The 72,089-nt window shown below is 41.8% G+C and overlaps 1 protein-coding gene across 1 annotated transcript; it reads left to right on the forward strand.

Annotated features, from left to right (window-relative positions):
* The first annotated feature begins 4,866 nt into the window (after positions 1-4,866).
* On the forward strand, positions 4,867-39,061 carry kcnj3a (potassium inwardly rectifying channel subfamily J member 3a). Its single transcript, XM_079518262.1, has 3 exons — positions 4,867-5,894; positions 6,557-6,773; positions 38,223-39,061. Exons 1-3 carry the CDS (start codon positions 5,217-5,219, stop codon positions 38,822-38,824), a joined length of 1,497 nt encoding a protein of 498 aa, XP_079374388.1. The 5' UTR covers positions 4,867-5,216; the 3' UTR covers positions 38,825-39,061.
* Positions 39,062-72,089: the final 33,028 nt, after the last annotated feature.

The raw sequence follows: 72,089 nt of genomic DNA on the forward strand, positions 1-72,089 counted from the left end.
CAAGTGTCATGCTAGCCGATACAGAGTGCAGGATAAAGGCATCTCTTCTACACTGGTCCGATTAGATTAATAAATCAATCCCAACCCAATCCCGCCATCAGGTCTTGCCCGTGCTATTTTAAAAAATACAGGTTACACAAGAACATCAAATTGTTTCTCACCAGGGTATAATGGGAGTGTGTATATTGGCAGGAGCTGGTAGTGCCTGCTACATGCCCCTTCCTACCATTTTGTAATGATGTTAGACGAGGATGGCGTTACAGCAGAACAGAGCAATCAATCAAAATAAAATAAAAGCACAGTGTAATTTTCTAAACGCGGTATCTTAGTGTATCTTAGTGTGGCTCTCTAAAGGCCACACATCCTTGGAATGGCCTCAAGACAGAACTAATCTGCATATCCTATATTCAAATTGGCTTAAAACTGGCTGGCCGGCAGGCGGATAGGAGTGTTTTTGGAAAAATGTCAAGTGGCATTTCTTCCTCACCCTAGTGGGAATAAACGTGCACAGTTTCACCGCAATCGGACACTGTGTTAATGATTTGCGGCATTTGGTACAAAATGGGCCAGTCCTGAGATCAGGATGGAATATAAGAAATCAAACAGACTCGTCTTGATCACATGACTATAGAGATCATGTGTACCAATTTGCTTGAGATTTGGATAAGATCTGAAGGAGTAATATCAAAAAATGTGTTTTACATACGTCAGCCTCCTGGTGGCGCTATAAAGAGCAGATGTGAAAACTTTTCCTTGCGGGAGTGCGCAAACCTGCGCATACAAAGTTTTGCACAGATTGGTGCAGGTAAAAACACAAATGGGCCAGTTATAGCACCACCATGAGGCTCATGTGAAAAAAAAAACCTCCTGCTCGCTCAGATCAACCGACGCAGGAAGGCTGGAAGTACCATAGCTAAAAACGCTGTTACAATGCTCCACACGTCCCAAACTCTTCTACCTTCTGGCTCCAAAACTGTGAAATGCACTTCCCATAGCAATCAGAACTGCAGACTCACTCCCAATCTTCCGCCGTAGTCTGAAAACCCACCTCTTCAGACTCCATTTTAGCCCATAGCACTTCCCGTAGCACTTGCCCTAGCCTCGACGACCATACAGGCGTATGCAATGGCTCAACGTATGTAACTTAAATAGCATTTTATGTAGACATAGCACTCTATAGTGTATCCTACGCATTAAGCATAGTTTCATTATATAGATATTCCACTATTAGGTTCTTAGTTTATGTATGATTCATGATGACAATTTTGATGTACTTGATGTATTGCTATGATTTTTTTTCTGTCTGCTAAATGCCCAAATTGAAAATTGTAAAACATACTCTCCCCATGCCTTCAGCTGGTGGAGACAATAATACAACAAAACGTTTCCATGTCTCTGTTATCTTGCTGGGAGCGTGCCATAAATAGCACATTCCTCTTCAACATGTATAATTGTCTTCCTGTGACTGAGTTACCCTGTTGAGTTAATCCACGGTGAAGAGAGTCCATGAATTCTGAAATGTGTCAAAAAGGCACTGGAAAAATATTACATTGTGTGCATGCATTTTTTCATAAACCATGCTTCAAACTTGTGAGTTTCCAATTAACCATTTCTGTCGCTATTTGCCACAAATAGGGGTATCACCTAAAATGTCGTAAGACAGTAACAGTAACACACTGAAACAATAGAATATGCTACAGACAGACATTTTTTAAATGTATGTAATTACTTTTTTATATATACTGTGGGTACACCGACACACTGACAAGAGCAGGGGATTTGGCTTAAATGTATGTAGCAATTAAAAAATTCTAGCTGAAGGTACTGGCTGGGTGTTCAACAGCTCACACTAATAGCTGTTGCTCCACAAAGTAGTTCCTTCCTCCTAATGAGGGGCAGAGGAAGCACATAGTGGACCTGTGTCCCCCTGTCCTCATTATAAAAGTGTACAGTCCTGCAGCAGTGGCTGGTGTTTCCCTATGATGAAGACCTGGTGATTGATGGGCAAATCTTTTTCTGCCCTCCCCCCTTGAGGGGATTGAATTATAGAGCTTCACAGACAGCAATTGGAAGCACATTAAGAGTGCACTGACACAATCGCCAGCACAGACCTGCACTGTTATGCAACCATCCTGGAAACGGTTACAGGTTTTGCCAATGACTTCTGCTCTGTTTTTAGATTTGTACAGTAGGCGATGTCATATAACCGTGTCACGCACCAAAAATAGCCAATCTAGGAGCTCACTATGAGCTGGTAGATGTACTATTTTCGGTGCGCAACACCGTTATATGACAGAGCATAAATTAAGCATCAGATTGGCGGTGAAATGATCATGTCGAGGAGGACAGCTGAGTTGTAATGAGTCTGGTAGGCTCTGCCACAGACCAGACTGACTCTACCGCTTTATTGATCCCCGGTGGGAGCTCAGACAGGGAAACCAAAAAATTGTTAAATCGGTTGGAAAAAACACTGAGTGAGACATTTTACAGCAAAGCTCGGCATAAGAAAGTGGAGAACAGAGCATGCTTCCTGAAATGAGGGCGGAGGGTGAGAAAAGCAGTAGGTTTTCTTTTCGCACTCGCATGTCAGTTCAGTGATACATAATGTTACCTTGTGGGTGGCTGTCATGCTTGATTCAGAGGTGAGGCAGGGTTGATCACAGCGCTGCGCAGCACATGCAGCTCTGGGCAATTCACCACTGTGGGCTCACAATGGCTTTTCAACCTTTTTAATTTCAAGGATGCCGGTTTGATTAGTCCACATAGACCCCCAATCGATTTTCTTTTTATTGATATTTTATCTCTGGGATCCCAATCTACACTATAAGATCCTGGTATCTCTGAGACTGTACAAAGAGATGGACATGGACCCATAAGTCCATTTTGGTTCTGAGAAACCTACAAACCTGTAACTCTGGACCCCACATTGAGAACCACTTCTTTAAACCATGAAGGGAGGGGAGCTTCTTTGAAATTCAACAAAACGTTGAACCTAAAGTATATATACACCCAGGTTTAGTATAATATGGAAAACAAATGTTCCCAGTTCAGTTAAATAATATTACTGCTAAAGCTGACCATTTTAATTGACTGAAATGAAAGTGAATTGATCGCAGCAGCACTGGTTTCTTATTGATCTATCACCAGTTAATTCTGGTCTGAGGAATTTAGGAAGACAAAAGGACAATGCACTAATCCTCAATGACTGATATATTGATTAAGTGATGATAATGGCTTATTAGCGGGGATGGATAACATTGATTTGGGAGTGCTCAATACTTAGAAAGAGAGAGGGGAAAAGAGAGAGAGCTAAGGAGATGGGGGAGGGTGGTCATATTGCCTTCTACGGTATGTTTGAGACGTACAGTGTGAAAAAGCTAGGGTAACCAGGGTGTGGGTGTATATTCCTTGGTGGCAGTTGGCCTGGTAATATGATGAGTGAATCGTGCTTACTGCATCGCAGTTGCAGCACCACCAGAGTTCTCTGAGCCCCTTGAGATCTAAAACGGTTCATAGTTGAGTGTCAGCAGCTTTCCTGCACAACCTGTAACACTATTCAGAGCCTCCTCTGTTGTTTGGAGGGAAAAACATTCAGGGAATAAAGCAGGTGCGCTCATCCATGGGATTGGGGAACGAGGGGGGGACAGGCTGTTTGTCAGTGCCTGTTAGTAGGGGTGACCCAGAGGAATAGTGAGTAAAGTGGGTGTATCTATAACTGTCTACTAAAACATGGGAGGTATCTTCCTTGGACTGAGGCTGATGTTGCCTCGAATTGTGAACTACAGCCTATGAATTACAGTACAATAATGATGAATACTAATGAAACAGACCAGCTCTGTATAGTGCAGAGCTAATGAAGTGGATCGAGTAGGCTACTGTCACAATGATGTTCTGATTTCTTGGCATCTGCTATCTAGTCATAGAGATTTATGATCATAGAGAACAATGCTTTTCACAGAATATTTAGTCTACATATAGTACTCTACTCTACTGTATTTCTTTCCCAGACATCTCTTTTTCTCATTTTCTTTCATTCATATCTTTATAAAACTATAAATCTTAGATAATGTTCCAAATAAATGAAATAATAATAATAATAATAAAGGATACAATAATCAATCAATAATAGGCAACATTTTCTAATGGTGTTAGTTTCAGTTTTGTGGTGGCTATATAATTAGCCAACAGGCAGTCTACTCTTGATACAGATACACACTAGATATTGATTATTTCAGCAACATGTTCTGTTTCAATGGAAATCTGACAGTTGAACCACGCGCTGTAAAAATGGACTGGGTAGCAGATATCTTCCCTCCCCCTCTAATTCGGTCTGTGTAGGGCCACTAGGCAATAGTGAGTGCATCATTGCATACGAAACGTGGAAGTGCGCAGGAGCTGTGTGCATGCACTGTGCAGGGAAATCGAGGGAAAGAAAACTCGAGGAGCTGAAAAAACATCTACTGGATCTGTCTGTATTAGGTAATCACAGGAATGTCCTCGAAATGCCACGAGAAGACCGACAAAGAATAAAGAAAGAGTCTGGCGAGTAACAGAGACGCGCGCAGGCAAAATGACGACGGGGCAGTGATTTTCTTCCCAATCCACAATTATTTTGTACTATCATATGAGTGAAGACAAACCCAGCATATGTATACGGATCTTCAAGGAAGACTTGGGGACGGAATCCTGCCCAAGACGATCATATCGGTCGGAAGTGCGCACAGACCTGTTTCATCGAGGAAACCATTTTCCATTCATTACGCAGAGAAGTGCTGTGTGTAGGCTACTGAAAGGTTTGAAGTTTCAAACAAAGAAACGGGATGGTAGTTTTGGGCAAATGATAGATAGACTGCATAGAAATGACAAATTCACAACGCACCAAATCGTAAAACAAAACTGTTCAACCTGGACTGCGACTGGCGCGTTTGGATAGCTCATCCTGTGCGTCGCCCATTTCTCATGGCTCATCTCCCCTGGGTTTGTAAATTGCTGGTACATTATTGACATTTCATGGCTGTGGAGTGCAGCAGCAACAGTAGTGTGTGGAGAAAGAGGACGATGCGTGATTAGTTAGACGTTGCACTTTGCTCGCCTTATTTCCAATTGGGCGATAATTGCGCACGGACATATAGGGACAACCGCAGCAACCGCAGCCACGTCCTGCAAATACTTCTCTTTGAATCCTTTAATATTTCTTTCGCTGCTGTCATCGTAGTATGTCTGCACTCCGAAAGAAATTTGGGGACGATTATCAGGTAGTGACCACCTCATCCAGCGGGTCGGGATTTAGTCAACCTCCCCCGGAGAAAAAGAAGAAGAGGCAGCGCTTCGTGGACAAGAACGGGCGATGTAACGTCCAGCATGGAAACCTGAGCGGTGAAACCAGTAGATACCTCTCAGACTTGTTCACAACACTAGTAGACTTGAAATGGCGCTGGAATTTATTCATTTTCATCCTAACCTACACGGTTGCATGGCTTTTCATGGCGTTCATGTGGTGGATCATAGCATACATCAGAGGAGACCTTTACAGAGCCCACGATGACAAGTACACTCCATGTGTGGCCAACGTTTATAACTTTCCTTCGGCATTTTTGTTTTTTATAGAAACCGAGGCCACTATCGGATATGGTTACAGATATATCACAGACAAGTGTCCGGAGGGGATCATTCTATTTCTGTTCCAGTCGATCCTGGGATCGATCGTTGATGCCTTTTTGATCGGATGCATGTTCATCAAGATGTCTCAGCCCAAGAAACGGGCCGAGACTCTGATGTTCAGTGAACATGCAGTTATCTCTATGCGAGATGGAAAACTAACTCTTATGTTCAGGGTCGGCAACCTGCGTAATAGCCATATGGTCTCCGCACAGATCCGCTGCAAATTGCTGAAAGTAAGTGCCACTAACTTTGGTCCATGATGCTCCATATGTCCACAAATCATTTTCAGTTCAAACAAAACACACCCATTTCACGATCAAATACAAATGAACTTCCACGCCCACGCTTTAACATTTACTGAGTTAAACTGCACAAATGACAGGTTCTTATTTGTATTGATCCAGCTAGCATCATTACCATTTCGCTCACAGGCAGACCAATATTGTGATGAGATTTCTTAGATCCATTGGTTGAATTGAATGGCTATAGTATGGCCTAGAATTTCCCTTAATCCTTCAATAGGCTATTACCTTTTTCTCTGAGAAAGCAGATTAAGGCTATAGGAAGTGTGTTCAACATTTCCCATTGTGTACCACAACAATTACAGTAGGATTACAAAGTAATTGCATGCAGTGGGTCAGAGTAAATATGCTTGTGATTTAGGCTACTTTATTGGCCGTTTTCCTATGCTGTCTAAGTAAACTCCTCAGTGTTCATTTATCAATTTATAACTCAGATAAAAATGTAGGCTACCCTTTATACACATTTGTCACATTTGTACACTATTAAATCGTTGATCACTTTTGACTGTTCACTATAAATGTGAGGCTGTCAGAAAGGCTCACTGCATGGGGTCAGTGTAGTTTAACCTTTATCTTTCTGTATGCTTCCATAGTCTCGTCAGACGCCCGAGGGCGAATTCCTTCCACTGGATCAGCTGGAGTTGGACGTGGGTTTCAGTACCGGGGCAGACCAGCTCTTTCTTGTCTCACCGCTCACGATCTGCCATGTGATTGACACCAAAAGCCCATTCTACGAGCTCTCCCAGAGGTCCATGCAAACAGAGCAGTTTGAAATTGTGGTGATACTAGAAGGAATAGTAGAGACCACAGGTAAGTAGGCTATAGCTACTCACACACCTTGTTCACCGGTGAAACTGGGCCCCAACCTCGAAGAATAGCTATAAATCTGGCTATAGCCTACTTGTACTATTGACTTTTATCCAAATATTTTAATATAATTTGGACATGGCGAAATCAATGTAATCTATAATTGCCACAGGAATAATGAATAATGCAAAGCATCAACTGCACCGGTCTGTTGTAGTGGATTGTACAAGGGCCATATGGGCTCACATGGCTCACATGGCTCACATGGACATGATCATTTAGTTAGTTGATAGTTTATCCACTGACCTTTTGATGGCTCATTTGATTAGATTTTATTGTCCATAATTTCTGTAGCAATTGTGTACTTTATAATGTATAGTACTTAATTGGCACATTAATTGAGACAGCTTTTAATTCATTAATTCCCTTTCTGGCTTTAGGGAAGCTTACATTTTAGATATTGGTGAATTTTGAAATATGTTTAAAATACGGAAGCATGGACATACATACACAGCAAAATCTCATTTTTGATTTAACTGTGAGTGTAGAAATCAAACCAAACAGACATGTAACTCTGAGAGTGTGGCCACAAATTAAACCAAATGGTTCCATTTAAATTAACACTGACGATTTTACTTTATACTACACAGACATGCAGTACACTACACATGCATATCAGCGTAGGTCACTCACAGGTTAGATATTTGGCAAAAATAAACAAATTTGAGCTCTACAAGCTCACAGCACTTTGTGAGCTACATTGGCTATTTTCGGCATATAGATTGTAGAGGGAAAAAAGAGGGGACCAAGTATAGGGGCACCCCAGCCTCAAAGCAGTCTATATAGAGCGTCGCAGTCCCGCCCCCTTTCATGACGACGACCGGCTTTAAGACCTTTATATTAAGACCTTTAAAGCCGCGAACAAAGCCAACTCGAATCGTGACAAATCATGACAACAATCACAATATTTTGGGCCCAACAAATAATTACAAAGAAGAAAAACAACCAAAAAGTGTTGTACCCTGCCCTTTTTTTCTTCTTTGTAATTATTTGTTCGGCCCAAAATATTGTGTTTGTTGTCATGATTTGTCACGATCCGAGTTGGCTTTGTTCAAGGCTTACAGATCTTTAAATAAATACTTTTTGAAATGTCTATGGGGAAAATGCATGGGGAATTATTTCCTGGGCCAGTCGTCGTCATGAAAGGGGGCGGGACTGCGACGCTCTATTGGTAAGTGGTTAAATGTTCTTTGCATCTGCTAACCCCATGGCTACTATTCTTGGAGGGTATATTAATTTGCTTTCTACGATGCTCTTCGAAAGTGCAATAATTTCAATGAGTAATGCCACTGGCATCTACTGTAGCTGTGATCATTTACCACCTATATTTCCATATAGACCATTTCCAACCATTTAAAAAATACCGCAAGACTCAGTCACATACTCACTAACACACTCACTCATTATGGAATCAAGACTCAGTCACATACTCACTAACACACTCACTCATTATGGAATCAAGACTCAGTCACATACTCACTAACTCACTAACTCATTATGGAATCAAGACTCAGTCACATACTCACTAACACACTCACTCATTATGGAATCAAGACTCAGTCACATACTCACTAACACACTCACTCATTATGGAATCAAGACTCAGTCACATACTCACTAACACACTCACTCATTATGGAATCAAGACTCAGTCACATACTCACTAACACACTCACTCATTATGGAATCAAGACTCAGTCACATACTCACTAACACACTCACTCATTATGGAATCAAGACTCAGTCACATACTCACTAACACACTCACTCATTATGGAATCAAGACTCAGTCACATACTCACTAACACACTCACTCATTATGGAATCAAAAACTTGTGAAGCTGCAGGGTTACTGAAAACCAGGAGTAATATACAGTTGGGTGCCACCGATATTGTCCCTTATCATTTGACCCATTTAGGCCTGACCTCAAAATAAAAAAAAAATCCTTCTAAATCCTCCAGTTTTCTGAAATAAATATTTTCACGATTTTTCAAAAATAGCAGACATATGAGCTTGTAGATCTGCTATTTTCCAATAGCTAAATTATAACATAATGTTTAAAACACCAAAAGGGGTTCCCGCCCAAAATGGGTTAACTGTCCTTTTGCGCAGATCACGCAAACCTCAGCAAAAAGAAAAGGACAATATCGATGGCCTCCAACTGTATGTCTATGCGATATGCTACAAATAGAAAACACCATTACATTTGTGTTGAATATTTCCTGTTGACACTGTGTTATTAAGACCTAGGGGCTGGGCAATATATCGCTTTTATATTTCTATTGTGCTAGGAGACTAGATATTGTCTGGGATACTGGATATTGTAATAAAGTGATGATATGGCATAAGTGTTGTCTTTTCCTGGTTTAAACTGCTTAAGCCTTATTTTATACATTACATTACATTTTTTTACATCAAATAATTGTCAGAAATAGAGGAAAATAGCAGATCTACAAGCTCACAATGCATCACAATACCGATATGGAGGTATTTGGACAAAACATTGATTTAGTCAATATTGCCCAGCCCTGTCAAAATAATTGCAAAGTCATCTAACTGAGAATATGTCACCTGTTGGAAGGCGGCAGATTTTTATTTGAACGATATATCTATTGAATGATGATACCCTATTTTAATAGATGCACCCTAAGTGCACAAATAACACACTAGATAGATGCACCAAAACATACAGACTGATTTGCATTAATCATTTTTCTTTCACTCTCGTGCACTGAAATCAGGGTATTTGGGGATAGATATTTAGCATGATGCTACAATCATACTTAAGATTAAATCAAATAATAATTAATTTTAGATTCATATATTGGTAGTGAAATATTCAGAAATGTGCTCAGTCAGGTGGTTGTAAGCATTTTAAAATAACATTAATTTTAATTTGAAAATGGTGTTTTGGGGGAGTTTTGTGTATGCTTCCATTGGTCCATTGGTCATCAGTCAAGGAGCACACTGTTTATGTGAAGTTAGTGTTGGTGCGGATGAACATCCATGGTTAAAAATTGATGTACAGTGAAAGTCTAAATCCTCAGACGCTTTCATTTCTGGCCAATGTAACTCTGTTTCCATGGCAACCTTCTCCTTGAGCATTCCGGATTGCAGCACTGCACCTAAACTTAGATTTTTATTCCTATGGTATAGAAATCGTAATGCAATTCCAGTAATACACCAGTAAACATGGGCGGTAAACATTAATTTGAATAGAAATAGTATGAGCTCGTTACCGTACAAGCGTAAGTGTGCTGCTTGCCAGAGCAGGTGATACCACAGAGACCACGAATAAGATGAAATATTTATGAGTCTTGCTGTTTACTAGTGAAGAAACTGCCCAATTCTTCAAGTGCATGTTCAAAAACTCTGTGTCTGGAACACAGTATGAAACTCTTCACTTGGGGTAAAAAGTGCATGTTCATGGTTTCTGCAGTTCATCGTTGAGGAATGTGAGATATGCCATAGTACTACATTTGTCATGTAGTATCTAATCTTTAGTCATACTACAAGCATAGAGAATCAAAATATTTGTTTTTCAGGAACCTGTGACGTAACAACTGATTGTTTTAATTCAATGAGTTTTATGCAACCAAATCAACAACAGTAGTTAGTTACTGTATTCTCCTGTGGATTTGAGTCCAAGAGCCTTCGATCCCTAGCCTACCCCCCGGGGGGAGGGAATGGGGGGATGGGGGGGGGGGGGGACTACAGTACAGTATGTCTATGTACAGTATGTATCTGGCTGAAGTGGGATAATATGGAGGATACATAAATTGCTCGCCACATAAGTTGTATAGTATACTGTTAATGCAGTCTGATTAATTGCAGTGAAAAGATAGGGAAGTTTACTTTGTACATTCTTACAACTTCCATTAAAGCAGAGCACACGTTAATGGCCATAATAATAAACCATAACATAACCATAAAATGTACAGCAGCCTTAAAGATGGAATGCTGCGATTCCCCCTCCCAAAAGCATGATCATCAGTACTACTATACTAGGAGAAAGTGTTATTTCAAAAATAAGTGTACAGAAACTAGAAAGTGCTAAAATGAAGTTTTTATGTGGCCACACCCATAGATATATATAAGAAAGCTAGATGGCTCACCCGCGCTCTGGCCAATGGAGAGCGACATCTTACCTCAGGGCCACATAACATTGTGTCTATGGGGCATGTACTCTTAAATAACCACAACTTGCTCAATTTTCAACCGATTTCAAACGGTTTGGTTTGTTATAAACATCAGAGACGTCCGCATACTTATATGCTTTTATACAACGTTCATATAAAAAAACAAAATTAAGCAGATAAGCTTAATTTTATCATAGCCACGTTGACAACGTTTGTAATAAACCAACCCGTTTGTAAATCCGTCAAGATTTGAGCGAGTTATGACTGTTTTTGTTTGAGCTGCCATTGAACATACTGTACTGTAGCCCCGAAGTAAGATGGCCGCCGGGTGAACGACGTCAGAAACTCCGCCTTAAGCCATCTAGACTAGCCTGGTGGCCACAAGTGGTAAATAGCTTGCACGGGGCTACTCATGTACTTCCGTTTGGAGACTCGCAGACCTCCATTGTAAGAAAAGGCTAATGTTAGCATGAGCCAATGGCGAACGCTAGCTATCTTTCTCGAGAAACGTTTATATTTCAAGTGCGATGCGATGAAAAATCTGAAATCAGATCCAAACCTCGGATGTCTGATCAGCACAACGGACAGCGGTGTAGTTTTCGAGTTATGAGCTAGAGAAGATCCTACTTATAACAGGTAGTCTACGCATGCGTGAGCACGTTCCGTGCGTGCAAACCGGCTCAGGGCAAACGTTTTTAGCGGTGCTGTTTCAGATCTTCAGACTCCATCTTAGCCCGTACACTTGCCCTAGCCTCGACGACTTTACAGGCTCAACTTATGCAACTTAGATACCATTTTATGTAGACATAGCACTCTATAGTATATACGCATAGTTTAATTATATAGATATTCCACTGTTCGGTTCTTACGTATGATACATGAAAATGTTTATGTATATGATGTATTACCATGTTTTTGTTCTTGCTTACTGTAAATCGCTCTGGATTAAGACTCTGCTAAATGTCTAAATTGTAAATTGTAAATTGTCAATCGCAGACAACAGATGGCTATTAAATATGCCTGGTTTTCAGGCGGGTGGTGATCCACCTGAACTGAAGCCGCACCCACAGCTGTTGTTGTATGATAAAGGGGTAGGGGATGATATTGTGATGTCACTAACATGGTGTATTTTGATTGGGCCTTTTGACTCAAAGCCAGGCTTTCAGGGTTTGTTTATGGTTATGTCTGAGTCACTGTGATGGGCCCTATGGGGGTATCAGGTTTGTTTGTGACCATGGAAATGGTCACAGGTTTGGCCAGTAGCGACTTTGAGTGGCAATCAGGGCAAACTCTCGCCAGAACATTATTTACTATTCTGTCCATATCGGGTCGCAACTCGAACGGGGCTGATCGGCAAAGCGAACTTCGCAACGTTCATCATGGCATTGGTGGTGTCTCTCGTGGCTCAAGTTCGCTTGAGACAGTGCACCTCAGTCGCGGTCCCTACTACTAGGAGGCGGGACCATTTACTCAAATCCGTGACTATTTCCATGAAAGCGGTTTGCTTGTGGTTATGGCTGCGTCATAGTGACGACGAGCCTGCCCTATATTGTATATGGGCGTATCGGGTTTGTTTTTGATGATCTCTTTGTCATACTGACGTGGCGGTGGTCTGCCCGCCCGCTTTCCCTCCCATTAGCCATTCCTAATATAGGATTAGCTAGGAGACGTATTCAGCAAAAACGACCAGTCAAATTATTTATTTTCTACCTCCAAATACTACTACTTTTCCATCAATACAGCATTTCCATATCAGTTTGAGAAAGGGGAGTATTTTTTACAAGATTTAGAATGATAGCTTCAGTATTTCTAAATACCCAATTGATACTATCAAAACATAACAATGATCATATATATATTTAATGCAAGATGTTTAGCTATCCCTAAACACCACACTATCAACACGCATTCCAAATTAAATGATATAGCTATTTACAGATTCTTGAGAGGAAACATATTTTCTACATACTTGGAGACTGTATCCGTGGCATACAGAGATTTGCGCAGTTAGTATCCTATTAATAGTAAGGCAGGTTTATTCTCTCTGTACTGCTACTGGGACCTTGATGACCTGATGTTGAATCATCATCAGCTGACTGTAATCTGTAAATCGATACATATTTAGAGCAGTGATCCATTGTCAAATAAACCAAAAATGTAAATGACAAGGCACAACCTCTTTATTCATAAGCAGCTACAGAGAACAAGACAATAGGAACCTGTAAACAGCTGTTAAAACGCCTCCGGCTGCGAAACCAATCAGTGAACTACAATTGAATTCATTTTAAAATTTACACTGTTGAATTTGCACAGAATGCAATTACACCACAATGTCTGTCTGAATGGTGCACCAATTACATACTGTATATCTAACATGCAATCTTGCACTTGGAGACCATGTTTACCTAGTGTACCATTGAAATCAGAGGAAATAAATTGTGTTCAGTGGAAAGACAAACAAGCATGCATTTATAATTTCTGTTCAATATGACAGAGAAGGTTAAGAACTTTGTCAGCACAACAGAGTTTATCCAAGTGTAATGCTTAATTGGGTCGTCCACTCACAGTTAACAGCCTTTGTATTGAGTTTGTGCTTGAAATGTACTGTAATTCTGCAAACTGTTAATACATTTTTCAATCAATCAATCCTTGAAAAGTTGCATGGCACTGGAAGCCTATTGCAGATGCACAACGCAGTGGCAGGGCTGAAGAAAAAAAAATGCAAAGCATTTTCTTAGTTTAGTCACAGTGTCAGCTATGAAAAGCACCGATTCATCAGCAGACACTTGTGTCATCAGAATAATACCTTTCTGTCATCTGTGATGTGACTTTCATGCAGATGCTGTGATCAATGTGCTTTCGGGAGCATGCAGGGAAATTTACACGGTGTTGCAAAGCCATTTGCTGGCTCTGAATACCAAAAAAAAAGAAAAGAAATAGGTCATTAAATTTCTCACATATTATTGCTTATAGCAGCTTTAAACGAGGGATTTAATATCTTCACTCACTGCTTAAAACACAGTCATGAAATATATCTCACAAACACATTACTCTTACTTGAATACCAAGTTGTCTGTTGATTTGTATTGTTTTCACAGATTATCAGCTCCCACTTTCTACTGCCACAAGGCGTTCACTGCTATAGAGAAAAACATAGAATCTCTTTGTTATTGAGCTTCAGCTGCTCAGTTTAAAATGAGTGTGGGAGGCAGAAGACGCTTGTATAGGCCTGATTTAACGCTGATGTTTATTTATGTGTTTATGTGTGCAGAAACCAGCAGCTCTGAATAATGACACATCCCCACACATCTTTTCAGACTAACATGCATTCTTTGATTCTTTTTAATGCAAGGAATACAGAGACCATCTCTTAAAAAAAGAAAAAAGAAAAGAAATTTCAAATGTAACGTTCTATAAATGGTAAATGGTAAATGGTGCATTTATATAGCGCCTTTATCCAAGGCGCTTTACATAGATTGTGCATTACACCCATTCACACACACATTCATACACCGATGGCAGCGGAAACCATGCAAGGCACCAACCAGCACATCAGGAGCAATTACAGGTTCAGTGTCTTGCTCAAGGACACTTCGACACTAACTCTGGGGGAGCCCGGGTTTGAACTGGCAACCTTGCGGTTTCCATCCAGCCACTCTACCCCTGAGCCACCGCTGCCGCCCCTCTATGAATTCTGGATGACTGCCAAAGACAAGTAATACCCTCGGTATGCATTGTGCTCGTGCACAGAGGTAGAGACATAATAACATATAAATGCACAAAATTGCTACGTATCTTGAGAAACGTCCGACCGATCAACTTTAATCTCGCCATATAATACTTTAGTAGACAGCAATGTAAACGCGTATCTCCGAGGAGGGGGTGATGCGGCGAGTGGGAATTCGGTTGGGTCGGTGGTTGTCCAAAAAGCTCAATAATGGTATATAAGGGGGCCAGGAACACAGCAATAATTTCCTATAGAACCTTCTCGACAAGACTCAAGAGTGACAGGAAACCCAGAATTAATGTTTGTAACTCATTCTATGTCACTCGTTCTAACTGCCAGATGACACATACTGTCGCTTTCACGTCGCCTGAGCTGAGATCAAACCCTGATCTACAGGGTTGATCTGTACAGCGCGACAACCCACACTTGCAACCTTCTGCGCCAATAGAGCTGAGCTCAATAGACAGAGACGTTGCAGATGGTACAGTATTGTAGAGGCCCCACAAAAAGCCCTGACCCAACAAGGTATTATAAGGTATATATAACAGTATTGTACCTCCTGTGCCCTCCAAAACAGACACATAGTGCATCATACTTATTGAACCCAGACAACACATCTATGTACTTAGAGCTAGAACAAGATACATCAGACTGACACTAGGACAGATGCAGCAACCCTGGCTGGTTGGATCACATGGTAACCTCAGACGCATCAAAATTCCAATGCAAACAGTCCCTGGCAATGGCCAGTGCATGAAGAGCACCAGCACAGTAACAGATAGATAGAAAGGCAGTCCTACCAGACAGCCATCTACAGTAAGATCATACCAGGGCTCAACGTTGGGAAACAAAGGTTTCTAAAGTAGAGGTGTGGAAATGAATCTACTCTAATTTCTTTAAACCTGGATTTAGACAAAATGTTTAGGGGAAGGATTTATAACTGGAACTTATGTACAGTACACATTACAAGATAATTATTATCTTGTCCGGACGAGATAATAATTATCTTGTCCGGACGAGATAATATCTTGTACGGACGAGATAATATCTTGTCCGGACGAGATAATATCTTGTCCGGACGAGATAATATCTTGTCCGGACGAGATAATATCTTGTCTGGAAGAGATAATTAATATCTTGTACGGACGGGATAATATCTTGTCCGGACGAGATAATAATTATCTTGTCCGGACGAGATAATATCTTGTCCGGACGAGATAATATCTTGTACGGACGTGATAATATCTTGTCCGGACGAGATAATATCTTGTACGGACGTGATAATATCTTGTACGGACGTGATAATATCTTGTACGGACGAGATATTATCTTGTACGGACAAGATCAAATATATTTTGAATGCATGGCCATTCAGGGGCTCCGTAGAGTCTTTTATTTTATAAAACTTTTATTTTTATTACGGCTTTTATTAAGTTACAGTAATTAGTGTTAAAATGCACATAGTTAGTACATCAGTCTATACTGAGAATGTGAAATTGAGACAATAATTGGTTTGATGGCTCCTTCATCTAGTAGTAGTAATGCCAGCCAGCATTATGATTGGGAAACATCCATTGCCACACATTAGCAAAGCAGCCAATGGTGTAGCTTGGTCTGTGTGTTATCATTAGCAGCAGTAATTGAAATGGAGATGGAGCACTTTCTGTTGGGGTGGAGGTCTAATACTCTCAGGCATATGAGCAAAAGGCCATGGCATGGGAGGGCGAGGACTGCAAGGTCACATGAAGTCAGGAGCTGCAGAACTTAGGTAAACACTGGCACAAGTGAGCCTCACATTTGAGCCAACTGTGAGAATCGAGAGAGGTCCCTGGAGAAAGTGAACATAATTCATTCTGAATCATTACAGTAGAGCGTGTCCTCTCTTTGCTGTGCCATGCTCCCGGCTGCAGCTCTGCAGTTCATAGGGTTAATGTGGGTTAGATAGGGAAGTCAAGCTTCGGGAGCAGGTGAGAGCAGGAGTCTCCAATTAAATCTAATGTGCCCAGGGTTAGAGCATGGGGAAACAGTGGCCTTTCGTGTTGAAAGCAACCCATGTAGCCTAGATGTTCAGAGATGTTCAGAGATGTTTAATAGCCCATAGCTCTCTTGTGTGTTACAAGGTGTTTCATTCATTTGTTTAATTTGCTGTCATTAACATTACATTTTTCAACTAATTGCTTTTGTGTTGTGTTTTGTGTGTGTGCGTGTGTGCATGCGTGCGTGCGACCCGTGCGTGTCTATAATGGGGGGGAAAACATGCTGCATCACACATTGCAATCAGACAAACGTGTTTTACAGTATGTATGAAAGCGGTTATTGGATTGGGGGAAAAGAAAAGTTACTACGGTATATTATTATTTGATATTTTTTACTTATTTTATTATACTTTCACTATTGTGTGTTAGACTGCAGGATAAATTAAAAAAGAAAAAAAGGATTATTCACAGCTTGTTGCCGTTATTGCAGTGATTAAAACAAATCAGGCTTGCCTTGCTTTTCACATACACTTGACAAACAATACTGGATTTCATGTAATTCGCCATGATTATTTTTTCAGCTTTTGTCATTTTTGCATGCGTCACATCTCAACTACTGTATGATTATTATAACACATTGGAGTTGAACTGAATGGGCATTGCAATAAAGAGGCTTTGACATCGAGGATTCATTATCCCTTTAGATGAACTGCGCTTGGTCTCCCACAGGGAAACAAGGTAATTGTGTCTTTAGGGATTTGTCAAGTCTCTGTTGGATTGTAATAAATTATTGGTAGAGGTGGTGTGATGGTGGTGGTGGTAGAGATGGTAGACCTGGGATGAACCCATTTGGTGGCAAAAGCACCAGCAGCACCTAACGCCTGCCGAGAGGGCTGTCCTCATCTCGTCACGCTAGTGTAGAGCTGAAATTAATTGACTAGAAATAATTATCTTTGTCCTCGGGAGACTTGCATGTCATGGTGTGGTGAGAAGGACAGTACAGTGCCTTTTCTTTTGATAATAGCATGTGCAGGCTGCAGGCCTCAACATTAACCCCTGTCATTGTGTATGGGACATATAGTCATAATTGACACAGTATAGCGGCTCCACTTGTTTGACAGGTTATCCTTTTGAGGAACATTGCGCTGCACTCCTGATGCTTGGCTCACTGGCTGTATTGATTGGTAGTGCCTCGACTGTCCCTAAAGTGCAGGTGAATCGATCCGCCCACAGCCTAAACACAGCCACGTGAACATTTCGTTCTTAGGACTAGTCCTCTGGTAAGACCCTCCTCTGGGAAGTCTGCTTCCATTTCTGTCAGTCACACTGTACGCTTGAGCTCATATTGCACAACTTTGTTGTACAATGTAATATGCTCCTTGTTAATTTAACTCTCAGGGTCCTATCTTGCCCCCAGTGCGAATTGGTGCTAACGGGCAGCCCAATTGCCATTGCTATTTTTCCACTACAGTCGTCATTTTTTACACCTTGCGCCCCCATTGTCTAGATAAATTATCTTGTATGTCGGCCTACCTACAGTATTTAGTGCGGTGCCCATGGCCATATCCTCGTTCTCAGCCATACTCATCTGCGAATAGAAAAGCCTGGTCATTAGGCATGACCTAAGGCAGAGTTTGTCTAGCCAGAAGCGAGGCTTCCAGTATTTGAACTTCCCCTCGAAGTATTCATTATTACGCTTCCACCAAATTCCAGCACTTCTGACTTTAGACAATCAACAGCGTAGATCTTACCCAGCGTGCCATGGGCATGTTGGTCCATCGCGTTCTTATTTTGAACGAGAGGCAGATGAGAATTCAGAAATGAAGAGCTTAGTATATCCATCTGATCAAAACCACGGAGAGTGCCCTAGATTAGGAGATACGAGGCATTCTTTCTGCCGCGGTAAACAGGGAAGTGACCAGACCGCTCATGAACGAAGAGCGAAGTGTATGGTGGCCTTAGAGTCCAACTAAAAAAGAAATGAAAAAAATTCAGAATATTCTTCTCTCGTTTGATATCATTGAAGATGCGCTAGGACGTGTACACACGTCATTGCAACCCGTCGGTTGGTTTGCTTATGAGGTGTGGGCACGTCGGATGGACGGAACCTGTTAAAGGTTCTTTTCATTTCCTGCTTTTTTTCGTTTTAGGGATTTTAGCTGTTTTTGACAGGGGGCGGGGCCATTCAAGCATGGGGCTAAATGTGTATTTTTTTTTACAACATTTTACTTCTTTTTTTTATTATAGTCCTACCAGACCCCAAGAAATTACATCTGGCCACAAAAGATCACGAAGATCTACTGAATGTGTCAAACTTGACATATTGAGCCAATGACACAGTATGGCATCCCCCCAGTAGGCTACCTTCACATTCAGTAGATCCTGTGATCTTCTGTGGCCAGATGTACTGTAATTTCTTGGGGTCTAGTAGGACTATAGTAAATAATAAAAAAAGAAATCGCTATAAAATGTTGTAAAAAAAACATATTTAGCCCCTGTCAAAAACAGCTACAGTAAAATCCCTAAAACGAAAGAAAGCAGCAAATGAATTTTTTTTTAACACTCATCTTTTACTTTGTCAAATAACAACCTAAAACATGAATCTTGGTTGAAAAGTTCCTGTAAGAGTAAGTAAGAGTTCCTGATGCACGGAGCATGCAGCCATCCATCATGTTTTCATTTATTTTAAAGGGGAACTGTGTCACAGTCGGTAGCACTGTCGCCTCACAGCTAGAAGGTCCCGGGTTCGATTCCCGTCAGGGACGCTCTAGGTGCTGGGTGGCGTGTTCTCTCCTCCGCGTCATCAGTGCCCATACCCTAGGTGGGGTTGGTGAAAGGATCTGTGGAGTTTGCATGTTCTCCACGTGTCCCCTAGGGTAGGTACCCTCACTAAATACATGCAGTAATCCTGGTCTCTATACTGCCTCCCCCTGGTCAGCCGGGGCACCTGATGGAGGTTGTAATAACGTGTTCCTATCACATGCTATGTCCAACCCGGGGAAACTCCCTCCTGCCCTCCTAAGAAGCGGCCTGCTCACTCGTCATGCATTGAAGGAAGTTTGAGATCAGTTCTTAGCTCTCCCCAGGTTGGCAGAGGGAGAGTTGAGCCCAGGATTACAGCTCAGGCATTGGCACTGGGTGAAAACAGGGTTACAAAATCGTGGAACCTACAGTACTGTGTAAATCAAAAATATCTTTAAAATTAAAAAAGTTGATAAGGTAGCTTACCACAAAACCAGTAGTAGAAAAATAGAGAGAAAAAGAGATGCATTCATTTCCGTAAGTAGTTATCTACATTTTATTTATGTGTCGGTCATCCATAGCTTTCCTTATCTCTCTCCGAAGCTACAGTATGGCCATCATCAATATCCAACCGGGGCTCCGAGGGCACATATCCCTCTGTGTCTCATTTAATATGCAGTTTAAAAAATAGAATGGGCATGTGATTATTAAACTGATGTGTCAAGATATCACAGATGTCTCTTGGGCATGAGAAGACATTTGGTTACTGTGATAAAACAAGAATGACACGCATATCATTAACTGCCAGGTGAAACAAGTGCTCTCTGTTGTGCATCTTTTTTTCCCCTATTATTATTATTTTAACGTGTATGTTTCTGTCACAGCCTTGCGGTCGTTGTTTGCATTCGTTTCCGACGTGCTGTTGTTGGTTCAATCACAGTGTTTTGTAGTGGCTTTCCTGCTCTCCAGTAGCTTCGAGCTGCGGCGTTGCATGCAGTGTGGGTGCAGACTTCCGCAGTGCGGGGCAGGGCTTAGGAGGCAGCCAATCATGACTAGGTTGCTACTACGCGATTGGCTACACAAGTGGCGCAGACTCCCATTGGCTTAGGCGGCGTTTCAGAGTATGCCATTGGCTTAGGGTCAGCCAATCATGACTTGGTCGCCAAAGCCAACAGCAGAGGATTCACCTGGCAAAAATGGGGTAATGATGAGAACCAACACTCATTAATTAATGTAACGACCAAAACACATGCCTATCTAAATATACACCCCGTAGCGCCATGTTCCAACATTAACACTCAACACCCCAGATGCATTTTGCGCCATAGATAGTCTAAATTGGGCCCTCACTCAGAGTGTAAAAATGTACCCAAATGGACCTGTAAGGGTTACATAAATTCTCAAGAATTTGACTGTGTAGCAAAACTAAAATACTGAGCATATCAGCATAGCATAGAATGTTAACAGTTACTGTACGCACACCATCATAATAATGAGTTACACCTGCTGTTGTTCAATCAATTCCTCAATCAATTCCTCATAAGGTAAAAAATAAATATTTGTCTACATTTGTATTTCAAAACGTTATACTTAAGTTCAGTTTTACAAACACAGGATATGATGTTATTATCCAAAGTGCCTTGGACTCTGCATGGCAGGGGCGTCGTCCTCCCTGTGCCAAGCTTGCGCCTAACCGCATACCTGAATGGGACTAGGTGTATATATAATATAATACTATAGATATAAATCAATACAGGATTGTCCATGGTCAGTCTGTTTCTAGGAAAGAGCAGTTGTATTTGTACAGTGTAAGTGTATGAGAGATATTTGAGACTGAGATGTGAGATGGCTCTATTTTGGTAATACAGTTATTAATAATAACTGTATTACCAAAATAGAGCCATCTAACATCTAACATATCTAACATATTTGAGACTGTATTACCAAAATAGAGCCATCTAACATCTCAGTCTCAAATATTTCTCATGGCCATTAGTGGGTGTTTGGACTAAAGGCAAGCCATTGATTGTCATTGTTTCCTTTAAAGCAGCATTGGCTTCGTTTGGAAAAATGTGTGCGGCTATGCTCTCTCCTGGCAGCGTCAATGGCGCTGGGCCATGTGCTCCAGTGGCCAGTTTTTCCACCCCACTTTGCTTTAGAGAGGGTTTGGCAAACACTGCTTCTGCTCCCATCCCATCCTTCCGTCTCCATCTACCTCCACGCTCATACAATCGCCTCAGCATCCTGGCTCCCTGAGCACCCCTCCCCCATAGCTATACACATACTGCTCACACCGCCTGTGAATGGGAGGAACAAACTGGAACCATCCATTGCAGATTCTGGGAAATGTTAAAAACAGCACTCTACTGAGTATAGGTGTCCGAGGCAACAGTGTTTACTAGTAATATTAATTAAAAGAAATAGCCCCATATCTTTCTCTTCGGCTCATGTTTTAACCGTGATTTACACCCAGGGCATACAGTACGTCAAAATCACCACAATTTTCCGCATTTATCATTCCAACATGACTTTGGACTTTGACGTTCGCCACGCCAAAACTCACGTCTGGTTGGGAGCTGTCGTATGCTTTGTCTGCACCCGTTTTCTGTCATAGACAAGCGGAGCAGCATTGTCTGACCAGCTGACAGGCATCTAAACATATTTATTCACTCCAAAATGTATAGCTATAAAACTAATACATAATACATGTGAAAATATATATATTTTGTCTGTCATATGAAATTGGTAGGATATTTCCAAGTGTACACGCAATTAAAATCAATTCAAAACAATGTTACAAGATGCTTAACTTGCTTAATCCATTTAAACAGTGCTTTAAGTTTGCATGAGCGCATACATGCAATGATTTTGTGAGCGGGGCGCTGCCTGTGCTGGAATCTTTTCATGACACGGAGACACATTGGAGACTGCTGAAGGTGGAGAGTGAAGTCTCCCTTGGGTACTGTAACCTCCTCGTTTAAGGATAAACCCGACGCAACGCTCGAATGTCAACTGTGCTGATCCAGTGCAAGTACTGGGGACAACATCGGGAGAGGTAACCCATAACCAGCCCACCACACACCAGTTTACTCATATATAATAATAATCATCATCATCATCATCATTTTTCGACCGCGGTCGAGATCATGGATTTCACAATGCCACGCCAGACTTTCGGGTCCTTCATTGCCATCCCCAGTTCCTGCTTACTGATGCATGTGTCCCTAGCGATGACAGCAGGGAATGACAGTTTTCTACCTCTGGTATGCTTTGAGGCAGGATTCCAGAGAAGAAGGGAAGGTATAACCTCATTGTTAGCTCTCAGGCCGGCAAAATGTGTTCTTCTGGATTGGACTAGTGAAGAAACACGGGGAAGGTTGCCGTATATTAGATTAGTCGATGGGTGGCTCTTCCAAGAGAGATTTTGAAAGGTGGAAAAGTGTAAGGTATAACAGGCAGGGAAGCGAGTGGGTTCGGGGAAACTTTTTTTAATTGGCTTTCCATCATATAACTCTATGCTTTCCATACATTGTTTGGAAAGCATAAATGCCACGTTGACGTCGGCGTACGCCAAACCCCACGCTCGAATTTAAGGCAGAATTTACACTCCATTGATAAATGAGGGCCCTAGTGTCCATGATCTGAGAATGACATGATAAGGGGTGATTTGGCAAAAATAGGCAAAACGTTGGTGAAAATAGACAATCTACAAGCTCACAATACGTTGCAATGCGACATATTTCGAGTCGACACGCTTAAATTTGGTGTAGAGGAGAAAAAGGGGACACCCGGGGGAGCAAAATATATAGAGTTAGCCTACCCTTAAATGTAAAATGATATTGCCTATCAAAAATATATTGTGTTTTGGGTCCTCTGCAAGAAGCAGTGGCAGAGGAAGACACTCAAGACACAGAGAGAGAGAGAGAGAGAGAGAGAGAGAGAGAGAGAGCATAACAGTTACAGGGATTGTCATTGTAGGCATCTGGTGGTAGCTAACTATCTACTGTAATTCACTAAGGCAAGACATGAAGGCCACGGATATAAGAAGCTTTTTCAAAAATAAAAAGAATGAAGGCAACGAGGCAAAGATGAGGCTATAGCCTAGAAGGTAGAGGAAGAGGAAGAGTTCTCTCCTGTTGCTGTAGCAGAAATGAGTCAAGATGTGAGCATTCCACTGCCTCATCTACAACTCAGGTTGATGAGAGGGCTCTTTAGCCAACTACTGTAGCTAGTCTAGCTCAGTGTTTCTCAAATGTTTTTGCACGCAAACACACAATTTATTATTTACAATTTAAGTATTTCCAAGACACATTTATGTCAAATGTGATGTTGTATTATGATCATATACATAGCTATAATCATATACAGTAGATTATTATAGCAATGTAAATAATCATGAAAAGACTAATTACACAGCACACCTGACCATCTCCCACGGCCCACAGTTTGAGATGAACTGGTGTAGCAAGCTTAAATGGTAAATGGTGCATTTATATAGCAAAGGCGCTTTACATAGATTGTGCATTACATTCACCCATTCATACACCGATGGCGGCGGAAACCATGCAAGGCACCAACCAGCACATCAGGAGCAATTCAGGGTTCAGTGTCTTGCTCAAGGACACTTTGACACTGACTCTGGGGGAGCCCGGGTTCGAACTGGCAACCTTGTGGTTTCCATCCGGCCACTCTTCCCCTGAGCCACCGCTGCCCCGCAGTCACTTGGATATTAATGTGGAACATGGGCTATTGTGGGCTAAGCGTAGAAAGAAAGTGGGGTTGACTTTGAACACCTATTGTATCATGGAATAATTGGTTATGTCTATGTGTATGATAATTTCATCATAAAAAAGAAAGAAATTGGTTAGATTTTGGAGGAGAAAATAACATGAGAAGAGAGCAGAGGAGATGAGACACCAAAAGAGTTACTAGAGAGGTGAAGTAGAGCAGAGTGTGAGATAGACAGATAAGACACAGGGATAACAGTTTATCACATATTTGTCACAGACTCACAGTTTAAAACGAGCCCTTAAGTTGTCACCCAATAAAAGCAGAAGCTATGAGAGGGTTAGTACAGCAAAGCATTAGGAACATATTGAAAGATATGTCATATCTATAACATCAACGCTGTCAGGCAGAAACCTTAATATCTGCTCATTACATAATTTTATACTTTCATAAATAAATGCCCTATTACTTGTATGATACTGTCACACAAAAGTACCGAAAGTATCAGATCTACAATCTCACAATGCGATGTGTGATGTTATGCAATTGCTTAATGTAAGTCGCTCTGGATTAAGAGCGTCTGCTAAATGCCTAAATTGTAAAATTGTAAATTGATGTATTTTGAACTTGTAGATCTGCTACTTTTTGCTATTTTTGATTTGGCTGAACCACTCGATGTCGCCCATCTTATTAAAAAAAAGACCTACTGCATACTGTACATAAAAAGGAAACGTGTCATGCTTTGCGTCATAGTTGCTGTCCATCTAGGGCCGGCCGGCTCTCTACATTGATGGGGGTTGGGGACGCATTTGTGCCACGGAATTTTTTGGACACAGCGGGCCTGAGTGGAGTGCAGAGTGAGCAGTGCACAAATCAAGGTGAACGAGAGAGTGGGGAACAGTGTGGACTGTGGAGCAGCGTTTCTCCCTGCGCATGAGGTTTCAGACGTGTTTCCAGTTGCTGAGCCAATCAAACAAACCTATGAGGAACTGAAGTGGGATGGGTAACGGATCGGGTATGCCATCGGTCGCACTCACGCCCATTGTGAGCAAATGCTTTGAGATGTCAGAAAGGAGATTAACAACAAGCTGCCACCCACACTGGACTCCCTGCAATTTTCCTACAGACAAAACAGATCCACGGATGACGCCATTGCAATATCACTCCACACCACACTCTCTCACTTGGAGAACGAGAAGTCTTATGTGAGAATGTTGTTCATTGACTATAGCTCGGCGTTCAACACCATTATCCCGCTCAAACTAGACACCAAGCTAAAGAGCCAAACCTCTGCAGCTGGATTCTCAACTTCCTGTCGGAGCGCCGTCAGGTGGTACGGTTGGGAACGACGTCCTCTGCCCCCCTGACCCTCAGCACAGGAGCCCCTCAGGGATGCGTTTTGAGCCCCCTTCTCTACTCCCTGTACACCCACGACTGCGTGGCCTTGTTCAGCTCAAACCAAGTGCTCAAGTTTGCAGATGACACCACAGTCATAGGCCTGATCACGAACGATGATGAAACAGCTTAGGAAAGAAGTGGAGAGCCTGACAAAATGGTGTCAAGAGAACAATCTGGCTCTCAACGTTGACAAAACTAAAGAGCTGAACTTTGACTACAGGATGCCTCCCAGAGACCACTCTCCCATCCAGATCGGGGGTGCTGCAGTGGAAAGGGTCAGAGAGTTCAAATTCCTGGGAGTGCACATCACTGAGGACCTCACCTGGGCAGTGCAGTCAGAAAACTGAATAAAGCTGGCATGGGTCCAAAAGTGTTAATACATTTACCGCCAGCATTAATTAATCCCTCGATAGCGTAGTGGCAAGGTTTTATCGCGCGTAACACTTACTTTGGAGTACTAATTTACACCCTCGTGTTCCTCGTTTGTGGCGGGCAGACGGTTAAGAGCTTTCTACAGAGGCACCACAGAGAGCATCCTGACTGGTTGCTTCACGGCCTGGTATGGCAGCTGCACCGACCTCAACCGCAAAGCATTGCAGAGGGTTAATACATTACAGATGATATAATCACTATTGTCAACAACAGAATTTGGAGCGGTGTTGTCCATTGGGGTTTGGACAGCCGAACTCATCAGCAGATGTGCTCCACCCCATCCAAGCCCTGTACGGTGAACGCTGTGTCAGCAAAGCTTGAGGAATCATGAAGGATCCAAGCCATCACAATCGCAGACTGTTTGAGATGCTGCCGCATGGAAAACAGTTTCGCAGTCTCAAAGCCCCTGGAAATAGACTGCAAAAAGCTTCTTTCCCCGAACAACCAGATACATGAACGAACTGATAAGAACTGAAAAGAAAGAATCAGGAAAAAGGAACCCCCCCCCCCCTTGCACATTTACCCTCTTCTAGCACTAAGCTCGAATTGCACCTTTCTAAACTTTTTTGTTGTACAGTATATTTATGGAACATAGCCTACTGTGAAGTTGCTCACACAAACTTTCACCTAACTTTGCTACTACAGGGAAAACATGCACATATATGATTCTCTTTTTCTGCACTCTATATTCCATCCCACTGTTTGCTGTGTTTTTGCTGTTATATTATATATTTGCTCCTGCATTATATGAAGGAAGCCAAACAAAAATAAGTTTTACTCTTATGTACCTGTACACAAGATGTAACAATAAAGCACAACCTTGAACCTTGAACTTCTGGAAACCGAGAACCTATTATACACAGAACCTATTATTTGGTAAAAATCTAAAGATTTTCTAGGCTGGGCTAAGCGCCCAATGTCACAAGATCCTTTATGTCTCTGCAAATTAAAGTCAATAAAAACATCAACACGTTTTCTATGTCTTGCCACTTGATGGTGGTCACCATAGAAACCGATTATGTGACTTCTGGCGACAACAGACATATGTAGGCTATCTGTCTCAAAATGAGAAAACATGTTTTCTTTTCATCCTTTTACAGACAATCTCTTCTGTCCTTGACAGTTTATTGAAAATGGGGACCACTCAGTTATGAAGGAGCCAAAGTATTTGCATTGTTCTGTCCGGTGGATATTTAACCTCTTAAACCCCATTATATTTAGTTGAGCAGGGTCTCCCAGGGCTCTATAATTGGCCCCACTCCTTTTTCCATCTCTCTCTGCTGAAAATAGCTGATCCACAAGATCTACAGAATTGCTATTTTTGCCTAAGGTTTTCTCACATAATAGGGTTGCTAGGGTTCATATGGTTATTGACCCTTTCTAAAATGGTTAGTCCCAATACTTGATTCTGATTGGCTGGTTTCTGATTGATCAGAATACTACTGAGGCTCATGTCCATTCATTAAATGTTGTATACAATAGGATCTGTAGATTTGTTGTTTGTTGTTGAGGCATTTCCACTGGTTGCTTTTCATTTTTAAGTGCATTTACTTTAATTATCCATCATATTTAAAACAGTAATTAGTTACATATAACGCTAGATACCCTCTTGACATACTCAACAACTTTATTTTCCCGTACCCACAACATCTAATGAAATTGGGAGACATGCTTTTCAGTTTAAAGGTACATCTGATTGGAACAACTTGTCTGTCTCTTTGAGATAAATTACATAATTTAACATTTTCATGGCTTCTTTGTTTGCAGACCTGAAACCCATTTGTACTTGTTTCTGATTATTTTTTTTTTATCTTGATTTGATTTTTTTATTTATTGTTTGGGGAGAGGTGTGTACTTTAATGCTTGATTATTCTTTTTATCTTTTTTATTTTATTATTATTATCATTATTATTATCACTATTATTAGTATATTGTAAGGTGTTTCAGTGCAGTTGCTACTGGTCTTGATGTAGTGTTTTAGTGGATTGGAGAGCCTCTATGTTTTGTTGATGTTGTATTGATAAGTATTGTTGTGTGTTGACATGTTTGATGTATTGTTTTGTCTATGTACTGTATTCATTGTGTTGTGCCCGAGGACCCCCTCTAAAAGGAGATGATGCATCTCAAGGGGCTATCCTTTAAATAAAATTTCAATGTATATTAGACCACGTAGTAAATCTCACGATAATCCACACCTTCAATCACTTTACATCATTCCCACCTGCGTTACATTGATCCCGCAGCTCTGTAGCTGAACTGGGGAAGGGGAGCACTTGATTGCCTTACAAACCCAGGCCGTGCGGGCGTCTAAGCACAGCTCCCGCTCTTATGACTGTGAATGTGTGGCTCCGGGCAGCCTTGCAAAGACTTCAAGCGCCTCCCGTCACAGAGACTGGCCGAGTAAAAACAAGGACGTGTGGCTCGCTCTGGTGGGCGCAAAGGTCGACCGAAGGTCGCAGTTAACTATGAAATCTTGCGTTTTTTGTCACTTAAAATCCCCATACATGGGGAAAGCCCCCATATATTGTGCCCAGGTCTTGTGACATCATCAGGGACGATAGTAAGTCAGGGATCATATCATAGTAAATGTGACCTGCTGTCGCAATTAAGCCCATATATGGAGATCCCTGATGTCATCAATATTAGTATATGGATATATGTCAGACCTGTTCTGACATTCCATATGTTGATCCTTCCCCATCCATCCTTCCTCTTCGATGTCTCCCTTTTGACTGATACCTGTCCATTTAAACTCTAGACGGGTCCGCCCCAAAGTTATTTGTGCAACCACGCCCGGCAGCCAGCGAAAACTAGAGTTCTCAACTCTAGTTTTCGGCCCGAAAATGAAGGCCCGAGGATGCAAGGGTCCATGTGGTTACTCTCTTCTGAGGCACATTGCTACACATGCTCTTCTATGGCTTTCTGCTCAGCACTGTAGATCTCGCTCCGCACAGCCCTTTAATATTTTACATCACAGATCGTAAATGCAGACAAATGAGAATCCTTTCTTCGTGCATCACGGAACTAGGAGCCACAGAATTATCTGCCACTTAATTTTTCTTCCCGCCATTTAGGAAACATCGTCATTTAAGCCATCTGTGATTGTGCTGCCAGGCATTTTGTTGACAGGCTTGACTGTGGCGGGTTGTCTGACAATGGGATAAAATGGTGAATCGGGGATGGCGTTGTGTCGTCAGGATGCTCTCTATATATTCACCATCCAGATTCTTATTTCTGCCTGCATTTTGCTCATACATAACTTGTGTTGTTGCTACAGCTCTGATAGACTGTCAGGGGACTTTGCTGACAGCGCTGCACTGGTGAGTGAGGCTGCATGGGGGAGTTTGTGTGCGTTTGTGTGTGATGGTGTATGGGAGGCTTGTGGTTGTTTGTGTTGCTGAGTGAAAAAGAAGATCAGCCAGACAGTGAGAGAGAGAGAGAGCAGCGAGAGAAAGACACGACTAAAAAGAGAGTGGGAGTATATTTGGTGAGGTTATCTCAAAATGGAAGTCAGGAGAAAGACTCCTTTCTTTGACTTTTATTATGAGCGGTGGCTCAGGGGTAGAGTGGCTGGATGGTAACCGCAAGGTTGCCAGTTCGAACCCGGGCTCCCCCAGAGTTACTGTCGAAGTGTCCTTGAGCAAGACTCTGAACCCCTAATTGCTCCCGATGTGCTAGTTGGTGCCTTGCATAGTTTCCGCTGCCATAGGTGTATGAATGTGTGTGTGAATGGGTGAATGTAATGCACAATCTCTGTAAAGCGCCTTGGATAAAGGCGCTATATAAATGCACCATTTACCAGCACTGTAATGAGCCTTCCCTGATGTTGACATTACAGTGCATGCATAAAAAAGATGGTGAACTTGGAATGAATAGAATGTGAAGAAAAAGACACAAATTCATATTTTCCTCATTACCGGTACAGTATGTACTATTTTGCATGCATGGAACCGATCCGCTATCTTGTGTAGCCAGTACATACATAAGAGTAAAACGTTAAACTTTAACTATTGTAGCAGCATATAATAGTAATAACACTAACATGTAAACAGTGTATACCGTATACAACAACAGCAAAGTATATACAGTACACAACAGTTATGTTGTGGGCTGTCAAACAATAACTGTTTTCTCATTCCCATACAGTATGAGATTCATATTTCCATTCACACAAAAAGAGAAAACTCATTTTGTGTGAACGGAAATATGAATCTCTCTCGTTCTTACACCATTGTCCAATGTGATTTGAGCCACTGCCTAGGTACTGTACACCGTGCAGCCCAGCTGTCTGGCAATAACGGACTCTTCCCCCCATCCAGATAAGACCACGCACAGCTTCTCTTTCTATCACGTTTGGATCTATCAGCATCCAATAACAGAGCGACGACTAGTGATGAGTGGGTGGAATCATAGGACGTATGGGACGGGTCATTCTGCACGTAATTAATACATTATGTAACTAAATCAATTTACACATTTTGACAGATTATGTGGCTTATGACTAACACTATAGACCTTTGTCTTATTCTTTGTGGACCTTTAAGTTTTGTATTTGAGTACCCCCTGCTCTAGTTCATATAATATAGCTGAATGAAATAAACATTTAGGTTCCTAAATGCAAGTGAACCTAACGATCTACTGGTGCTCAAAAGTTCTGCTCTTTTGTAATTTGTATTTATTAAAAAAGGTATGGGGGTTCCGTACACAATTTAATTGGGTGTAGCTTAGATGGTTTGTTGGGTTTTGTGGTGTAGCCTAGTAGTTGCATCAATGTTTTGATATTTTCTTTTTTTGTATTTGATTCTCGCAAGTGGAATATACATACGTTTTTTTTTGTAATTAAGTTAGATGCTATCTAGTACTTTGTTTAGGCAGAATTAGTAGCATTAGGTCTTGTTTGATTTATGACTGCCATCTCTTTCTTCCCCCTTATTCAGAGAATGTAGAAAATATTATATAAAAGGCACAACGAAGGGGGAAAAAAAGTTTTCTTGTGGTGGGTTGTTCTTTTTCATTAGACCCACCTTTTTAATCCACCAGCTGTATTGATTGCACTGTTGTGTCAAACTGCAAACCCATCAATTGTGCAGCCTCCAAACTAGAAGCCTATGTGTGTCAGGTTCTGTCAAGCCCAGATCTATAGCAGAACATATGACCTCACTGAGCCAGGGTGGAAACAGATATGATCCTCAACATTTTATATCCTGGATAAGCTTCTTTTTGCCAACTTGGTCTGTGAATACCACTTGGCACTATCAAGAAATACTGGCAAGCTGCCTCCCAGTTTACAGTTCTTTTCTTTTCCAGCCACCAACGAATCCATTTTATCTTAGTTGTCAGTCCACTGACTCAGGTGCTGTCTCACTTTGTTATGTTAGACGACAAAAGCGGCCAGCTCTATGTTATCAAGGGAAAGTACATTTATTTAGAGTCCTGAGCCGAGATGGATTCTGGGTTTCTGAATCCTGGGAGATCATTCTCGTGGGGGATGTAAGCACCTTATTTCACTCCAGAGCGATGTGTGTGTGCATGCTGTGAATGTGTGCAGCACTGTCATCTAAAAAAATGCCTTTAACCACTTAAACCCCAGAGTCCACTTTAGCAAAGCTTTAGCTGAAAATAGGAGATAGACCTGCTCACAACTCGTTATGTTGTGGTGACATGTTGTGATCGGCTATTTTCAGCGAAAGCTTTCTCCACAATTACAGAAAACAATTGATCCCTGAGGGACGTTCAACCATAATGGAGTTATTAAAGTGGTGAAAGCTCCATATACCGTATGTACAGTATTTGATCACACTGACAACTGACTGAATCTGTCCGATTGTTGAGAAAAGGTGTTGCTGAGGTAGCAAAAACGATCTGCATATTGGAGGCAGACAGTAGAGCGTCTGTTGTTTTACACTCTTTAAGTGAAAGTGCCAACACCTGTCAACTCAAAACAAATTGACACAGTGTAGAATAGACGCAGAGAGAAGTGTTTTTCCTTATGATGTCTTTCCATTGGGCATTTCCAGATTGAAGTGATTTATGCTAGGGCTGGTGACAAATGTCTAGGTCCGATTTGGAATGTCCTAGTCCACATAATGTATTAACAACGTATTTCCAAAAAGTCCAAAATCTTTGAATAACTTTGATCAATATCAATTTAATTAACGTTTCTATTTGAGAACATTTAACTTATAAATGGCAATCACACAAAAATAAAGAAACAACTATTTTGTATATACACCTTTTTAAATGAAGTATAGGCCCTAGTATTTCACTTAAATATATGAAAATAATATTTAACTGTAAACAAGCAAACAACTGTTTGACGTGTTGTGAACTTGTGTCCATGCTAAATCTGCTACTGCATTTTTTGAAATGTTGGGACATTTTAATCAGATTTAATCAGGTCCAGAGATCATGTGTACCAATTTGTGTGAGATTTGGGCAAAATCTGTAGGTGGAGGAGCAAAAAGTGCGTTTTGAAAAATTCGAAATGGTGGAAAATCTATGCTGATGCAAATGGGCGTGGCCTATATGGGGAGATGCGTCATGACCAAGCCCCCAGTGAGGCTCTCCAACGTTGAGGCGCTCGGCCCTAGTGGTAAGAGCGGGGATTGCAGGCGGACCCGTGCAGCTGGGGTTTAACATTAAGCACCCGTTTGCACTTCCGCATTTTGCACACCAAATTTGGTGTCCAAAACGAAGAAAAAAAACACGGAAGTAGACGGTTCTTCCGGGTGCTTCAAAACGCCATGGAGCAACTTCCACTGAAATGAATAGCGGGGGGCGGGGCTATCGCTCCGGTTCAGTCTCTATCCTTTTAATACTCTATGGCAGCGGTTCCCAAACATTTTTGGCCATGCACCCCCTGTTACCTCCCGACCTGATGCACCCCCTGTTACCTCCCCACCTAGCTGATGCACCCCCCCACATGGAAATATAAATTGCATAAGCTACTATATATATTACCTTTTTATCCACATATATGCACATATATGAACCTGAATATGGCATAATTTATGCAGCATAGGCTATATTCTGCATTACTTGCCATATATTGGCATAATATTAAATTAAACGGCAGCAACCAGGCATGTGGAAAATAAACCACACGCATCAATGTGACCGGCATGACGACACGCATCGCAAACTACCGCGGGGACCCCCGTGCCGAGCTCCGCGGGGACCCCCCTTCTCCACGGACCCCCAGGCAGACTATCGCGGACCCCCGCTCTGACCTCCGCGGGGACCCCCGTGCCGAACTCCGCGGGGACCCACCTTCTCCACGGACCCCCAGGCAGACTATCGCGGACCCCCGCTCTGACCTCCGCGGGGACCCCCGTGCCGACCTCAGCAGGGGTCCGCGGTATTCTGCGTGTGGGGTCTGCGGGTAAGGGGGGTCCCCGTGGAGGTCAGAGCGGGGGTCTGCGATAGTCATGTTATGGTTTAAACCTTTAAGGGAAGATGGTCAGCTTATTTCAGACCTTGCACTGCGTGACAGCCTAATTGATCTGACCTGACCTATAGGCTACTTCTGCACAGCTGGAATGATGCAATTAATTACTTGAGAGCAGTGTATCCAACAATATAGGCTATGCACATTTTAAATTGATGCCATACACGTAATTGTATTTTTTCACATGAGATTTGAGCCTTGTAGATGAAAATGTAGGCTACTCAGTTTTGGTTATTTTATACACTCTTTACCAAGATATATGAATATGTCTGAGGAGAATGTAATGTCCCTATGCTGTGCTGTGGAAATCGCACGATCTCTCTCTCTCTCTGGACGCATCCTGTGTTCCACACACATTAAATACAGATAGACACAGATATTTACATTTCATAGCACAATTCTGGAGATATACGGCAGCAGCAGTTATTAATTCATAATGTATGAATTCTTGTTTGGTGGTGCATGTCCATGTGGGGGTCCCCGGGGGGTCCCTGGAAGTTCTAGACCCACAGGAACGCGCCCAGGGTGCCGGCCCGGTTCTGGCCAGCCGCCCACGTCCGAAATGGTCAAGAAGTGACAGAGTTACCGTGTGGGGGTCCCCGGAACATCCAGACCCCCAGGATCACGCCCAGGGTGCCGGCCCCGTTCCGGCAAGCCACCCTGCATCCGAAATGGTTGAGAAATGACAGAATGACCGTGTGGGGGTCCCAAGGGGGTCCCTCTACTGTACTGTACTGTCACTGTACTGTCACACCCAAAATCATCATACAGTTAATATGTGTGTGTGTGTGTGTGTGTGTGTGTTAGGCTGCACAACAGTGACACTTGGTGGTGAAAACCAACCAAATGCTATTTTCGTGCTCGGACACAGCCAGCCAGGGACCCAGGGACACAGCCAGGCAGCCATGCAGGGACACACATAGCTGTCTATAGGAGTGGTTGCACCACTCAAAAAAAGGGCAACCACACTACAAAGTGTGACAATTATATAGTGTGGTTGTCCTGTTAGGGCAACCATACTAATAACAACGCATTGCATTTTGAGCTTTCGGTGCACGACACTGTCATACAACTTATCAATATGGCTTTAATATCGCAGTGAGTGCTGGCTTGCTAGCTTTTCTCTACCAACCTGAGCTTGTAGATGAGACAGTAGCAGGAACTGACTCATCTGCTACAGCAACATAATATCCTCTAGCCTCGCCTGATATTCATTGCCTAAGTTATTGCCTTCATGCTTCATCCTATTTCTTGTAAATGTTTCTTATATCAATACTAATGCCAGATTACGACAAGCTCTTTAAAAGGTGCGCTGCCCCTTCTCTCACTCGCTCAGTTCACCCACACAAAATGCATAGGTGCAGTGCCAAGTCTGAGATCTGCTATTTGAATGACAAATACATAGACAGAAACGTAGCCTATGGGAGTATAGTTTTTGATCAACAATGCATTATTGGAATGACTGAATGAACTCAAAATCCAGAGTTATTCATAAGAGTCGGACACCCACCCCTGATGACACCCAAGGTGTTCAAGTGTGCGTCATGGGGACAGTGTACACAGCAGCACATGGTAACCAAGCTACCATAGCTGCCAAGACAAAATCCACAATATGTGAGTGATGAGCCAGGGGGAGAACATCACTCTGTGCTTTATTAAAGATGACATCTATAATATGAGCTCAGGTCTTTCCTGATGAAAGTTACCAAAATATATTATTCCAACAAAAGAATGGCACTTTGAACAGGGCTTGTGTTGTAAAAGGTCATGATTGTGCAGACAATCTAAGACACTTCACCATAGGGCCTAGAAGGCCTGATGGATGGTCTTGTATTGAGTGATAAAAAAAAAAACATTGGAATGATTTTGTACTGGGGGACTATTGTTCTCCGTTTCTTCTGACTGAACTATATGCACATGTATGCTTTCTGCTTAGACAAATATTAGGTATTTTTGTCGAGCCATGTCGTGGGGAACAGGGGAACATTGCTATCTTCTCAAGGCGGGGGGGGGTGGCTTTGGGTATGATTTCATTTCAAGTCGATTTTGATAGCATTACATCAATTTACTAGAGCTCCCAGCGTAATTTTAGAAGAAGTGACATTAACCTTCTATGCACTCTGTGTTGCTGCTCAGCCTTTTACAATTGTGGCACACAACACACATTTAATAATACAGCACAATCCGACAAGTCTGGCAACTGATTAGTGGCGGTAACAACATCATTAAAAGACCAAAAAGTGGTTTTATTATACACTCACTATAAGATCATGATGTTAATCATGTTACTAAATTAAATTATGTTGTGACCGGTGTTACAAACTGGTTTTCTATTCACACACATTCAGTCATTCAATCCCTCAACTGACTTCTTTACGGCTTCAGAGTTCCCCATTAGCTCCTCCAGCCTTACTCACTGCAACACTGTTCCATATACCTAAAGCACTTAGGATTCTGAAGTGATCATGCAGAAGTAATACTTTGAATAACCCAACCACATTTCATGTCACAGCCTCATGCACATCTGTGATTGTGTACAGAGCAGTTATTGGCGAATTATTTCATGACCTTGGGAATTGGGTGGAAACACAGATGCCTATAATTTCTACAAAGACAAACACATCAACACAACGTGTGAATCAGAATCAATCTTTATTGTCACATCACATTACAAGTAACATGGGTGAAATTCGGCTCATCATTGCAGTTAAAAGAGAGAAAAACAAAGTGTGTAGTACATGACATGAATCTACACGATACAATATGTATGCATATAAAAAAAAGTAAGGGCTGATATTTTTATCAGCCCTTACTCTGGGCTAAAATAAGTTTGTCATTTACTGTGCTCAGTTGATAAACTAAGGTATAATTCAAGTACATTGTTTTAGATGCCTACAGAATTATGAGGTGTTATGAGGGTAACTATTCACTTCTTGAAAATCATATTAAATGTATTAAAAGGGCTTTGTTCTAAATGCAAGTTTCTTTAGACGAATATATGAAGATATGAATAAGAGTGACAAGTAGCAAGTGGATTAGTGATAATCATTCCATAACTTGGTGTGAAACAAATTAATGTTGCTGCTCATTAATTCAAATCTCACAATTTGACTAATTGTATTAATTTGTTTATGGGGATGTGAGGGGAGTGTTAAGCATGCAGTGCTATTCCATCACCCTTGTTTTTTAATATTTCTGCCAAATATACACCATAATGTGGGACAATCACAAGCATGCACAAACACATGCTTTTACAACTGGAAGATAGTAAATAGATAATCTTAATTAGGTTTTGTGCTTTTGTTTAGTAGTCTTGAAAGCATGCAATTAAGGGCTTTCAGCAAGGATTTTCGAACTCGCCTCAGCTTAGAAACAGCTGAGAAATTCCGGAGAACATAGGCTTCATGTGTAAATGTTGGTGCTTTGGATTAAATCTATCTTTGTTGTTTAAGAAAGCATTCACTTTCCTAGGAAATATTAGTGTGAGCTTAATCTCCTACCTTACTGCTGTATCTGCAGTCAGCACCCCTGTGATTTGCCTCCTCAGTAATTTAACTATTATAATCTTTTATCTGCTGTAGTGACTAAGCAAGGTTAAGGTGTGGACTGAATTGCTAAGTAGCTGGATTTTGGATGCATACGGTGCTGTACATTTAAAGCTATATGAAATATTTTGGGCATTTTAAACAGAGCCTTTGCCTCAATATTGAAAGGGATCTACAAGCTCATTTATGTTCATCAAATGACACAAATAGGTGTTTTCTATGGCTGCTTGATTCAGTCCCTTGAGTAATGATTATCAGTAAGTGCAACAGTTCTGTATGCATAAATAAAAATATGACACTTGAAACAAATGTACACAGCAGTGACAGCACAAAGTCAAGGAAATACATCATTTACATAATATACACACTGCATTAAAATAGCTGAATGCCCCCATTCAACTACTTTAATGCAGTGTGTAGTTCAAATTATGTATTGTATACATGGCAAATGATTAAGCAGCACATTGCTTCTTCAGAATGTCTGGAACTTACTCATAATTGTCATTTTTGCTCTCGGAAAATCAATTAAGCATTTTATATAAGCAGCTGCCTCGGTAATACTGTAACTTAAGTACTAATTTATTGATGTAGTTTTGTTTGCAGTTTGTTTAGTCAAAAGATCACACCTGTGTGAAGTGAGGGGCGCTCTTATCATTGTACATCATCATGACGAAAAATAGACACTGTGTCTATTTGCTCAGACACTATGACGTAAAATTCTCCAAATTCTCCATTCATTGTCAATGGGAATTTAATGTTTGTGTAGGACAAAGTTTGTGGACACACACCAAAAGCTGGATATAGGAGGGGCTAGCGCCCCTCAAAAATAGGAACACCCCATTGTTGAAGCTAAGGGCACCAGGCCATGGATGTAATTGAATCAGGCCTGTCTCATTTTTGTGTTGTGATTCTTTTTGGGGGGGGGTGGTGTGGAGGTTCTGCCTTTGTTGCTAGATTTAAGTGAAGATAGACAGGGAAGAGGGAGAGAGAGAGACAGGGAGAGACACGCACACATAGCAAAGGTCATCAGGAACGGGACTCGAACCTGCAACGCATTAGAGCCTAGGTGCCTGGACCAAGTAGGCCAGCGGTCCGGGCCAGACCAAAACAAAGTCTTACTTCTTGTGCACCCTAACCCTTACTTCTTCTGCACTCACAAGACAATGGCATGTCATTTGCCACAGTTAATTTGCAGTAAACAATTCATCCATTCAAGTAAAATTTCTTCTGTGCATTGTTTGTGTGTGTCTTTGACAGGGATGACATGCCAAGCCAGGACATCTTACACAGAGGACGAGGTTCTGTGGGGTCACCGCTTCTACCCCGTCATCTCCTTAGAGGAGGGCTTCTTCAAGGTGGACTACTCACAGTTCCATGCCACGTTCGAGGTGCCCACGACACCATGCAGTGTTAAAGAACAGGAGGAGGCATTGCTCCTCTCCTCCCCCCTCATGTCTCCATCCCTGTGCAACAGCGGGGAGAAGAACAGCTCCCTGGACTGCCTGGAGACCTTGGAGGACAACGAGAGTGCCACCAAGCTCCCCACTAAGCTGCAGAAAATGCAGACGGGGGGCCGCGACGGTATGCCCAAGAAGCTGCTGAGGATGAGCTCCACCACATCGGAGATGACATACAGTTTCGGAGACCTGCCCATGAAGCTGCAACGTATCAGCTCGGTGCCTGGGGTCTACGACGACAAGCAGGCCAGCAAGGCCTCCAAGATCTGCACAGAGCCCATGAGCAAGTCAGTGGCAGAGTTACCTTCCAAGCTGCAGCGAATGCAGGCCGGTGGAGGGGGCAGAATGGATGGACACCTGCCACCTAAACTCAGAAAGATGAATTCCGATCGCTTCACGTAAAACAGGCTGAATATTTTAACTCACCCCTAACCCCTTGTACCATTCCCAATTTATTAATGGACAATATTCTTTTATCAAAAGAAATGTAGAATATAAATAATGTGCACATACACCTTATATAAAGTAGGGTGATGGAATACAGCACACATGTTCCTGGATGTAAGCGTACATGCTATGATGAGAGACCTGATTTTTGTCAGGATGTACAACTAGCACAATCTGACATGTAAGATAACACCTAGCGCATGTAGAACAGAGTTTCACTAATTTCTGGCATGACATTTATTGATATATTATTTTACAACGATTATTTCGTAGTGAATTTTACTGACAGTGAACAGTTGCACAAAGCCATATGGTTTACGATGCTGAAAACCTACATTACATGGTTCTAATTTGGTGGCGAAGGGCACATACATTTGTTTTGAGTTGATTGCTTTTGTTGTTTAATGTAAAATTGTGGCAATGTTATGTTGATTGCATGCTACTCTTATTGAATTAGCTAGACAAAGGTAATAGACAAAGATGTTTAGCCTTAACTATATTACCTTGTTTCCATTTCCATGTTTGTTCACAGCTGTATTTTTTTGGTATTTCATGTATAGAATATTTTACCATGTGAGATTTTAAGAAATTATTAGTTGTTTGAGCATATGCTGCTGGATGATGCATTTTATATTGGCATTATTCATGTGGCATATTGGAAATGGGCACAATATTAAGCAGCTTTCACTCACTTAAAGTAGCACTTAAGTTGAAAACATCAATACCTGGGCCTGCCTTATTATAAGCACAAAACAGTCCTTAGCTATTTAACATTCCATAGGTATTTGTCAATACTTTACTAGTTACTACAGCTGCTCTTCACTCTTTACACAATAAAATCAACTTGACTTACAGTAGGCTTACAGTACATGGTCACTATACTACAGAAAGGATCATCGATACTTGCATTTTATTGTGTTGAAATTTCAACTTAAGTGTTACTGTAATCATAGATTTAGAGATGGGGCTATAATATTAGGAGTAGTCACCACATTTGGCTTAACCACTTAAACCCTATATATACTACAAACTGCGAAAATACCTGATTTTAGATCTGTCCCATGTGATCTGCAATATATTTTTGCAGAATGTTAACTAATTATAACATGCCCAGAACAGGGACGCTAGGGTTCATGTGGTTAAGAGTTCATATTCTCCCTCCAATGTAATGAAAGCAATAATGTTATGACTATAATCTTTATATAGCCACAGGGTCTATCAAAGCCCCCTATTCATTCTGTTTTCCGAATTCATGCCATGAAATCTGGTTTCTCTTTAAAGGCATCAGACATTGTATGATACTCGACCTCTTCAGGAATAAAGATCTAAGAGAAATATTTAACATCTTGCTACTTTTACTAAATGTAATGCATGCCCCCACAACACACGAAGAAGCCTAATAATATACATAGGGCACTGTCAAAATGATGAAATGACCAACATACAGCCCCCTGCCCGCTATGAGGAATTGAGGTGATTTCTCCATTTATTGTCTAGGGCTCAGCATATTCTATTCACTGAAATAAAATACAATTTTGAGTGATTACAATCACCTACATTCTATTCCTTAACAAGTATTTTCCGATGGAAACCCATGAATTCTAGTATCACGATGCCCTTACGTATGTACTGTACAAAGCACATGTGCAGATACTCTCCAGCAGTTGTGATGGTGTGTGTGTGCGTGCGTGTGTCTGTGCGCGTGCGTGCGTGCGTGCTTGTATACAAAGATTATGCAAGTAAAAAGCATCCTACACATTGTTAATGACAGTGGCACTGAGAGATCCCTTTCTTCTGCCGTCTCCAACTCCACTATTTTGATCATCGCTCCCCCAACCATGGGAGGTATTCAAACCTCACAGTGCATTCTTAGTCAGTGTCATAAAAAGCCTGCATGATGATGGCATTATCCATTCAAGTTTTGAAGACCTGTATGTAATGCTTAATTTACTAGACACCATCGCACGACAAAGTATAAGTCAGGCTTAAATCCTTTTAGTGTACCTTAACTTAGCTCTTCCCCAGAGACAATCTACCTTTATTGCCAAAGCGATCTTTACTCCAGATAGCAGTTTGCTTTTCTCCTCTGAGAGGAGTGGTGCCTTTCGAGGAGCACCGTAAATTCATCGGAACAGAAATAGCATTTCACAATATTGCGCTAATTGACTCAAGGCTGCAAGACTACATGTGGGAGAAGTGTTGTGGAGGAAAGGGCATTTGTTATTTAGAGTTTGAAGACTCATTAGCATTTTGGTGAAAATAAATAACTAAATAAAACATTTGAGGGATGTTCTTTGTCAAACTTATTGAATATCTGACACAGAAACAGCCAAGGGATCAGCTGGCATTGTTCAATGATTACAGGACAAATTAATCAAATGTTTTGTTTGCTGTTATGCACTGAAAGGACTCCATTTTCCTATCCTTCCATGATTACCTGAAAACATACATTTGTCCAGAGAGCAATTTATAATTATAATTCCACTTGGTTTCCATAACTGCTAAAGTGGCAGTCGTTCAGTGCATGTTGACCTAAGATGAGTGGCTGTTTGCACAACCCACTGTCCTTTGCAAAGTGACAGGTAAACAGACATTTTATGAATGCTAAATATAAAGCCGTTGCAGTAGTTTACTGTCCCAAACAAGTGTTTTAGGACAGATATGGGTCTATTCCTGACATCTAGCAGAAAAGAAGCGCTCCATATCATCTCTGCCACAAAGCACTTAAATGGGTATAAGATATGAAGAATGGCACTTACTTCATAACAAGGTAACTGCTATAGTGGCTGCATGTTGCATTTGACATTTTAAAATAAAAAAATGTTCCTGTATAATTGTAATGATTACCTAGTTGTCTCTTGGTCTGCCATTTCGAGCATGTCAGTGTTTCACACAGTGAGCTGAAAACCGGTTTTATTGCTCATTCCTGGGTCGACATAAACCCAGCTTCAGTATATATAAAATGTAACTGTTGCGCTTTCAGTCAATGCACAGTATACCATTTTCCTTTACCTTTGACCTCAATATGATTGGTGGTGATTTATGTTAACTCTTATATAGGCCTACCCATAAATCACTTGGGAAATGTCAAGTGGTTAAAATATGGTGATCTCCTTAAAGTGGTGGATATAAGTCTGAAATCATTTAGCTTAAAAGAAGATCTACTGTACTACTGTACTATGCGATTTTCTCATTCATTTCACACAACGGCTATAGCTTTAGACTCCATGACTCATGAATGCTTTATGTGATTTACTGAGGTGCAGCTTGGGTCAGGGGAGCTGGCATTTAAGTGTTTGTTCTTGCTCAAGGCACTCTCTGTGTTGGTCAGAGGTTCATATTACCCTTGTACAATGAAACAAATATATATGGCCAATAGTATTGCTTGTTGTATTACTTGCCTGCTAACACTATACTTAGACTCAATGCGCTCAAAAGGGCAACTATGCCTTTGGACTAAAAAAGCTATAGATTGGTATCAGTACACAGTACACACTGTTAAAACAAACTAAACCAACAAAATTAATAATGAACTACAGCAACATGGAAAACGTACTGTACCCTAAAAATTATGGGTTAAAATGTTTGCGGCTTTGTAGACCATTACAGATTCACAAAAAGGCCAGTGCCATTCTACAGACAAGAGCAATTTAACAAAAGACAAAACTGACAGCAAGTTGAGAGAAGAGCATTACAGACAGAAGAGAAAAGCTAAATTGGTGTGTGTGATGAATAATGTATGTCTGAATGCGTTCAACCCTATAAGTTTGCAAAATGACAGTGATCAAAGTTGAGTCTGAAAGCCAGGGATGGTATTAAGGGCAGATTAAAATGGTTGCGAGAGTGTAAAAGAGAATCCCAGAGGGGGAAGGGATATTTCTGCCTCTTGTCAGATTCTGTCACGGCTTATTTTACACTCACACTTTGACTAAATCCTATAGCTCATATGTTTCCTGACAATACAAACAGGCTTTATAATCCAGCGTAGAAGTAGCAACCATGGGGTCTGATATGTACAAGTGCTGTCAATAATTACTGTATGTGAACAAATTAGAGATTTTCAGATATCATTTTCTCCTTTAAAATATCACTATATATATATATATACACACAGTATACTGTATATACATATATACTGTATACACACACACACACACACACACACACACACACACACACACACACGCATTTTAGCCTTTAGCGTCCCTTTATTCCATGAATAGAACTGTACACACGCAAACAGTTCAGAGTGATCACATTACTGGTGTATCATCTTCAAGCAAGGCACACCCCCCCCCCCCCTAACAAATGACTCCTCTCTGGTGCATTGTGGTTGTAAGAACAACTGTGGAGGCGCCTGACTCAGACTCAGAATCCATCTGTGATTTGGTCACCAACAGAGTAGGGAAAAGGAGCCGCCGAGATCTCACAACCAGCCCACTCTCAATGGAACTCTGCCTGATGCCCTCTTTATCTATTACCCTCCACCTAATGTTTCTCTTAAGACTAGTGTTCATCCGTCAGCCTCCTTGGCTAAAAACCTCTGCTCCGAGGATCTATCTTTACCCAGGCCAGGGGAAAGCACTGTGCGTTGCTTGGTAGAGTGGGTGAACATCAGTGGACAATGACATATTATTTGTTTACCATTACCACAGTATTCAATGAATATTTGACAGGCTGCCCTCCACATTTTGTCATTTGTCACTGAAGAATGCTCTGCCGTCTAATCTAAAACCTTGTTTGTTCTCTTTGCTGTCATGCTGTGTGATGTGTAACGAACTGCATCTCCTGTTTCTCTGCACCTTTAATTCAGCCGCACGCACACACACACACACACACACACACACACACACACACACACACACACACACACACACACACACACACACACACACACACACACACACACACACACACACACACACACACACACACACACACACACACACACACACACACACACACACACACACGTTGATGTTGTTTTAATGCATGCCATTTTGTAAAAATAACTTATGACAAACTACCCCATTACTCAAGCCAGTGATATTATAGAATAAGCAAAAAACGGTGACCACTACCTGGTCATACAAGGAACCCCTACAAACCATCACTTTTGCTTGCATTGGATGTAAGCTAGAGAGGAAAATGGACTCTGCAAACATGGAGGGCATTGAATAGTGGAATTGTGGTGCTTCAAGCAGAGCCAGTAGGACTGAAATAAAACAAGTGCGGTGCTCTGCTCTCACATAATCCACCACTGCTAAAAATAAGCCTGTTCAGACGAGGGTGGTGGATTCTCTGCTGCATACACAGCAAGATGGAGTGATAAGTCTGAAGAAGCTACAATCTGAGAGACAGATTGTGTACGTACGTGTGTGTGTGTGTGTGTGTGTGTGTGTGTGTGTGTGTGTGTGTGTGTGTGTGTGTGTGTGTGTGTGTGTGTGTGTGTGTGTGTGTGTGTGTGTGTGTGTGTGTGCGGCACGCATGTGCGTGAGTGCATGCGTGGGCATGTGTGCATTATGTGTCTATACGTGCCATTGGCTTGTTTGTTGGAGATAGGCTTTTGATTTGTCAAGCGGTACAGTAATAACCCTAACAATCCCAAGCAAAGCCTATAAGCAAAAATCCAGTGATTACTTGGGTGACACAGACTGCCATATATGTACAGTAAGCAGTGTTTGTGTGTAACAACAACACTTTCCTTTTCAAACACATCTGTTACACAAAGAAATCAATGTAAACGTATATATTGTGAGCTATTTTAAACTGAATGATAGTAATCAGATTATACTGATCATTTGTCTGAAAATGCGTAATTAATGAGGCATTTTACATTTTTAATGATGAGGGTTTCCCCATAGTTGTTACCTAGCAACTGCAAACTGCTATCGAATTAGATTATGTCCTCTTAATGCGGAACTTCTGTTTTACAGGCCGATAATTCAGTGATATTTATTTTGTGCATGATTTTCATTTGAAGTTAGTGATTTATGCATTTATTTACTTTTTCCAAGAACTGGAATATTGCACACCACCTGAAATCCACCGAAATTTCAACTCCAGGTCCTGAGTGGCCTGTTCAATCTACTATGGCTTTTCATTTGGGTTTGTCATTTCCATATCCATGTTTATGTTGACTGTGAGATAAATATCCAGTTTATACAATAGTATGTAAATATTCAACAGTTTGAATATGCGTTCTCTCTTCTCTTTGCTTGTAAAGGGTGTTGAGTTCCCCTGGATGGTAATAAGGTGTTCAAACTCTGCCAAGAAAGGTTCAGTTCACTAATTTGCAATTAGAGTAGTAAATAATGTGTGCATTCACACTAGCTTTTTCTTTTACTCTGCCTCTTCAATTGGGTTATTTGTTTTTGTATGACCACAAGACTGTGACAAATCCTTAATAACCTATCTATTCATTCACAAAGTGGGTGCGTGCCTGCGTGTGTGCACGTCTGTTTGTCTGTGGGTCCCGGCCATAACTCGGTTGCCGTCCGACCGAATGGCCTCAAACCCACTGTGTGTCCCATATGACCTGGGGGTGCGCCAAGTGCCGAATCGGTCAAATCAACAGTTTCCAAGAACCGATAAAAGAACCTACACCTCAATATACTGTATGCACCAAAGCTCTGCACATTTGGCTTCACCGATTGGCTTCACTTCGTTTGTTTGTTTGTGCTGACAGCTGATCTGTGTATTACTTTAAGACAAGTGATAGAACTCTACACCACACAGAGTTTGATTGTGACAAACTGGTACACCTGACCATTTCTCTTCTTAAGGGTGAGTTATAATTAGTTGCATGCCATTGTCGTGCTGACTTGTGCGCCAAAAATAGCTGATCAATGAATAAAATAGTAGAACAACTGCTAATTTTAGTGCCCAACACAGCACACAAAATCAGGCATTAGGGACCTTTTATTTTCTGAAAAGCAAAGCATGCTGTTAGCAATTGCTTTAGCTTATATAGGCTGTGTGTCTGACATGTGTGAGCCTGCCCTGAATGCACTTCACCTGCATGCATTTTTGATGCAATGGAGAATTACGGTAAAGCACAGTCATAGCCTGCTGCTCCACAGCAGGAGTCAAATCTCCCCCTAACATGCAACCACAGAGAGCTGATTGAGACAAAATGTTGCAGAATTAAATGGGAAATCTTCTGTCTTCCCATGGTTACATAATTTAAAAGTATTCACTTCTGTCGTTCTGTGGTTTTGAATTTGCGATGACATAAGGAAATTAAAATGAGGCCATATTGTCTGACTTTTTTGGGTCATATTAAGCACTGTCAATCACTTAAGCCCCATCTTTTACTTTGTCTATTTGAAAACAGCCAATCTATATATGTACTAGCTCACAACGCACCACATCGCAACGCATTATTAGCTTGTAGATCAGCTGTTTTTTTACATTTATTAAATGTTTTTGTGAACAATCCGCCTCGAATGACATACCAAAAATTATGGGCATGTCATATATTGTATGGGCGAACATTCAAAATACCAATGATATATTTTTAAACACGTATTTTTCCCCCACAATATTGATAGTGATCTACAGTCATAAGCACTAAGGTTAAATTCAACCCTTATTTCAGCTTACTCTCACTGCTGTATGTGTTTTTCATTTGTAGAGTTATATTGCAGCCTAATGACATGTCAAAACAATCTTAATTGGGGCAAGTTCGGGGAGTAGGCTGACCGTGTCTTGAATGTGGGCGAGTCTGACATCCTTCACTGCATGGCAAATGAAGGCTACATTCAATTATGGGCTACTTGTCAAGCTGGGTGAATCACCCAGTGTCTTTAACAAAAAAAAGGATTTTGCTAAACATATATTCCACATTTGGATTGGTTGTTTAAATTGGCTTATTAAACCTCAAGGGCCTCATGGACAAATAGTTCCCAAAATAAATAGATGAAATTGTACCAAAAAGCTATAGGCCTACCTAAAAACGAAATAAGATGGAATAGTGACTATATTTTTATGAGCACTGCATGGTAATACATATCCTAATACTGAACCATATTGTCCAGCTACTGTAGTCTAGAAAGCAACTAACTAATTTGGTTTCCAGTAGGACATGCGATTGCCAAGGCAGAACAGAAGCGTGTGTTTTTACAACCATGTGCATTTTCTACACATTTTTGCCACATATGATTTACAGACTGTTAGTGGAAGCATTTGAAAATTATTTGAGCCAAGAGTCTAACCAGCCAAACTGAGCTACCAAAAATGTACCTTTTCAAGGTAAATTGTTCATGGATGATATTCATTGATCTTTTAGAGAATTATCAACTGCTCTCACCCCAACTGCTTTCCTGTGTGTTGTCTCCATGATTTATGGAGAGAAAACTCAGGCTTTATTCTTGATAATTTTTGCGGGCTGGAACTGTCCACCTCAATACATACAGTGAGGGTCACGTCTAGTCAGGTCACTAGTTCAAAAAGAAGCTTTATACTGTGGAAGTGAGACCTTGTTAAAATAGTAGTACAAATATTTGCTTAATTTGTGGATCTGCGAGATACAGAGTTGGATTTTTTGTTATAGAATTCTTAAAAATGTGTTGGACTCGAGCAATAGACACAAAAACACAAGGCAAAGACATTGATCCCTCAGAAACACCCGAGGGTAACAAAGGACCTTTTTCCACAGAGGAACTGTGGAACTGTGGAACAAAATCTTTTCCACTGAGGCTTCCATATTTTACATCATTATGAACATAAACCGCCTAAAATGCCCCTCCAAGATTTCGGAAATTAGAACAATGTTTGGAAAGGCAAAAGTGGACATTCTCTCCTTTCAGAGACTAAATTGGACGAGTCCGTAAATGACTCAGAAATTGAGATGACAGGTTACAACATCATTATAAGGACCGAGACCGTTCAGGGTGTGTATATAAGGACCAATATTAACTACATACATTCTGAATTAGGAAAAAAATCTGAATCTGTCTGGGTGAAGATCAAAAACAGATCAATGAAGCAATATTCCAGTGAAGCTCTCACAGCAGCTCTTGAACAAATGGACTTGGTCAAACATTTTACATTGCACCTCAGTTGAAGAGACCTGGACTTGTTTTAAAATTACTTTTTTGATTATCCTAGATAGCATTACTCCCACAAAAGTGGTGAGGATCAGGGCCCGTACAGAGCCATGGATGAGGGGGGAAATATTAATAGCCATCAAACAGAGAAATAAAAACTACTCTGAATACATCAAGAACAAAAATGAACAATTACATGAAAAATATAAAAGACAACGAAACGTGGTAAAGAGCTTAATCACAAAAGCCAAAAGAAACTTAAACAATGTTGAATCGAACAAACAACACCCAGAAAAACTATGGGAGGCACTAAACACATTTTTTCACCAACATCGCTACACAGTTAGTAAATAAACTCCCCCCGCATTCTGGTCTGTATGGTTCTGATCACATCAACACTCATTATGCAAAACTAGGGGCTGAAAAAGACTCCTTCTCACTTAAACTGGTAAAAAATGAAGACTTACTGAAAAAACGAATCGCCCTGCAGCCAAACAAGGCCACCGGTCATCACAATATCCCCACCAGATTCCTCAGAGACGCAGCTGTCTCCATAGCCCCAATAATAGCCCACATTGCAAACCTATCCATCAGTCAATGCCACGTTCCACAGGAACTCAAGATGGCGAGAGTAATCCCCCTATTCAAAAAAGGAAGCAAACTAGATACTGGCAACTACCACCATGTTTCCATCCTACTGTATCAAAGGTCATAGAGACTAATTTATGAACAAATCAGCACTTACAGTACCTAACTGAACGCAATCTGCTGTTCGAATTCCAATCTGGTTTCAGAACATCACAGACACACTCCACTGACACATGTCTACTGAGTTTGAACGACTACATCTGAGGACGACCTAGAGAGAGACATCAAACACGAGGTAGACTGAGGCAAATACTGTGGCATGGTCATGCTAGACCTCCAAAAGGCATTTGATACCGTAAATCATTCAATCCTACTGGACAAACTGAAGGCGACTGGTTTTGATAGTACATCAGTTGGATGAGGTCCTACCTTGAGGAAGAGAACAAATGGTTCAAATGATGCAGAGCATCTGGATAGCATTGGCTGGCTCCGGGTAGAAGACAGAGTCAAACAATTGAAAATGGGTCTGACATTCAAAATGCAACTCTGCCCTCCATGCCCACTTACTTGACAAATTATGCAAAAAAGTGAGCAACACCCACAGCCACAATACTAAAGGGAGCGTGAACAATGATCTGGTGCCACCCACTTATAAAATGAATATGGGTAAATTCACCTTCTGCAGCATTGCTATTCAGGTGTGGAATGCCCTGCGCCCTTCCCTTAAAACAAGCAAATCACTGGCTTCCTTTAAAACAGGCCTAAATATTCACCTGTCAGCAAGTCAGAGGGAGAGGAGGTGATTGATTGTTGTTGTAGATTATTGTTCATGACTGTATATGTGTGAGTGCATGGAACCCGAATGGAAACCAGAATCAGAAATCAGAATCAGAAATCAGAATCAGAAACCAGAATCTCCAAGAAAGGTGTTATTGTATGCGGGCTTGATCATTTCATGATATTCTGTACCCGCAAAAAACAAAAACAAAAGTCTGGCTGCCACAAAGCAGTCATATCAAGGGACCTCAAAACCTACTCATGTGAGGTCTTTAACCAAGAATTGGAGAGTCTGGATTGGTCCGATGAGCTTAACAGCACACTTGTCGAAGAAGCTTGGCTTGGCTTCAAAACCAAATTTACATCAGTACTGAACTACATGGCTCCTCTGAGAACCATCAGGGTCAAAACCCGCTCGGAGCCATGGATGAATTCGGACATAATGACTGCAACGAATGCCAGAGACAAAAAATGCTCTGAATTTCTAAAATGCAAGTCAAAGCTTGCCAAGCGCTTCAACAGGGGTCTCCAAGCTCAGCTGGACAACCTAAAAACCCAACGAAACAGGCTAAGAAATAATGTTACTGCCATGATCAAATCCGCCAAAAGTAACTTTATTAATAATAAAGCTGAAGAAAACAAAAACAATCCTCGAGAGCTCTGGAAGCTACTCAACAACCAATTAGGCTATAGTCAGAAACTGAAAACCAGGTTTTCAAACATAAACATTAAAGCGAACAACACTCTCATCACTGACAAGCTTGATGTGGCCAACTACTTGAACATCTTCTTTACAAATATATCAACAACGCTGGTTAACAATCTGCCCTCCCACTCTGGGCTCTTTGGTGTAGAGCACATTAAAACCTTCTACAGAAACCTAGGTGTTTGTAAAGACGATTTTAAATTAGTTATGGTAACAACTGATGAGGTACTTAAGAAACTGAGTGCCCTCCAACCCCACAAGGCCACTGGCCATGACAATATTCCCTCCAAATTTCTCAGAGACTCAGCCATCTCTATAGCTCCAATCATCACCCACATAGTAAACCTCTCCATCAAACAGGGACAGGTCCCCCTAGATTTCAAACTGGCCAAAGTAACCCCCCTGCACAAGAAAGGGAGTAAATTAGACCCCGGCAACTACCGCCCTATTTCTATTCTAAGCTCCATCTCGAAAGTGATGGAAAAAATAGTCTATGAACAGGTTGAAAAGTATCTTGCCACCAATAAATTATTGTACGAGTTCCAATCTGGCTTCAGAACATCCCACTCCACTGACACATGCCTTCTCTATTTGAGCGACCACATCAAACAAGAGGTGGACGCTGGCAAATACTGCGGCATGGTCATGCTGAAACTCCAAAAGGCTTTTGACACAGTGAACCACTCCATACTGGTTAACAAGCTAAAAGCAATTGGTTTCGATAGCACATCAGCGAGCTGGATGCAATCCTACCTGGAGGGGAGAGAACAGATGGTGGAAGTGAACGGAACACTGTCCCCCCCCCTCCCAGGAAGCATACTAGGGCCTCTACTGTTCCTAATATATGTTAACGACATGACTTCAGCTTGTGACTGCAACTTGTTCCTGTTCGCAGATGACTCGGCACTGCTGGTCTCGGACAGGGACAAACTGCAGGTTGAAAATGCCCTCAGCTCTGAACTCGGTAGAATCTGCACCTGGCTCGCTGATAACAAACTATCTTTACACCTGGGAAAAACTGAATCCATTCTCTTTGGATCTAATAGTAATCTCAGCAAGGCAAATGGCTTCTTGGTTAGAGTGGGTGACAATGTTATCACACGTAAAGATGAAATTACCTACCTAGGTTCCATCCTGGAGGCTAATCTTTCTGGTGATAAAATGGCCACCAACGTAATCAAAAAAGTCAACCAAAGAACACGATTCCTTTACAGGATCTCCTCACTGGTCGACAAAAACACCTTGAAGACCTTAACAGGAGCCCTTGTACAAGGCTTCTTTGACTATGCATGCACCTCCTGGTACCACAGCACCTCAAAGGCCCTTAAAACTAGGCTCCAGACCTCCCAAAACAAACTGGTCAGGCTCCTACTTGGCCTCACCCCCCGAACCCACCTCACCCCTGCCCACTTTGACAGACTGGCATGGCTTAGGGTCGGCGACAGAGTACAGCATCTTGCAATGGGTCTGGTCCACAAGATTCGATACTCCACCAAATACCCATGTACCTGTGTAGATACTTCCTTAATGTTAACGAAGTCCACACCCACAACACCAGAGGGAGTGCAACGAATCATGTTCAACCCAGATTCGGCACAAACAAGGGACTAAATTATTTTCGCTCCTATGCCACCAAAATGTGGAACGCCCTACCAACAGTCATTAAGACATGCGAATCCCTTGACTCCTTCAAAACTGCTCTCAAAGGGCACCTACGGATGGCTGCAATTCGAAACTGGCCCCCGTAAAATCTGAATCCCCCCCCACCGCCCCCCCCCCCCCCCCCCTTTTTTCCCTCACTGTATATGTTTCTTTTCCCTTTTTACCTCCATTATGATGAATTCCTGTACTGTTCTTTGTCTATATAGAAGTGTCTATTTGTACGTCTCTAAATGTTTTGATGATTTGAACATGGTGGACCCTGTTGTAAACAAGTGTAATGCTTAATTGGGTCGTCCACTCACAGTTAACAGCCTTTGTATTGAGTTTGTGCTTGAAATGTACTGTAATTCTGCAAACTGTTAATAAAATTTTCAATCAATCAATCAATCAAAACCGCAAGGTCTTTTTTCGGAAATCCTTTTGGACCAAAATGCCTGACTGTTTGCATTTTTATATTGCGTAATAATAAATTCAATCAATCAAATCGATTTTAGATCATTAAAGATTCTTAAAATGTTATGCAGTAGAATGAAAAAGATTGAGAACAGGTTGACATTTACACTAACAACTGAATACATGACACTAATAATTACTATCACAGGGGACATGATGGGATCCTTGCCGTTCATTTGAATACTCTCAGAGATGCTCCGATAATCGGCCAGCGATCGGCCATATTCACTCTGATCGTTAATCTGCATTTACCCTATCTGTGATCGGCAATTTACCCTATCTGGAGAAACTGATCTTTTACACCATTTAAGTGGTATAAATGTCAATCAGATATATACTACAACATCATTTTGCATTTTTGTAACAGGCCTAAACATTCTCCCCTTCCTCCCCACACACAGGAAGAGTTTTGACGTGGATTTTGACATATAATCATTTGGGAATTGCAACATTTCAGATCAGTATCGGACCTATCGGTATCGGCCGATCATGAGAAAAACAATTGGTGATCTGTATCGGTCCCAAAAAACCTGATCGGAGCATCCCTAGTCTCAGAGTTATATTTTACAGTACATTCTTTGTATCTTGTGTCCTGACATCTTTTAACATGACAGGAAGTTCTAAAGGGCAACTCCTATCTTCAAGAACAAAATGCCAGTATCTGAACCCGACATGCTAACCTAACCTGTTGTCACAGCTTTACACGTGGAGATGGACCATCAGCCTGTCACAGCAAAAGATATGGTCACAAGGGAAACATTGAGCTTCTGTGTGTGGAGGGATTATGAGTGACTGATGATCATTTGTAAAGTAAGTGGTACTTGGCTGTTCCTAGAAATTCCTAGAACTTGCTGAGTGGATGATTGTCTTTCACAGCAACAAATGTCTTGAGAATGTCATATGGCCATTTTAAGATAATGTATACTAAGAGAAGTGTGAAAAAGCTTTTTAGTTTGAAAATCATTTGTTTTGTGAAAATAATTAATTCCAATCATTCCAAGTTTGTTTACAGATGTGTCTGATATTTGACCAGAAAACATGAATCCGAACTAGCAGTTGTAAGTTGTTGGTCTGTGTTTTGAGAATCCAGTATCGCCAGAAGAAAACAGTATTCAGTCAGGCACAGCTGAACATTCTTACCATCTGCTCCATTTTATTACACTGCCTGACTCCTGGCTCATGTTTAATGTATCTGTGCTAATTACATCATCCACCTACAATGGCCATCTCTACATCAGGAAATCATTCAAAGAGAGCCTCACCTCATAAATGTACCGTATGAATACGTTCAGAACAACACAGAATTTCAATCACTTGCTCCATTGCCCCTATACTTGATAATGACCATGGATAAGACATATTCATAATGAAGGAAGCATAGTTCATGAACCCCACCCCCCAGCCTACAACTCCTGCAATTTCAGCCCTTTTGACAGAATAATCAATGTTACATTCAGCAAGCAACATACATGTAACATATCAATGATTTGAACACATTAGTGCTGTATTTATGATCTACTTAAATCCTCTGCAAGGGAGGTCAAGTGTGACTCAATCTAATATTATTATGCCCCTGGAGGGAAATGGGAGACATATGGAAGACGGATATGTAATGGGCCTTTCTCTCCCATACATACGCTCATATGGCCAACAAATGCAAACATATTAAGTATGCAAATGCACGCACGCACGCACGCGTGCGCGCGCGCGCGCGCGCGCACGCACGCACGCACGCACGCACGCACACACACACACACACACACACACACACACACACACACACACACACACACACACACACACACACACACACACACACACACACACACACACACACACACACACACACACACACACACACACACACACACACACACACACACACACACACACACACACACACACACACACACACACACACACACACACACACACACACACACACACACACACACACACACACACACACACACACACACACACACAGCTGGCAGCCACTGGCTGAATTGAGAGTTCAAGATATATTTCAACAACTGGCCCCCTCTAGCAAGTGGATTAAGAGCTAGTCTTCTTCAGTATGATGCCCCAACTTGTTAAGCCATCTATTGCAATTAAAAACAAAAGAAACATCATGACAAATGAATCCATGTCCTGGTGCTGTGTACTGCACATTTTTACCAGCTTGTGGAGCAATGGAACCAAATGGACCCTAACAGGACCATTTGGTTCCATTTGTACACTCTGTGTTAAATTAACATTGATTTTAAAATATACATTGGGGTCCCAGAGACAGAAATGCCATTAAATGGGAGTCCATAGCCAATTCCATATCAAACTGGGGGTCGTTCTGCTAGAGCTGTAAAAATATTCTCTTATGGGGTGTCTCTGGCATATCTTTTCAAATGGGGGTCCGTGGGCTAATTACTGTCAATCTGGGGGTCCTTGACGTGAAAAGGTTTGGAAAACCGCAATGCCTTCCCATACTTTGAACAGGCGTAAGACCTCTGGTCACAGATTCAGCGCAACATTCTCTAATTTACAGTCATCAATGTACAGTAAGGCTGTTCGATTTTGCCTAAAAATAAAATCCAGATTGTTTTCTCTGAAAACAAAATTTCCGATTTCGATTTTTTTTTTGTAAAAGAAATAGGCTACATCGTCTCAAATATGTTCTTTTTATACAAAAAAACTAAAAGCAAACAAATGCGAATTTTCCTATTGAGAATAAAGTCCAAACCTATGACCTTTTTTTGGTGGCACGTTATGTTAAATCAAACAACAAGTTTACCTCTGTTTGGGACGATGTTCTTCTGTATCTGCGTGGATCAGTGCACGTTAGCACTTAGCACACACGGCAGAGAAAGATTACATACATTTGGTGTGTCTGACTCAGGTTCATTATGCTTTAGCAGGACCGGGCTGGACTTTTGGCCCCGTGCAGTGCTTTAATGAGCGAGATCCGTACTGTAATTACCCTAATTTAAGTGCAAACCACTCCAACAACCAGCTTTGTCTGTATGTTTGTGTACCTGTACCTATACCTGTCCGTGCACAGGTGAGCATGGTTGCTATGGTTAGTGTGTGACGTCACTGACATAGCTGATCAGACTATATAAGACCTTGCACCACTCAGTTCACACAGGTGTGATTTTTTTATCATCTTCCAAACAAAAACAATCTGATTTTGATTTAAATTTGATTAATCGCCCAGCCCTAATGTACAGTAGACAAAGACACACGCTACTCCTCACCCCCCGGCAAGCATTTAAATTAACACCTTCAATTTGTTTTTCCGCAAAATAATAAAGCAAGGGGAAACAACTAAAGAATATTCTTTAACTCGGTTTAACTCGAATGGACTAGTCTGTATTGCCACGGGTGCTTTGAATTTACCAAGGCTACTCTGGCACCCAGAGCAACCTCTAGATCGGAAGCCTCTGCATGTACAGTAGGCACATACAATCCAACATCTAACTGTAAACATAAACAAAAATAACATTGGGCTACTACTAGGCTTCTAATAAAAACTGTGTTATTAAACCATATTCAATTCCTTTGAACACTGTTTCAGAGACATAGCTAATTTCATTCTTATTAATCGATTAATTCTTGTCTAATATAATCCTGACCGGAGTGCCTCATGACGGCTGCAGAGTTTATAATGATCTAATAATTAAATGTAACAACTGTACTGTACTGTACTGTAATAGCCTATTGTATGTTTTCTACAATTTCTGTTGGTGCTTACATAGTACAAGACACATCAAGACAACAGAAAAGGAAAACCTCCATATGAATGGCAAACGATTTTGTGATCTTTGTCGAACAACACTGATTTATAAATTATCTCTAGTCTAGCCAGGCCCATATATGTATAACCCATGCTGCCACCCCCTCAGCAGGAGACAATTCACTGATGCATTGCCAAACCAATATTTAGGTTGCCTATGATGATAGCCAATCTCATCAAAACATATTTGAATATGTATATTAATATTTATATTTAATTTATGATCTTCTGTTGCCAGGAAACGTTGACTTGGCATTGAGGGGTAGGCAATCCCAGGGAGGGAGCACATCAAATGATTGTGACTTTGAGGGAGATGAGAGAGAATTGGTCTTTTCCTCTCTCACTGCCAGATAGTGCTTCTTCACTGATAGCCCACCTTAAATCACCTGACTGAATTACACCCACAAAGCCTAATTTATACTCGTGATCGTGATTTGACGCCTTTACCCTGAAAAAAGCTGAAATACAAGCTCACAACATGTCACTGCTGTACGTGTTATTTTTTGTGTGAGACACCGTTGTATGACAGAGCATAAATTACAGGCATGACTCGCCTCCTCACTCATCCTTCCTCAACAGAACCCTCTGGCCTTGAAAATAATCACTACAGGGGCAGGCTGAGGAGACTATCAATACCAATTTCATCCTGTTTGATGAACAATTCTGCTAATAAATAGGTTAAGACTCAACTCTCATATTAAAGTTCCTTTATAGGCCTGCATGGTCAAAGGATGTTCCAGTCATACAATTGACTGTTATCAAAACAGCGATTTTGAATTTGTGGGTGCGTTTCAGAATGTGCCAGCATCGACTGCTCCTGTACAGTTGACTTCATGCTGGCACACACAAAATTCTAAATGAAACAGACCCGCAATTAACAGTAGCCTTGTGTGTTACCTTTACTTGCATTTTATCACAATCCCAAGCGAGAAACAAAATAAATGCAGTACTACTCAGGTATTCTCCACAATAATGTAAGTAACTTGTCAGCCTACCTTTGATCAGGAGACTGGGAATAGTCTTACACAGGATTGCATGACGTTCAATGGGGTATATGGGGGAGCTGGTAGCACATTTTGACGATCCCAGCGGACTCGTTCTGATGGAGTCTAGCACAGGAGCAGCAGATGTCTGGAAAGACATTGACGGGCAATTAAAACTTTCAACATGGCGTTCCTCTTTTGGCCATGTCATTGTAGGTGTTATTATTCCATAATAGCTAAAATAGTTATACACACACACACACACACACACACACACACACACACACACACACACACACACACACACACACACACACACACACACACACACACACACACACACACACACACACACACACACACACACACACACACACACACACACACACACACACACACACACACCAGGTACTAAACAATTTCAAAGAAAAGGAAAAGTGCAGAACAGTTATGCTCCGATATTTCTGTTTAATGTCAACAGATGGTTTGGTAAATTTCTCTTGCCAGCAAGTTTAATAAACAGTATAAATGCATGTTGTCAGAATGGATTTGCTTGAACGAGTCATTATTAAGAGCCTATGCCTATGCTCAGCTTCACAATTTTTGGGGGGCCGAAACAAATAATTAGAAAAAAGAAATTAGTCTAATTATTTGTTCGGCCCAAAACAATGTGTTTATTGTCATGATTTGTCAACTCAGCTGTTGGCTTTGTCAGATCTTTAAATAAATACTTTTTGAAACGCTATGGGAAAAATAAATGGGGAATTATTTCCTGGTGCCTCGTCGTTCTAAAAGGGGGCGGGACTGCGAAGCTCTATAGTAACTCTTTAAGCCAGGGTATAGAAGAAAGAAAATCAAGGGGCGCTCTCATCATCATCATATAAAATAGACACTACTGTACATGTACAGTACATTGTATGTCTATTTGCTCAGACACTGACGTAAAATTGTGCATTCATTGTCAATGGGAATATAATGTTTGTGTAGGACGTTTGTGCACACACACACACACACACACACACCAAAAGCTGAATATAGCTAAAAAATCACACTCGTGTGAAGTGAGAGGCGCTCTTATCATCATATATCATCATACATCACATTCCATGCTCAGCCAATCAAATCATAGGGATGGGGTACACACATTGCTCAGCCAATCAAATCATCGCTATGGGGTACACACACATTGCTCAGCCAATCAAATCATCGCTATGGGGGTACACACACATTATGTGCTCAGCCAATCAAATCATCGCTATGGGGTCCACACAGACACAGGAAAAAGGAATGCAGTCCGCACACTGTTTAGCAGCTCCCAGAGGTAGTTGTATTAGGATGACAACGTTTCGAACCGAAATGGGTCTTCGTCAGGTATGTACACAAAGACACACAAAGCTGGGCATAGGAGGGGTTAGCGCCCCTCAAAAATAATAGAGGACAGATGCCACGCCTCCAATGGCCCCCACCTTTAATTTCAATGAAACCTGCTCAGCGCTCACCCAGCGTAGCCTGCTCCAGCCCCTGAATCGCTATAGCCTCGCATTCAGAGTCTAGTGAAAACAGGGTCTTCTCGGTTGAAAATCTAACCGGCTCAATCGGGATCAGTATAATCAAGTATGAACCAATCGCCAAAGAGTCCCACTTTGGCCACGCCACCATCTCAGAAGGCACTGGGAGGGCTTTCAGACGGAATAATGGATTTAAACGAAATGAGAATTCAGACTACACCCAGCGCATTGGAGACTCACTTTAGTTCTTTAGTGTCACAAAATAAACAAAGAAATATTCAGAAATAATTCTAATTCAAAAGCAAATACTGTAAAAGTACGCAAAGCAGAGGACTGTGGTAAGATGCAGACAAACTATCAAAGTCAAAGAGAAATGACTCATGGATTATTTCAGAGGTGCTTCTAGTAGTGGGATGCCCACGATACAGCATGAGAGTTGCAGTCTGCTGTGAAGTCAGCCACATGGGAGACGACATCATCTTCACCTCAGGGAATAGAAGTGGGCAGAAAGTGGGGAAGAGGTGCAAAAAGAGAGAGAAAGTACAGTATAGGCGCTTTCTCTGGGCCTGACATGTTAGATACAGCAGTGAAGCGGCTAGTGAGGCTTAGGTTATCTCTGGGTAATGGGAGAGGCAGTTCAATATGAGACATGCACAAAACAATACACAGTGGAAAGAGGTGGTCGAACAGCAAAGCGAGCAGGATGTAGGAAAACATATTGAGCTCCCAAAGAGGCTTCCTGCTGTGTACAGGGAAGCTGCAGAACTTGATATGTAATAATACACTTTGTGGGAGTCAGATCTTGTAGCCGGTGATTTAACACTAGGGAGTACTACCAAAGAATCCTTATCAAATCATCTATGCATGGGAGGAGGGGTCAGGCCATTTTGATTAACACTGGTGGGATTCCAAATTCATTACGCCAGAAAGAGGGTTAAGGTCCCCACACACCGAGTGCATTTTTCGGATTTTTAGCAGCGTTTCTCCATCGGTTTTCTGAAAAACGCGTCCAGTGTGCAACCACCTTTACTATATAGGAGTGAGGGGGGGAATAAAAAACAAACAGGCATTCATCTTATATGCTCAGGCATCTCTTTAAGGACAGGGACAACATACTAACCCACATATAGATGGATTCTCTCCAGATGATTCACAGAGATCTCCCTGGCAGTCTTGCAAGACGGTGGGAGTCATGGTCCCCTGTCCTGGAGAATATATACTATCTGTCAAGCACATGATGAGGGGCCTTTATATGGGCCATAAATTTCTCGGCTGGACCCAGGCAACAACAATACATGTCATGCTGGGATTCATCAACTGCAAACAGATAACCTTTCTCAATTCTTATTACCCTCAGCCCAGCGCCGTCTAATGCACTCCTGTTCATTTATAGACTGTGTGCCGTTGATAAACCCAAGAGCTCGGACTGGATGAGACAGTAGTGGTTATTATAGGATCCCCCCCCAACATAACAAAACAGAAGTGATTGAGAACACACTGTCGTGCCAGGAAATAGTATTGTAAAAATACTGTATCATGACATGGCTGCATTCAGATGGTTTCATCACGACAACAAGGCCCCTCTGGGGATACCCACTGCAATTATCCTCACTTATTAAAACTGTCCATCAGGAGTGTGCTACAATTAATGAAATTACTCAGGTCAAGGCCATTCTTCAACAGCACACCAACATTGCACTGGGGCAATTCATTACAAGCAGGCAAAGATGGTCCGCATTTTCTCTTAGTGCATGAATGGGAATGCTTTTAATTCTTTCAGCAAGGAAACAGACATGCATAAACAAAACTAGAACCCACAAATAGTAGTACACATCAAATCATATTAAGAATATACAACATTGTATTGAGAGAGAAGAGCCATCTGAAAAGCAGTTTTAGATGCATTATAAATCTTTTAACAAAGCTCACATGGAATAGCAAAGCAGATTATTAAAGGTGCCCATGAGATGGGGAAGTACTGTACAGTACATTCAAGTGGCGTTGCTAGGAAACGCTACTGCTGGGTGAGTCAATGAGCAATCCACTGGCTCTGAGAGGAGCTACAATGCAACAGACAGCCGAGCAGCCTCACAATCTCAGTCTGCGTGGTCATTGCAATTATGCTAATTAATATCATCCTCACAGCTACTTTAACAGAAAATGCTGTGTTTTGCTCACATATAGCCTATGTAGGCTATACCTACATGCCTCCCCCATTTCAATCAGCGAGCTGGATAACAAGAACGGGTCTGTGATCTACTGCAGCAGCCAGCAGGGCAACCGCTTTAGGCTGGATACCGTATATGTCTGAACACACACGGTAAAGATAAGTTTGACATACAAAGTGAAGATACAAGTTGTGTGTGTGTGTGTGTGTGTGTGTGTGTGTGTGTGTGTGTGTGTGTGTGTGTGTGTGTGTGTGTGTGTGTGTGTGTGTGTGTGTGTGCGAGAGAGAGAGAGAGAGAGAGGAGGGGGGGGGGGGGGGAACTGGGAAAGTCAGTGAGCATAATGGTCAGAGAGTTTTGTATAATGAACATGTACATTCTAAAGTATGTCCTTCGTACTGTACGTCTGCTCCAGATCAAGGAATTTTGAACATAATAATGTGTGGATAGACTACTGTATGTGTGTGTTTACAAAAAGTCTGGCATGCAGAGACCAACTACAGTACTAATGTCACTCAATCAGATTTTCTCTCTCTGTCATAGCACCAGTAAGACGCCCTGAGGGCGAGAAGCGATCCGGCTGGGTGGCGGGCCGGCAGACGGCAGACTGCTGGGCGAGCGCTGGCGCTTGCGCATGGGTGTCAGATCAACATATGGAATGAATTCTGTACTGGCCATATATGGAGCGTGTCTTCAGTGTGTTTGATGAGGTCAGATCAACATATGGAATGTCAGAACAGGTCAGCTCCATATATGGAGATCTATGGGTTTCAGGTTTGAGGTCAGATGTAGAGTTGCTGGCCAGCTCCATATACAGTATGCAGATCTGTGATGATCCAGTCTTCTCCATGTATGGTTATCCAGGGTTATATGAGGTAAGTGTCGTGATCTTCATATACAGTATGGAGATGGCCATACACGTATATGGTAGCGTCATGTGTCATGATGCGTGATCATATATGGAGATTTGATGTCACGTGGCGTGACCATATATGGAGGTGTGGGTGACGGGCGGACGGACGGACAGACGGGAGATGCAGGTTTTCATAGTACATGCTACCTATGGTCGCAACAAATATGTGCGGGTAACTATGCACCCACACACACAATAATGTAATGGGAACACATACGCATAGTGTACTGTACACAGAATCACAGATGCAGGTTGCACACCGTAGACACATACGTGCTAAATGAACACTAACGTCGTGATTCCGTTTGTTGGTGATACATGACACGCAATGCATGACACGCATGACACGCAACCAAGTATGAATCTCCCTTAAGACATAAATTAACATGAATAAACACTCAGGGGTTTGCCATGTACTGCAGGGCAGATAATGAGTCACCTACAATGAGACAATGTCCAACACAGCCCTGACAGGTGTTACGAGTATTTTCATTTTGATATTGAGCAGAGGCCACGTTTCACTGTAGGGGTTAGAGAAAAACATATCACTCCCCCTCAGCCCCCCCATAAAGTCCCTGCAAGTGCTGCTCACACCCCCAGCATGCTGATGTCATTATTGTACAATCAGCGCCAGTCGTTGTGTTGAAATGACTCAGAACATGGGATGATGTCACTCTTGTTGAACAAGAGCAAGTTATTGCTCTGATTATAGTTGAAGAAGGCCACCCGGCCGAAACGTCCGTCTGTCTGTTTGTTATGCCTGCTGGGGAAAACTGAAATAAAGCGAGAATCCTAACGGATAACATGAGTGCTGGTATTTATTCCTTCAAGTTATTGCTATAGCCATAGGAATACTTATTTTTTCAAAGATGTATTTTTGGACTTTTGTTATGCCTTTATTGATAGGATAGTAGTATGACAGGACATGGGGAAAGAGATGGGGAGTGACATGCAGCAAAGGCCGTCGGATCGGGACTCGTTACAAGTAAGTGGGTGAAAGACTTGGTTGTGCAGACTCATAGCCATATTGCAGTTAAAAAGGTAGAGAGAAGAGAAGAGCATGAAGTGAATAACAAGACAATTGTGACTGAGTGTATATTGCATAATAAATAAAAGTTCATGGTTGAATGTATGTACAAGTATAAATAAAATGAGTCCCTATTAGAACAACAGTTCAGACTGTGCATCAAACTTAGTTCTTGTTCAGCAGTCTAATTGCTGACAAGTAAAAGCTGTTCAAGAGAACACCAAATAGTGGCTTTAGAAAGATGAGACAAAAATGGAGCCCATAGTGTCCAGTCCACTAAACCAGCGGTCCGGGCCAGGAATACATTTTCAGCATGACTTAACGAATGTGCAACTTTGTAGATCTTACAAAACGCAGAGGACTTTGAATTGGATTTCCTCTGCTGTAATTCCACGAAACTTCAATGGCACATGAAAGATGCCATTCCAATTCAAGTACTAAAATAAAAAACACTCACATTTGAGTTTGGAGGGTTTCATCCAACAACTGTGATGTGCGGTTTATTGAGCAGATGAGATCATTTGAAACAAGTAGTAGAATACAAGGAAAATAACTTAAATGCATTAATAATCACGGTCAAATCTATGTAAGATGGCATACTTTGTAATGCAGTATATTTGGACAAAGGTGGTTGTGATTTTTGTTAAAATACCATGTCATGTATGTATGATTACAATGTGTTTCTCTCCACGAACAATGGAATTGTACATTCAATCCATCCACGCATGAATTACACAAATTGGCTACTGGAGTCCGGAAAAGGCACCATGGGCTCCATTTTTGTCTCATCTTTCTAAAGCCACTATTTGGGGTTTTAGGAGTGGGGAAAGGGTGTTCCCCCACTAAAGTTGGTATTTTGGTTACCTGTCTAAATCCCTTAAACACCTCCGTTACCCGTTATATTATGCATAGGTGTGGTTTGTGCGTTGCAATAATTAAACCAAATTTAACCAATCACCAGTCTTGGCTTTAAGAGATCCCTTTAAGAGATCCCTTAACCGTTGCCGTTAGTGCTATATTGCTTCATGCTGCCCTGGCTTACGGGTGCTTTTAAACTCCACTATCGACTTCCCAAATGTATGTGACCAAAATAGCAATTTAGGGGAAAGCGTGCCAACACGCCCATTTACCAACAGTTCAGACTGTGCATCAAACTTAGTTCTTGTTCAGCAGTCTAATTGCTGACAAGTAAAAGCTGTTCAAGAGAACACCAAATAGTGGCTTTAGAAAGATGAGACAAAAATGGAGCCCATAGTGTCCAGTCCACTAAACCAGCGGTCCGGGCCAGGAATACATTTTCAGCATGACTTAACGAATGTGCAACTTTGTAGATCTTACAAAACGCAGAGGACTTTGAATTGGATTTCCTCTGCTGTAATTCCACGAAACTTCAATGGCACATGAAAGATGCCATTCCAATTCAAGTACTAAAATAAAAAACACTCACATTTGAGTTTGGAGGGTTTCATCCAACAACTGTGATGTGCGGTTTATTGAGCAGATGAGATCATTTGAAACAAGTAGTAGAATACAAGGAAAATAACTTAAATGCATTAATAATCACGGTCAAATCTATGTAAGATGGCATACTTTGTAATGCAGTATATTTGGACAAAGGTGGTTGTGATTTTTGTTAAAATACCATGTCATGTATGTATGATTACAATGTGTTTCTCTCCACGAACAATGGAATTGTACATTCAATCCATCCACGCATGAATTACACAAATTGGCTACTGGAGTCCGGAAAAGGCACCATGGGCTCCATTTTTGTCTCATCTTTCTAAAGCCACTATTTGGGGTTTTAGGAGTGGGGAAAGGGTGTTCCCCCACTAAAGTTGGTATTTTGGTTACCTGTCTAAATCCCTTAAACACCTCCGTTACCCGTTATATTATGCATAGGTGTGGTTTGTGCGTTGCAATAATTAAACCAAATTTAACCAATCACCAGTCTTGGCTTTAAGAGATCCCTTTAAGAGATCCCTTAACCGTTGCCGTTAGTGCTATATTGCTTCATGCTGCCCTGGCTTACGGGTGCTTTTAAACTCCACTATCGACTTCCCAAATGTATGTGACCAAAATAGCAATTTAGGGGAAAGCGTGCCAACACGCCCATGACCACACCTCTAGGCGCAAATACCGGCGTCGGCAAAAAATATAGCGGGTGACGCTGGACGAAAATACCATTAAGGGACAGAGAAAGCTCCTATATTCGTAATGTTCGGGCAGCGGCTGAATTGCGGGCCGCGCTGCGGGTAAAGGCTGCGACAAAATTGGAGCCCCATATGTTTTCAAACTTGTTGGAGTAACGACACCAAAAAGAGAATGGGCAATGTATTTCACATAAAACCGGCCTACTTCTCCCCCATCTGCTACAGTTATGAGATGTGCCTGTTATGTGTCCTATGTCTTACATTTATCACATTCACAGCACATTTTCCTGCGAGTATACTCTCTATAGTGCATTGATAGTTTTTATAACTCTATGGGAACCCTTGGCAAGAATGTTTAAGCTGTAAAATGAAGATAATTTTACCTTCTTTAAGTTTGCCAAAATTATACCAAGATGGAATGGATGCAGAATGTAAGCCTGTTGTTGGCACCACTATATGCAGTATGCATCTTCATTTAAAATGACGGTCTGTCCTTATCAGGGGATTAAGTCCTATTGACAGAACCAAAGCCACCTGGCCTTGATAGAATTAGGTATCATAATAACATGAAGCATGGCCGATAAAGACACTTAAAATAATCCTATAAATATGCAGATGCTACTGGACTGTGGCTTTCCTGACATCATGTTTTACCTTTGAACACAAAATATGATTATGAAATTATACATAATGAAACTGTTAGTCACACAACTACACGGCAGTATACATTTTGTATACTGGACTATACCAGCCTATTCCATGTTTCCAACAGCCAGATTTAATGCCTCTGTATGCTGTTTTTTCCCCTCTCACTGTGCAATCCATCATTGCAGTAATCACTATCAGTCATTTTGTTACGCATGTCATCGCTACAAAAAACTGATTCACAATGCTGCTTTGTTATTCGTGCAAATGCATAGCATGCAAAACCTTTCCCAGCTGCTTATTATCCATGATGATTCTGAATACAATATTGTCTATATTCACAGTAGCATGTTGCTGATATTTTCCATCATACTGTCAGTGTGTAGACTCTGTAGACTGACTGTGGAGCACCGTGGTCTCCCTGAGTACAACCTCGTCACCATAATAAGGCCAACAGTGACATCTAGTGCTCAAAGGAAGAATCATCAGTGGAATAGCAAGCCAATACAACCTGATAGAATTTCAGCTGTTTCTTTTATAGCAACCATTGAGCCCCTGAAGTGATTTTTTTAGCCTATATTATAAAATAAGAAAATCACACTCTTGTGAAGTGAGGGGCGCGCTTACCATCATGCATCATTTATCATACATCACATTATGTGCTCAGCCAATCAAATCTAGCCTGGCTAATAAGCCAGACTAATATCACACAACACTGTCGCGGTATATTGGCAATTTTTTTTTGCCAACGGCTGATTCGGTCTGGTTTATTAACCAGGCTAAATCAAATCATCACTATGTGATACACACAAACACAAAACTGGCCAATCAAATCATCACAAATGTGGTACACACAAAGCTGCACCCCTCAATACATATTTCCAATTGATAATGCTGATAAAATGAGCCTCAGTTTGACCAGAAGCCATATATATAAAGGCTTTCTTATATATATCTATGTTTGGCTTTAATTAACTGGTAAGACCTGTGAAGGAAGTAAGGAGGCCCAATTTCCAATATGGCTGCTGTGCATAGGCCTTCCTCTTGCATTCAAGGTTATCTCAAGAATAATTTCCATGTAACTGTGACCCGTGGCCAATTAAGTCACATACTGTAAACTGCTGTCATTAAAGGAACCACTTTATAAGCAACACAACAATCAAACTCAAATGATGCATGCATGTCACACTGCTGGCAAATTAAGTCATAAATAACACATCAAAATAGCACAACAACAAGGTAAATAAACACAGCAAAAAGGAAAATAACATGTTCTGCCTGTCACATTCACACTCCCAGGACAATGAACGCTTCTGATTGTTTTCCTTACTACTACTACTACTACTACACACCATGTAGGACCAGGGACAGGGAGGGACATAATACCTGAAATTCTGACGGTGGTGGACACTGTGGTAGCATAGCAGTCAAGAGCTGTCCAGCAGTGCACACAATAGCTGCCCCGGCCATGGGCTTTCACCTTTCATACAGTATTATTGGAAAATGCCATATTTAACTGCAAGAGTTGTTGAGTGAGAGACAAACCTTGAGTCTTAATTGGTTCCGGGTCCTCACTGACTTCACTTCAGTCTTCAAGAACAGCTATAGGCTGCAAGTGTATCCACTCAGCTGAGAGTTGGTTGTCGAGCTCCCCAGGTTGGTTGCAAGGCACCGCTGGCTACTTTTTTGGCGGGTGTAACTAAGTAACGACTAACGAGTGGAATTGTGGAAACAAGTAGCCTACCAGCCTATGCTCAGCTACAGTGTTACCTGCTGGCTGAGAGCGACCATATATTGTGTGTGTGTGTGTGTGTGTGTGTGTGTGTGTGTGTGTGTGTGTGTGTGTGTTCTGACTGGACATGTTCTGTTCAGTATTCAGGAGTGCCACCGTGTATCAGTGTATCCACGTGTGAGCATGTCAGCATGCAGCCTGCAAGTAAAAGGCACGTGTGCAGCTTTAAGTGGATATTGCGACATGGTAGAGAGATTCAGAGATTCAGAGAATGCAGATAAAGCCTTACTTCGTGCCACACTGCCACTGCTTCGTGTAAGTATTCCCAGTATTTTGATTTTGTTGGTAAAGTGACTAAGAATTACTTCTGCAAATTCTGCCTGGGTCCGGCTGGGTGACAACGGCAAGTTCGAGTTGAAGAAGTAGTAATGCAAGCACTTTACGCGATTCACGCGACCACGGCTGGCCTGCCACTGCCATGCCCAGTCTTTATTTTACTAAACATAATCAATCATAAAGCGCTGCCCTGTTAAAACGTAAAGGTTATATCCGATAGGCCTATATGGTATCTACTTTTGTGTTGCTAAAATGGCAACACATTGTATCTGTATTAAACTGTACCTTTCTGTGCTTTTAATTCCCCCCCCCCCCCCCCCCCCCAATCAATCAAGATACTGTAGGCTATCTGAAGCCTGCAAAGATACAAAGTTACAGAACTCGAAATTAACACAGGGGCCACAGGGCCTATGTATGCACTGACATTTTATTGAATAATGAGAGGAAAAAAAACAGTCCTTTAAGCTATTTTGGTCACAAGTATTTGTTTAAAGGTATATTCAGTGATTTCACTTAATTCAAATATCACTTATTGTTTCTTATTTTTTGTGTGCTATAAAGTGTGCTGACCATATAAGGAGTTACTCCCTGTCCCCAGTGAGCCCCTGGGGTCAAAAAACCCTAGTTTCGGTTTGGGCTTTGGGTGGCAAAGCCTTCATCCAATCAGGATGAGAGGGGCCTTCCTCCAATCATGATCGAGTGGGGCGGGCCTTGGTGCACATGCTGTTAGTCTGTTGTACTTCCCCCACTGTAGAGCGTGTGCATGTGCACATCTTGTTACCGAGGGGACCGGGTATTTTTCCAAATCACCCAAATCACTGAATGCTCCTTTAATGTATTTATTTTGATAATGGGGTAGAGTGGCCGGATGGCAATCGCAAGGTTGCCAGTTCGAACCCGGGCTCCCCCAGAGTTAGTGTCGAAGTGTCCTTGAGCAAGAGTCTGAACCCCTACTTGCTCCTGATGTGCTGGTTGGTGCCACCATGCCTTGCATGGTTTCCGCCGCGTGTATGAATGGGTGAATGTAATGCACAATCTATGTAAAGCGCCTTGGATAAAGGTGCTATATAAATGCACCATTTACCATTTATAATCAGCTAGTTTATTGGGTTATACCAAATTTTGGTTGGCAAATGTGGAAGTGCAACTGAGCACTATCCTTTATGACCCCGTCTGGAGTGCTGGAACACTCATCGCAGTTCCTGTTTACACTGCGCATCTTCAAACCTCCCGCAGGAGACCGTGCCACGCCCCTGTGAAGTGCCGTATTCCCTGCAGTTCTCAATATTAGCCTAGCCCTGGCGCGAACTTAGCGACGCCCCCTAGATGTGAAGCAGCCTCTCAGCATGAGCTATCTAACTGTAGTTAACTTGGCATTCACTTGGTGTTTCATGTTGCTTTGTATGCTTGTATACTCCATCACGTCTCATTGTATTATGTGCGCAAAAGAACAGATCAATAAGCTGTCGACACGCCATGACTAGGCCATTAAGCAACTAGTCGACTAGTTTACTAGTCGACTAGTAAATCCATTAGTCGACCTTGCTGGTACTAGTCGACTAGTTGATAAAAAAAAAAAAAAAAAAAAGTTCATATTTTTTTTCCCCCGATTTTGTAGGCCTCAATATCGGGTAGATTATAGTTATAGTCACCAATGTACACAGTTTTTAAATGTACAAATATTTATTTCCCAAAACCCCCCCCCCCCTTTTTTTTTTTTTTTTTTTTTTTTTAAACATAAAAGGTGGTTTAACAACTAGTCGACTAGTAAACTAGGCAACTAGTCAACTAGTAAAAATGACTAGAAGTGAATGCCCTAGCCATGACGCGGTGCGTTGATACTGTAGCTTGTGTCTCTTAGCTATATGAGTTTTAGAGACTATGAAGTACTAAGTTGGCAGTTGTCACAATATTTTAGCTCTGTTCGGGACCATTGCATCAAAGATCATGGAAAAAAACATATAACTGCGTTACTTCAGAGGAAACAAAAGCTACTTGGTAAATTGTGCATTAATGCCTTTGATAAAGGCGCTATACGTTGTGCATGTGCATTACAATCACCCATTCACACACACATTCATACACCAATCCTTACTAATGTTCTTTATAATTTGGTATAAATGGTAAATGGTGCATTTATATAGCGCCATTTGGGGTTCAGTGTCTTGCCCAAGGACACTTCGACATGTAGACAGGAGGAGCCGGGATTCGAACCGCTGACCCATGGATCATTGGACGACCTGCTCTACCTCCTGAGCCACAGCCGCCGCGTATTATTTTTGTCTAGTCGGTCTTTTGACTGTTAAGATAGTTGCCCACCATTGACATCATCGATGGGGAATTGAATAATTAGGGTGACCATATGTCCTCTTTTATTCTGACTATTTGTCCTCTTTTGGGGGGCTGTCCGGGTTTTTTTCAATAAATTCCTTCGATTGTCCAGGGTTTTGCGCGTATCTGTATGGGGACCGCTCACAGACCATTAAAGCATACTGTATGTATTTACAATGCACGTTCAATGGTCGCTTATTTTCCAGAAGCGAATACAAAGGTCTCAGTCATTCAGAAATGGTGTTTGTTTATGAGCTGGTCACTGAGCTCTCATTGACTCCAGTGCATTTCACCAAACTTCCGTGTGTAGTTTGGCTCCCATGGTGCGACGAATCTGCCGTCTGGAATTGCATGATAGCGAAAATGACGTTGGTGTCTTTACCTTCTTTTTCATATACTGTACCTAACCTTGCAGTAATAAGCTCCTTTGGAAATGGGTGGATAGGAACTGCAGGCTTTCTCATCCTGGAATGTTTGCATGCTATATATATATATATACACATTTTGAAAATCCTGTTTTCTTTTCCTTAACTGTCCGCAGCCCTCCTTTAAGACACGAGCGAGTAGACAAAAATGGGACCATATTGTCAGTATTGAATACTATTGAGGACCAATATAGGAAAATAGGTTGAAAATGAAAAGTTCAAGTGGTCCAGTGAACCAACCAGGTTTCAATCTGCATATTGTTTATTGGTCTTTGTGGTTCAGCTCGTTGTAACTTAGGTTGTGCATACGTGTGATGACGTAACAAGGTGACATTGTGGTGTTGATAGATTTGGTCTTTATAAGGCACAGCCACACCAGACATTTAGTAATTTTTAGATTGTAAACTGATGATGATGCTAATGATGACCGAGAAGTCCACTGCACAGCTCATTGGGCAAGAGTTTGTCCGACAGTACTATACAAGCCTCCACAAGGAACCTCACAACCTGTACAAGTTTTATGGCACAAGCTCTTCCTATGTGCATGGGGGCCTGGACAGCAATGGCAAACCAGTGGAACCTGTCTATGGTCGATCTAACATCCAGAAGAAGGTAACGTCCCTGGGTTTCCAGGAGTGCTCCACCAAGATCAGACATATGGACATCCATGCATCACCCAGCAACAATGTGGTGGTGCAGGTGATGGGTGAGCTCTCCAACAACAAGCAGCCCATGAGGAAGTTTGTGCAAACCTTTGTGCTGGCTCCTACTGTAGCATTCAAGTGGTATGTTCACAATGATGTTTTCCGTTACCAAGATGAGGTGTTTAGAGATTCTGACTCGGAATCTCTTAAAAGGTCTGATTCTGACTCTGAATCCTCTAAAAGGTCTGAGGCCGAGGCGGCTGTAGCGACTGCCAGCTGTGAACCTGAGACGGAGCCTGTAAAGCAGGAGATAAAAGCAGACGTCCTTCTGGAGCCCGAGCCAGCTGAGGATCCCACAGAGAGTCCCATCACTCCCATCGCCGCCCTCACCGCAGACCTCACTGCCTCTGATGATCCCGCCTCCACAACCTCTGCTGATGCCACCCTTTCCGCCCCAGAGGAAAATGACCCAGAAACATCCGAGGCAGAGGTAGATCAGATGGAAGAGAGGGTTGCTTCTCCTGAGATGTCCCAGGACGAGTCTATTGACATCTACAATCAGAGACCGTGGTCAGAGCAAGATCAATGTGATGAGGAAGAGGATCAGGCCGCAACATCTGCCAGCCTTGAACCTGAGGTAGAGGCTCAGAAGGAGGGGGAGCTTGCTGTCATGGAGATAAAAGCAGACTCTGATGTCCCATCCCCAGTGTCAGGGGCAACAATGACCAGTAAGAACCTGGCGGTAAAGTCCACAGCACAGAGAACTGGAGGCCCTCCACCCACACATAAGGGTCCCAGGCCAGTGCAGGAGGTCAGGTATCCCGACGCCCACCAACTCTTTGTCGGAAACATCCCTCGCTATGTGGACGAGGCTGAGCTCAATAAGGTCTTTGAGCAGTATGGGACAGTTCTGAACCTAAGTATCAAGAAAGGTGGAATAAGTAACTGTGGTAACTTTGGCAAAGGTAACTGTGGTAACTTTGGCTTTGTTGCATTTAATGACTCTGCACCTGTACAGACCATCCTCTCCAACAAGCCCATAAAGGTTCGCGGTGACTGGACTCTCAACGTGGAGGAGATGAAGGCGCGCTCACCACGCTCACCGCGCACCACGCGCACCACGCATCACAAAGCCGCAACGACTGCCAGTGGAGAGGTGAAGTCAACAGCACGGAGACCCGGAGGACCTCCACCTGTACATTCAGCTCACCAACTGTTTGTCGGAAGCATCCCTCACAATGTGGATGATGCTGAGCTCAAGGAGTTCTTTGAGCAGTATGGTACAGTCCTGAAGCTCAGTATCAAGAAAGGTGGGAAGCTCCCTAACTTTGC

Source organism: Electrona antarctica, assembly GCF_951216825.1.
Source record: "Electrona antarctica genome assembly, chromosome: 13".
In the NCBI taxonomy this organism is placed as follows: Eukaryota; Metazoa; Chordata; class Actinopteri; order Myctophiformes; family Myctophidae; genus Electrona; species Electrona antarctica.

Bases quoted from the DNA above. Each gene is read 5' to 3' on its own strand.
- kcnj3a (XM_079518262.1), top strand. From the start codon at position 5,217: ATGTCTGCACTCCGAAAGAAATTTGGGGACGATTATCAGGTAGTGACC. The intron at 5,895-6,556 runs GTAAGTGCCACT...ATGCTTCCATAG, and splicing joins TCCGCTGCAAATTGCTGAAA to TCTCGTCAGACGCCCGAGGG. The intron at 6,774-38,222 runs GTAAGTAGGCTA...TGTCTTTGACAG, and splicing joins AGGAATAGTAGAGACCACAG to GGATGACATGCCAAGCCAGG.